General features: G+C 47.7%; 1 protein-coding gene across 2 annotated transcripts; it reads left to right on the top strand.

Annotated features, from left to right (window-relative positions):
- Positions 1-35,275: 35,275 nt before the first annotated feature.
- Positions 35,276-60,734, top strand: LOC137534244 (NACHT, LRR and PYD domains-containing protein 14-like). Of its 2 annotated transcripts, XM_068255654.1 has the most exons (14): positions 35,276-35,324; positions 41,527-41,654; positions 41,755-41,824; positions 43,029-44,703; positions 47,542-47,631; positions 47,722-47,892; positions 48,579-48,749; positions 49,480-49,650; positions 49,809-49,979; positions 50,221-50,391; positions 51,064-51,228; positions 55,618-55,794; positions 59,784-59,858; positions 60,200-60,734. In XM_068255654.1, exons 3-13 carry the CDS (start codon positions 41,803-41,805, stop codon positions 59,830-59,832), a joined length of 3,033 nt encoding a protein of 1,010 aa, XP_068111755.1. In that variant the 5' UTR covers positions 35,276-35,324; positions 41,527-41,654; positions 41,755-41,802; the 3' UTR covers positions 59,833-59,858; positions 60,200-60,734. The 2 variants fall into 2 exon arrangements, with proteins under 2 accessions (XP_068111755.1, XP_068111756.1); XM_068255655.1 differs by lacking the exon at positions 41,527-41,654 and having other exon boundaries at positions 35,301-35,324.
- Positions 60,735-72,089: the final 11,355 nt, after the last annotated feature.

Below are 72,089 nucleotides of genomic sequence, written 5' to 3'. Positions count from 1 at the left end.
ACAAGGGCCTCAATTCACTAAGATCATGCTAGAGATAATAAGGCAAGAGAAAACTTACCTCCACACGTGAGAGAGTTATCTTACCTCTTCATTCCTTAAGTTACCTCTCCTGTAGTTAATTTACCTCCTCTGTAGTTAATTTACCTCCTCTGTAGTTATTTTCACATGCAGCTAATTAACAGCCCGTCTTTAACTCTGGAGTTATTTTAAGGATTGGAGAGTTAATTTAAAGACAGAAGAGTTTACTTTAGGCTTGCCTGAGGTAAAATGTTTCCTGAATACTACATGCCTTATCACCATGGTAACAACTCTAGAAGAGTTATTAAAGACAGGAGATAAGTTTAGTGAATTGAGGCCAATGTCATTTATAAATTCATGACAATTCACAAAGGTGTTTTAGCTCATGCAGTATTTCATTTGGGCTTTGATGGATTATTGCAGTGGACTGAAAATGGAAGCTAGAAAGTGGTGGTGCTACATGGGAAATCCCTGCCCCTCAGTCCCCGTGATGGCTGTGCCCAAAGGTGAAGGGTTTTCACTCCCAGCATCTAGACTCCCTGCCCACACAGGAATCACCCATTTGGCTGAAAGCGGTAATGCACGATCCGCAATACCAGTAAATGTGTGCCAGAGGATACAGAGCCAGTTCAAGTCACACAGAGCCCCCTACCCCCCTCAATGTCAGCTCCTGGGGCCTCCCCCACACTGCTCTCTCCTGTCCCGGTGGCGGCTCCGTTCCGATCTCCGTCTACAGCCCTGTTGCCTGTGTCTTCTCCATCTAGCACGTTATGTGTAAATAACATGCTCCGGCATAAAAAAGAGGCAGCTTGGCTGAAGACGGAGATCGGAACGGAGCCACCACCGGGACAGATAAAATATGTGGGGGCCACAGGGAGAAGTGTGGGGGGTTACATCTGCGGAGTCCGGCAGCACAGGGACCCCGGTAGCTGACATTAATGGGGAGGTAGGGGCCCCCAAGTTACTTTTGCCTTTAGATAGTACAGCAAGATAAGCCAGGCAACTGTCTCTTTAAATGCTTTAATCCATCTTCATGCCATACATTATATGTACATCTCTGTAACATTTAGATACGTCAGACCTGTTCCAGATATCGGTGTTGGGGTGCTCAGGGTCCAGGGGAGTGAGAGAGGACGGCACTACAGCAGTTTCACGCCTAACTGGCGCTTGTTCACGTGCTCGTGTCCTGGGTACCGATGGGTATAAGGATTTTCTATGCGAATGCCTGAGGTTCGTCCTGACGCACAATGCATTTATGTTCGATGGAAGGCGGTACCACCAGACCTCTGGGACTGCCATGGGGACCTCTATGGCATGTACCTACGCTGGCCTTTTCTTGGGAGCCTGGGAGGAGGATTACATGATGGGCCCAAAAAATCTGTTCAGACAGAACATAAAAACCTGGGCTCGGTATGTGGATGACGTGCTGGTCGTGTGGCAGGGAGGCATGGAGGAGTTTCATACTTTCATGGACTTTCTCAATAAAAATCAGGTGAACATGAGATTCACCTCAGAAAAAAAAACAGGACACAAGCACGTGAACAAGCGCCAGTTAGACGTGAAACAGCTATAGTGCCGTCCTCTCTCACTCCCCTGGTCACCTGGACCCTGAGCACCACAACATCGACATCTGGAACAGGTCTGACGTTTCTAAATGTTTCAGAGATGTACATACAATGTGTGGCATGAAGATGGGTTAAAGCATTTAAAGAGACAGTTGCTCGGCTTATCTTGCTGTACTATTTGTATGCCAGTTCATTCGGAGTGATTTTTACTGGTGCACGTTCCTTCGCTTTTGTTGTGGAAGCCACAGTACAGGTGTGTTTTGGGTGTGAAGATTTCTTTATTGCAGGTGGCTCTGCTGATTTTTACTTCCCCCCCCCCAAAATAGGTACTGAGTACCGAGTGGTTGCAACCTTCTACAGTGTATTACTTTTGCCTTTGATGGGGGGGAGCAGTCAAAGGGAGGCCATCTGTGGGGTCTATAGGGCTAGGAGGACACTTGAGCAGTAAAGGCCCTGGGGCAATGACCCCCTTTGCTTCAATGGCAGCGCCTGCCCTGAATGGATAGCAAAAAGCAGAGAGAAGCAATGGTGTGTGGTGCAGCAGGGAGGAAGAAAATGTTGGTGGCTGACATGGCAAAGCTGCTTATGGAGGAGCAGCACAGGATCAGATCGTCAGGATTCTGGGGATGAAAGTGAGTTTATTGTCACGGATGATGATGTATATAACAGGAATGACACTGATATTGATGAGGCTTCTGAAAGAGAGGAGCTTTCCCAAAGTTTGGAGGTTGCTCTTTCTCCAAGTGATCATAGAAAATGGGCAAGTTGCTCTCCTTCCAGCGATGGAGAGATGTTGTTCAAAGCATTACTGTATAAAAAAAACTCAATGCAAAAGCTACTGACTTTACAAAACGGCTCCTTGTGAAAAGGATTAAGACTGTAACTATCTATATCATTCTTGAGTGTTTTTCCCTGGCAGGAGGCAAGTTCATAACTACCTCCTCTTTTTAGCGTTCAAAATACACTTTATTAATAAGCATTCAGTAAAAAAAAAAACACTCTTGTAAAGTCACAGACATAAAACATAAACAACAGGACTGAAAACATATTCAGGGAATACATGTGATTTTATCTCAAGACTTAACAGTGACAGAAAATTAGTACCAGTTTCTGTAGCATACGTAAGACAATGGCAGGATCCATACCACATGTGGAGAAAAAAGTGCAAGCAAGCCTTACCCACCATTAAAGTGGACCTGAACTCTTGCACTTGACAGAAGGAAAACCCAGAGAAATGCACCCTGTATGTATTTAGAGAGATTGTAATTTAATCTCTCAACTGTGTCAGCTCAGGAATCTCCTCTGCCATGGCAGAGCAGCTAATTTGAAAACACAGGAAGTTAAACCTATGTCTGCTTCCATGAAAGCAGGAAGAAGACACACAACAGAATTATTGCAGGATTTGTATCAGCTGTAACAAAGAAATGTTTTTCTTTAACAGTTATTATGCTGTTGCTTATCTTTTATAGCAAAGTGGAGGTTATGAGTTCAGGTCCCGCTTTAAAAGGGATAAGAATAATCTCTCAAATGTATGCCCATCCACTGAGATCATGCACAGTAGGACCCCTCTGTAATTTACCCATGGTCCCCACACACATTTCTTGTCAATTCTGTCCAAGACAGCATCAAGCATTGTTGCTTCCACTGTGAGGCAGTGTAGACTTTTGTGGAAGACACAGGGGCCCGTATGCAATTCACTTTTTCTCCTGAATTATCTCCTATGTGATAATTTTTAGCTTCTCTTTAAAATAACTTGTCTGCGTTTTACAATTGAAAAAGTACCAAAAAGTAATAGAAAAAAGTTCCATCAAAATTATTTTGAGTATATTCTTGCTTACTGGTGGCATAAAATGTATTTTATTAACAAGGTGTGAAAATATCCCCTAGGAGAAAACTCAGGAGAAAAAGTGAATCACATATGGGCCAATTTACTGAATCAGTTGCTGGGTGGCATGCTTCATAGTGTCAGGCTTACGCCCAACTATGAATATTTGGGGGTCTTTGGTGAAGGGACCATGGGTAATATTAGATAGCAGAATCATTTTATTCGCCAAATACAACAGGAGTCATACTCAGAATTATTTGAGGTACACATGGCATAGGCAAACTACATAAGACAGGCAAAACAGATGTGCACGACAGACATTTACAGGTGTGCTGTGGTACATATAACAATTACATTTCCAGGAAGTCATTGTGGCCTACAAAAACACAGAAGTTAAAGACAGTTCAGATTAAGACCAAGGTAGTGGCTGGGAGATTATGCTCAGCTAATCAGAGTCCCTCACTAGTTTAGATGAAGAACTGCTTGTGGGAAGGAGTTTCTGCACCTGGTAGTTTTGGATGGGATAGTTCTATAGCGGCGACCCGACGGGAGAAGCTCGAAGTACCTGCTGCCAGGGTGGGAGGGGTCGCAAGAGATCCTAGTGGCCATCGACTTCATCCTAGCAGAGTGGAGGAGATCAAGAGGTGGCAGTGGAGATCCGATGATCTTTTCTGCGTCATTTAGGACCCTTTGCAGTTTATACCTGTCGCTGGCCGTCGCACCAGCATACCAGACAATGAATGAGGAGCAGAGGATTGATTTAATGGTTGCGGTGTAGAAGCTGGTCAGCAGCTTCCGCGGCATGCCAAATTTTTTAAGTTGGCGCAGGAAGAACAGTCTCTGCTGCGATTTCTTCTGAATTTTGGTGGTGTTCTGCCCCCATTTTAGGTCATTTGTGAGGGTCGTACCAAGGAACCGAACCGATGGTACTCTAGAGGCCTCGGATTCGCCTATGAGGACTGGTGGGAGAGGAGGGGGGTGTCTCCTGAAGTCTACAATCAGTTCAACTGTCTTTGCAGTGTTAAGTACTAGGTTGTTATCCTTGCACCAGTTGCAGATTCTCTCCACTTCGCTGCGGTACTCTTGCTCTCCATTGCTGCCGATTAGACCTATGATGGTGGTGTCGTCTGCAAATTTGATGACCTTCACAGAGCCCGCAGTTGAGTTGCAGTTGTTGGTGTATAAGGAGAACAGGAGTGGGGACAGTACACATCCTTGCAGGGCTCCAGTAGCTGCCCACCTTGACCTGTTGCGTTCTTTCCGACAGGAAGTCCTTGACCCACCCGCGGAGAGTGGGTTCGACTCCGAGCTGCGCCAGGTTGACAAGCAGGATGTCAGCTGAGCTAAAATCCAAGAACAAGATCCTTGCGTAGGAGCCGGGACTGTCCAGGTGCTCTGTGATGTATGCCAGGCTAACAATTATAGCGTCCTCAACAGACCTGTTTGCCCTATATGCAAATTGATGTGGGTCAAGGAGGGCGTTTGTGGAGCTCTTAAGGTTGGCAAGGACCAGTCCCTCAAGGATCTTAATGATGTGTGAGGTTAGGGCCACGGGTCTGAAGTTGTTGAGATCTGTGCTGCCTGATTTTTTGGGAACCGGTATAATTGTGGACCTCTTGAAGCAGGAGGAGACTGCACCTTCTGATAGTGACCTCCTGAATAAGGAGGTGAGCACAGGGGATAGCTGGTCCGCACAGGTCCTTAGGCAGATCGATGACACGCCATCCGGGCCCGAGGCCTTCCTGGGATTCAGCTTGCAGAGGTGCCAAAGGTCTTCTGCTTCCTGTACTAGAACTGGAGCCATGGCGTCAAGTCCTCCCAAGGAGGAGGGCTCCTTTTCCATGGTTGCCGGGGCCTCGGACTGCTTGGATTGATGTTCGAATCTGCAGTAGAGCTCATTGAGCTCCTCGGCCAGTTGGAGGCTGGGGGTCACGGGTTGTGGAGCAGGTTTGAAGTTCGTGGCTGCTCTAAGGCCTTTCCATACCTCCCGTGTATTGTTGGACTGGAGGCAGAGTCCCAGCTTGTCAGAGTAGGCCCTCTTTGCGGCACGCAGTTCACGTTTCAGGGCATTCTTTGCCTCTCTAAACTCCTCTGGGGAGCCGAACTTGTGGGCTTCCTCCTTGAGTTTTCAGAGCCGGCGTAGCTTGTCGTTGAACCAAGGCTTATTGTTGGGGAAGACCTTGAAGGTCTTGGATGGGATGCATGCTTCTTCGCAGAAGCTGATGTAAGAGGTGACATTCTCTGCCCATTCGTCGAGAGTGGGTGCCTCCAGGGTTGACCAGTCGGTAGAATCAAAGCAAGCTTGTTGCTCCAGTTTGGCCTCTGCATTCCATTTCTTGACAGTTCTGGTGATGGGCTTAGCAGTCTCCAGGTGTCTCCTGTACATGGTGATCAGATGGATTGTGTTGTGGTTGGAGTTCCCCGGGGCGGCTCCTTGAGTGGCCTTGTAAGCATTCATGTGTTGGTATTTGTGCACCAGGCCATGTTTATGTAGAAGCCAATGCCCCCACCTCTCTTTTTCCCAGTGAGAGCTGAGTCGCGGTCTGCGCGCAGGAGGTCGTAGCCTGGCACTTGTAAAGAGTTGTCGGGGATGCTGTCGTTCAGCCAGGTCTCAGTAAAGCAGAGAATTGGGGTGTTCTTGCCAATCAGGGGTTTGCTGCTGAGTAGTAGGAGCAGTTCGTCCACCTTGTTTGGAAGGGAGCAAACATTTGCTAGCAGGATGGCAGGGACAGGAGAGCGCAGGCCTTTCCTCTTGAGCCGCAACTGAGCCCCCGCCCTTCTCCCTCTATGGTGGCGTTTCCTCGGAGCTTGCTCTGTGGTCAGGAGCTTGATGTGGGCAGCGACTGAATCCCACAGGTAGGAGGAGGTGGAACGGAGTACTAGCAGATAATGGTGGAGCAAGGAGCATGCAGGCAGTGGTGCCTACCCCAGGACAGGGGCAGTGCCAGCTAGCAGTATCTTTAAGGGCCAGGACAACCGTCCGCTCAAGCAATGCAGGGCAGACAGGCGGGCAGAGCCCTGAAAAGCAAAGCAACCTGGTCTGGCAGGTAGCAGAACACAGAGAAGTGGGTTGCACACTGTTCTAGGCTGGCACAGCAAGCAGGACAGTACAGTGGGTGGCACAAGCTACTATGGAGCATAGGCAGCAGCAGAGCAGAGACAGTAGATCTCCCATATGTGGGCAGGCAGAACTCTGGTACAGTTTATCTACAGTAGAGCCCAATACACAGTCTTAGTCCAGAGGATCAGGCAAGCAAGCCTGCTATAACAGAACAATGGCAGTGGGTGGTAGAACTGTGGAGCATAGGCAGCAGGCAGTGGGGCATAGGCAGCAAGCAAGCAGAGGCAATGTATCTCACCGTGTGTGGTCAGGCTGGGAGAGGGTCAGCAGTTGCCTTGAAGCATGTGGCAGGCCGGGAAGCTCGTCTTGGAGGCAGTGGTGGCAGATCCTGGGGGCTTGCAGCACGGAAGACTTCCTCCGGTTGGTGATGGCAGCAGCATAGCAGGCTTTGCCGGGCCCCCCAAAGGCGCATCAGGCGAAGGCAGCAGACCCAGGCATGCGGGGCACGTGGAGCGGAGGCTGGTGACCGTAGGCCCCTTTAAGTATGCGCTGAGCGGCGGGACGTAATCTGGGGTGGTGCGGAAGTTGCGCCTTGGATCCAGAGATGCTGTGTCCTGGAGCTGCCCCGATTCGCGTACCGAGGATCGGGCTGGCCGTTGGGATGGTGGAAGTTCTTGAGGAGGAGCGGCAGAGGCTGAGCGATGAGGGGGCAAAGCGGCCAGGAACGATGAGCGTTCTGAGCGCTGAGGGCTCCAAGCGCAGTGCCTTTCCAGGATCCTGGTGGTGATCCTTGGATTCTTTTTCACCTCTCTCACTATCCTCCTGGCCAGCACAGGTGTCACTTTGGCTTCCGACCACATCCGTCTTAGCCATGACTGTCCACAAACCAACTGCAGAGAGCTGCTGTTTTTTACCTGTTGCGTGGATTAAAACAGCTGTTCCCAATTAATCAGGGTAATTAGGATACTTTAGAACAGCTTGGACTATTTGGAATGGTATAGAACTTTGAATTTTCCCACAGGCTGTGACAGTTTGTGAAGGGTATGAATAATTTTGGACTGGACACTTTTTGCTCAAATGTAAATAAAAGCTGTGAACTTTTTTTCCCCCACAAGAATGCCTCTTGTATATTGTCTTATTATCTTTTGGGAAACACCTACGTCATTTCAAGTCAAAAAATATTTGCTGGTTGAATAAAAGTAACTAAGTCAAAATTTGTCTTGAATAATTATGGGCAGCACTGCAGCTTGTTGCAGAGAGTGGAGGTCAGGAGGGAGAATTAATTGCTTTAGGCAGTACCCGGAAAAAGTAGGTAATACATGGAAGTGAAATCATTTTTTCTGTGGTTATTCTGCTAGATCCATTTCGGCCTCAGATCGGCCTCCATTTCTACTTCCTATAAACCATCACTTCCTGTAATATAGGCACCACTTCCAGGTTCCTTTGGCTTTCTGACATTAAATGTCTGTTAAACGCCAAGTAAACGTTTAACAAACGCACAATGTATGTTAGCAGAGTGTTCAACCAGCCAATGACACAACCTGGAAAATACCTGAGGTACACTAGGGATCAACAAATACCTGCAAATCCACAGAACTTCTGGAGGAGTTTGATATAGACAGTCAAAAGCAGAAACAATCCAATGCACTGATCAGCATGAAAGAGTCCTCAAGATTTAATGTAAAAATGGTCTTGTAAGCGCGTTGCAAGAAGTAAAATGAACATTGAAAAAAAAAACCGTATGGCCAAAACATTTTCCACACTCAACACAAATGTCTCACAATTAGTGATTTATGCTCAAAACATTTCCTACACTCAGCACATGATTAGGGCTTCTCAACAGTGTGACATCTCTCATATTTGACAAGGCTTACTTTCCGTCCAAAACATTTCCCACACTCAGCACATGAATAGGGTTTTTCACCAGTGTGAAATCTCTCATGAGTGATAAGGGTTCCTTTCCGCACAAAAGATTTTCCACACTTAGCACATGAAAAGGGCTTCTCACCAGTGTGAGATCTCTCATGTGTGACAAGGTTTCCTTTATGTCCAAAACATTTCCCACACTCAGCACATGAATAGGGCTTCTCACCAGTGTGAGATCTCTTATGTCTGACAAGGCTTCCTTTCTCTCCAAAACATTTCCCACACACAGCACATGAATAGGGCTTTTCACCAGTGTGATATCTCTCATGAATGCTAAGGTATGACTTCTGAGCAAAACATTTCCCACACTGAGTGCATGAATAGGGCTTCTCACCAGTGTGAGATCTCTCGTGTATGACAAGGGTTCCTTCCCGTCCAAAAGATTTCCCACACCTAGCACATGAATAGGGTTTCTCACCAGTGTGAGATCTTTCATGTTTGACAAGGCTTCCTTTCTCTCCAAAACATTTCCCACACTCAGCACATGAATAGGGTTTATCACCAGTGTGAGATCTCTCATGTTTGACAAGGCTTCCTTTCTCTCCAAAACATTTCCCACACTCAGCACATGAATAGGGCTTCTCACCAGTGTGAGATCTCTTATGAGTTAAAAATTGTCCCTTCTGCCAAAAACACTTCCCACACTCAGCACATGTATAAGGCTTCTCATCAGTGTGAGCTCTCTCATGTTTGGCAAGGCTTCCTTTATGTCCAAAATATTTCCCACACTCAGCACATGAATTGGGCTTCTCACCAGTGTAAGAGCTCTCATGTTTGACAAGGTGTGATTTGATGTGGCTGCGCATGCCATGCACAAGCTCATAACCCCTAACAGGAGTGACTCATGCATGTCTTCCTTCCTTCATACACAAGCAGATCCTATTACTGGGCATGTACGGCTCATGAAGTCACAGGAAATGCACACACTCCCAATGTCTCCCCGTATAAAAGGATATGACTGCCTTCTACAGTACAAGTGAGGAAGTGAAAGTGTAACAGCTTCCGCACTCATCTATAAAGACAATTATTTCATTTAACAATGCCCTATGCTTTATACTTTCCTCTGCACCTTCTGTGTGCCCCCTTCAGTGCCTCCTCTGTACCTCATGTGTGCCCTTTCAGTGCCTTCTCTGCCCCTCCTGTTTGCTCCCTTCAGTGCCCCCTCTGCCCCTCCTGTGTGCCCCTTTCTGTACCTTCTCTGCACTTTCTCTGTGCTTCCTTCATTACCTCATTTTCACCTCCCGTGTGCCCCCCACAGTGCCTCCTCTGTCCCACCAGTGTGCCCCCTTCAGTGTCTTCTCTGCCTCCCCTGTGTGCCCCCTTCTGTACCTTCTCTGCACCTCCTGGGTGCCCTCTTCACTACCTCCTTTACACCTCCTGGGTGCTCCCTTTAGCGCCTCCTCTGCACCTAATGTGTGCTCAGTTCAATGCCTCCTCTGTCCCTCCTCTGCACCTTCTGTGTGCTTTCTTTAGTGCCTCCTCTGCACATCTTGTGTACTCCCTTCAGTGCCTCCTATGCACCTCCTGTGAGCCCCCTTCAGTGTTTCCTGTGCACTTCCTGTGTACCCCCTTCAGTGCTTCCTCTGCCCCTCCTGTGTGACCCCTTCAGTTCCTCTGCACCGGTGTCCTTCAGTGCTTCCTCTGCCCCTCCTGTGTGCCCCCTTCAGTGCTTCCTATGCCCCTCCTGTGTGACCCCTTCAGTGCCTCCTTTGCACCTGTGTGCTTCAGTGCCTCCTCTGCACATCCTCTGTGCCCCCCTTCAGTGCTTCCTCCTCACCTCTTTTGTACCCCCTTCAGTGCTGCCTCTAAACCAGGCTTTCTCAACCAGGGTTCCCTGGAACCCCAGGGTTCCTTGAGGACTCTGCAGGGGTTCCTTGGCATTTTACCCCATCGTGGGGGAAGTATAATAGAGCACACTATAATAGGTGGTATTGTAACAAGAAGCACTAAATTGGGGGGTCAGGAGACAGTATAATGAGTGGCAGTGTAAAAGGAGATAGTGAAATTAGCAGCCTAACCTATTTAAAGACCATGCCTCCTGAAAAATAAATGTAGGGGTTCCTCGAGACCAAAACATTTTTTGCAGGGGTTCCTTGAGATCCAAAAGTTATTTACAGGGTTTCTCCAAGGTAAAAAGGTTGAGAAAGGCTGCTCTAAACCTTCTGTGTGCCCCTTCAGTGCTTCCTCTGCACCTCTTGTGTACTCCCTTCAGTGCTTCCTTTGTACCTCCTGTGTACCCCCTTAAGTGCCTCCTCTGTACCTCCTGTGTGGCCCCTTCAGTGCCTCCTCTGCCCCTCCTGTGTGTCCCTTCAGTGCCTCCTCTGCCCCCCCCCCCCCCCCACACACACACACACACACTTATTTTAGCGCATCCTCTTTATCTGTGTGAGAGTCCCCTTACAAACCTCCTGTGTGAATGCCAGACTTTCGACCCCTCTTTAAAAAAAAAAACAACAACCTTATTTTTGTAATCATGTCACACAGGTATTGCCATAAGAAGCTCTTCAGCTGGGCCACATTTGAGCTGGAGCATAAATCTGCCTTCTCAAAACATAAGGTATTTGCGATTATTCAGGTTGGATTGAGCATATGATGTCTCCACAATGCATCGCTGCTGAATATGTAAATCACCCTCGAAAACTAAACACACCTCCAGAACCACTGGAATGTAATGGGTCGTCAGCTTGCTTTAACTTTCAGGGACAAAAAAATGGATGATTTGCATATTCAGCAGTGGTGCATTGTGGGACACCTCAAATGTTCTCTCCAACCTGAAAAATCACAAATGCCTTCTATGCTAAGAAAGCAAATTTCTGTTTTGCATAACATTTTAGTAAGGTGGCTTTTTGGTCCTTTTTAGCCCCTTATGCTGGGCATACATGGCTCATTTCTGAGCCATTTAGATGGCTCGATAGATAATTTTCGACATGTCCGATGTCCCGCTCGATCTTGATTCTTGATAGCAGTGAATGGAAACAGATAAGAAAAATGAACAGAAGATAAGAGAATTGACTGTGGAATCGAACAGGGAAACGATTGAACGGGAGAATCGATCGGCAAAACTGAGCCATGCATGCCCAACATTACACACTCCTAGGAGTTCTGGTTCACCATGAGCTTGCTGGGCAATCTGTAAATGTAAGTTGGAGTAACAGGAGTCACAGCGGATGTGATGTAACATGTGCTGTAACTTTCCATCATTGTCATGGTTATCTATGCCACGTTTGATTTCTGTCACTGCAATGGACACATCATACATCTCCAAACTAGTGATGGACAAACATCATGAATGAACGTTCACAGACTATTCACAAATGTTTCTTCAAATGTTCACAAACCGAACGTTCACGGGGGACCCCATTGCCTTTAATGGCAGGTGAACTTCAAAAACCTTCAGGGCATATCTGCAGCCTAAATTTATTTTAGAAAAGGTGTTAAAACTGTCCAAAAACCAAAGCAGTGGCATGGTGAAGGGGGATCAATAGCAACATTTTCATCACAATATGTATTTGACAAAGGCTTTTTAACATTTGTAAACACCAAAAATTAATTTGGCTTTCTTCTTTAGAATGGCTGCTGTGTTTACCTGCCCAAAAATGGTTATTTACAGCCACTGTAGCAGAGGCTTTAAATATTTGGCATATTCTTGCCTAATTTTTAAAGTACACTGCGGTCACAAAATATGCTGCGTGCACAATGTGGGCCTAACACTGCACTACAAGCTCCACAGTGTGGTAAAACGCTTTATGTGACAATGTCAGGTGACACAACATTTTTACAGTACAACACTGCCCCTCATTTGTTTTATTTTTGCACAGTGACATGCTGTAACAGTGATGCAGCCACACACTACACTGTTGGTGTATATAAGCTACACACCACACCACAAACAAAAAGAAAAAGAACAGCAGGATCAGTCCTCAAAAGGACAACTCCCTCCAGCCACCAGACTCGCCCCCACCTTTAATATCTTCACACAAGCTCTCAAGACTCACCCTTTCATGCTCGCATACCCCCCTACACCAGCAGCACCATAATATGTTCTGTTAGACACCCTCTCAACAGATACACCTATTTTCTCCACCCCCACCCTTTAGATTGTAAGCCTCTGGCAGGGCCCTCTCCCTTAGTGTTTCCAGCTTGATTATGCAATCTTACTGACAATCACCCCTTTTGTGAACTATAACAATCTCTATTTTGACCTATGACACTGTATTATCAAAATATTTGCATGATCTTGTTTTGTTGTGAGTTTCCTGTATGTCCTACCTTGTATGTTAACCCTTTTATCTATTGTGCAGCGCTGCGTAATATGTTGGCGCTTTATAAATACAATAAATAAAATAATAATAATGTCTCGACATTTCCCAGCATGCACCAGCGGCCGGGCACGCTACATTTCCACGCTGTGCGGCAGTGACATCTGCAAGATGGACACCTTCATGGAGGCGGGGCTATTGAGCAGCCCTGTAGGTAAGCCCCCTGAACCCCCCCCACCCACAAACACACACACACACTCACACATAAAAGTATACATCACTCGCAAACCTCCTTTGGGGAAGGTGCCCTTTGCTGCCACCAGCAGATCTTTCACCATTCACAGCTTCCTCAGATGTTCGTGAAAAATCAGCAGGAGGCAGTGGAGGGTTTTGTTTCTGGGGGTCTTTCTGTCCACAGTATTTTTCTACTTGATCTGCTCGCCATCTACTATATATACTGTCAAAAGGCCCACCCATTAAAAAACGGGCACTAGGCCTCGGCTGCAACCCCCCAGCAATGCGGGCATGGCCTACTACATCTGTGATATATATCTATACACACACACACACACACACCGCTGGTTGTTACGATCAGTTAAATATATCATATAGGAATAGGAGACACACACAGTGATATTTGAGAAATGAAATGAAGTTTATTGCATTTACAGAAAGTTTGCAATAATTGTTTAAATAAAATTAGGCAGGTGCATACATTTGGGCACCACAAAAAATAAATGAAATCAATATTTAGTAGATCCTCCTTTTGCAGAAATTACAGCCTCTAAACACTTCCTGTAAGTTCCAATGAGAGTCTGGATTTTGGTTGAAGGTATTTTGGATCATTCCTCTTTACAAAACATGTCTAGTTCATTCAGGTTTGATGGTTTACGAGCATGGACAGCTATCTTTATCTCACACCACCAGGGCCGGTTTAAGCAACAATGGTGCCCCAGGGCAAAATAAACCTGGGGGGCCCCCCAACATATACCCCGGAACAAAAATCGGCATTAGAGGACCTTTTTTGCAGCTGGTATAGTCAGGGTGTAAAGTCCCAATCGGTCAAAGCTCCACATTCTGGCTATCCCAGCCTGCATGGGGGACAAGGGGTTAAAAAGTTTCAGGAGGGGGGACCCCACATAATTTTTTTTTTTAAATTCCCACACTCGAAACATAAAAAATTGGGAAAATAGGAAAAAATGCCAGGGATCTTCATACAGCCATATTGCGGCTGTATAGCGATCCCTGGCCAAAGCGCTGCGGCTGCGTATAGACCCCCTGGAAACCCCGTCAGAAAATTTATTGCGCTTTTGTTTGATGCCTGTAAAATGACACTACCATTAGGTTTGCTACTAAAAGTGACATTTACTGCATTTAAAAGTATACTTTTTTCCTTCTAAACTTTAAAATTGATTTTCTCAAAAACTATAAGGTCTTTTTGAAAAATTCTTTTTTCTTCTTATTCCTAACGATCTCCTTAACATATCCTGCAAATTTAGGGTTTCTAGCATTTAAGGTGGATTTGCTATTAACCATTAAAGTCGACAGGTTTTTAAATGTGTTTTGTTTTTTTCCTTTGAAACTTTAAAATCGATTTTCTCAAAAACTATAAGGCCGATTTGCAAAATGTTTTTTTCCTCTTGTAGCCACTGGGGGCCCCTACAAGCTCTGGGGCCCTGGGGCAGCTGCTTCCTTTGCCTTAATGGTAGCGCCGGCCCTGCACACCACAGATTTTCAATTATATTCAGGTCTGGGGACTGAGATGGCCATTCCAGAACGTTGTACTGTTCCTCTGCATGAATGCCTTAGTGGATTTTAAGCAGTGTTTAGGGTCGTTGTCTTGTTGAAAGATCCAGCACTGGCACAGCTTCAGCTTTGTCACTGATTCCTGGACATTGGTCTCCAGAATCTGCTGATACTGAGTGGAATCCATGCGTCCCTCAACTTTGACAAGATTCCCAGTCCCTGCACTGGCCACACAGCCCCACAGCAGGATGGAACCACCAACTGTAGGTAGCAGTTGTTTTTCTTGGAATGCTGTGTTCTTTTTCCTCCATGCATAATGCCCCTGTTTATGCCCAAATAACTCAACTTTAGTTTCATCAGTCCACCGCACCTTATTTCAAATAAAGCTGGCTTGTCCAAATTTGCTTTAGCATACCTCAAGAGGCTCTGTTTGTGCTGTGGGCGGAGAAAAGGCTTCCTCTGAATCACTCTCGCATACAACATCTCCTTGTGTAAAATGCACCAAATGTTTGAACGATGCACAGTGACTCCATCTGTAGAAAGATGATGATGTAGGTCTTTGGTGCTTGTCTGTGGGTTGACTGACTGTTCTCACCATTTGTCGCTTCTGTCTATCTGAGATTTTTCTTGGTCTGCCACTTCGAGCCTTAACTTGAACTGAGCCTGTGGTCTTCCATTTCCTCAATATGTTCCTAACTGTGGAAACAGCTTAACCAGTGTTGTTGCACCAATGGGTTTTGATGTGCAGGGACCACCCCTGGAGTCACAGGGAAACTTAAGCAATCACCAAAGGTGCGCACCATCCAATCTTCAAATTTCTTTATTTATAGCTCATAGTACAAAACATGATAAAAACAGATCTGCAAGTAGATGACGCACAGGCGTTTCGACCCTTCTTTCTCAAATCATTGCAGAGTCTGACCAGGCTCCGGGCGCCCATTGCACTGTACATGACCTGTCCACATCCGCCATTGGCTTTGGGCTCTGTCCTTGGTCCATACACGCTCCCCGGTCCCCAGTGCACTATACATTACCTGTCCATACTCGCCATTGGCTCCGGGCTCTGTCCTTGGTCCATACACGCTCCCCCGGTGCCCAGTGCACTGTACATTACCTGTCCACGTCTGCCATGAGCTCCGGGCTCTGTCCTTGGTCCATACATGCACCCCCGGTGCCCCGTGCACTATACATTACTTGTCTGCATCTGCCATTGGCTCCGGGCTCTGTCCTTGCCCCATACACGCTCCCTCGGTGCCCAGTGCACTATACATGACCTGTCCACGTCCACCATTGGCTCCGGGCTCTGTCCTTGGTCCATACACGCTCCTCCGGTGCCCAGTGCACTATACATGACCTGTCTGCATCTGCCATTGGTTCCGGGCTCTGTCCTTGCTCCATACACGCTCCCCCGGTGCCCAGTGCGTGCACTGTACATTACCTGTCCACATCCGCCATTGGCTCCGGGCTCTGTCCTTGGTCTATACACACTCCCCCGGTGCCCAGTAAACTATACATTACCTGTCCACGTCCGCCATTGGCTCCGGGCTCTGTCCTTGCTCCATACACGTTCCCCCGGTGCCTAGTGCACTATACATGACCTGTCCACATCCACCATTGGCTCCGGGCTCTGTCCTTGCTCCATACATGCTCCCCCGGTGCCCAGTGCTTTGTACATGACCTGTCTGCATTCACCATTGGCTCCGGGCCCTGTCCTTGCTCCATACACGCTCCCCCGGTTCCCAGTGCACTGTACATTACTTGTCCATGTCCACCATTGGCTCCGGGCTCTGTCCTTGGTCCATACACGCTCCCCCGGAGCCCAGTGCACTATACATGACCTGTCTGCATCTGCCATTGGTTCCGGGCTCTGTTCTTGCTCCATACACGCTCCCCCGGTGCCCAGTGCACTGTACATTACCTGTCCACGTCCGCCATTGGCTCCAGCCCTTGTCCTTGGTCCATACACATTTCCCCGGTGCCCATTGCACTGTACACGACCTGTCCACATCCGCCATCGGCTTCAGGCTCTGTCCTTGGTCCATACCCGGTCCCCGGTGCACTATACATTACCTGTCCATACCCGCCATTGGCTCCGGGCTCTGTCCTTGGTCCATACATGCTCCCCCGGTGCCCAGTGCACTGTACATTACCTGTCCACGTCCACCATTGGCTCCGGGCTCTGTCTTTGGACCATACACGCTCCCCCGGTGCCCAGTGCACTATACATTACCTGTCTGCATCTGCCATTGGCTTCGGGCTCTGTCCTTGCTCCATACACGCTCCCCCGGTGCCCAGTGCACTGTTCATTACCTGTCCATGTCCACCATTGGCTCCGGGCTCTGTCCTTGCTCCATACACGTTCCCCCGGTGCCTAGTGCACTATACATGACCTGTCCACATCCACCATTGGCTCCGGACTCTGTCCTTGCTCCATACACGCTCCCCCAGTGCCCAGTGCTTTGTACATGACCTGTCTGCATTCACCATTGGCTCCGGGCCCTGTCCTTGCTCCATACACGCTCCCCCGGTTCCCAGTGCACTGTACATTTCTTGTCCATGTCCACCATTGGCTCCGGGCTCTGTCCTTGGTCCATACATGCTCCCCCGGTGCCCAGTGCACTATACATGACCTGTCTGCATCTGCAATTGGTTCCGGGCTCTGTTCTTGCTCCATACACGCTCCCCCGGTGCCCAGTGCACTGTACATTACCTGTCCACATCCGCCTTTGGCTTCGGGCTCTGTCCTTGGTCCATACCTGGTCCCCGGTGCACTATACATTACCTGCCCATACCCGCCATTGGCTCCGGGCTCTGTCCTTGGTCCATACACGCTCCCCCGGTGCCCAGTGCACTGTACATTACCTGTCCACGTCCGCCATTGGCTCCGGGCTCTGTCTTTGGACCATACACGCTCCCCCGGTGCCCAGTGCACTATACATTACCTGTCTGCATCTGCCATTGGCTTCGGGCTCTGTCCTTGCTCCATACACGCTCCCCCGGTGCCCAGTGCACTGTTCATTACCTGTCCATGTCCACCATTGGCTCCGGGCTCTGTCCTTGCTCCATACACGCTCCCCCGCTGCCCAGTGCTTTGTACATGACCTGTCTGCATCCTCCATTGGCTCCGGGCCCTGTCCTTGGACCATACACTCTCCCCCGGTGCCCAGTGCACTATACATTACCTGTCTGCATCTGCCATTGGCTTCGGGCTCTGTCCTTGCTCCATACATGCTCGCCCACTGCCCAGTGCTTTGTACATGACCTGTCTGCATCCACCATTAGCTCCGGGCCCTGTCCGTGGACCATACATGCTCCCCCGGTGCCCAGTGCACTGTACATTACCTGTCTGCATCTGCCATTGGCTTCGGGCTCCCCCACTGCCCAGTGCTTTGTACATGACCTATATATTAACCAAGAAAATATTGCCCTCTAGAGATCTGAGCCTAATATTGTATCCAAAATAATGATCCAAATGCATATATCTAAAAGTAATAACTTTATTATACTACAAAGATCACATACATTAAAATCCATAAAAAATCCCCATATATCCTACAATATGTGGATCACCAGTCAAGATTTACCAATAGGATAAAACTGTTGTAATATAAGAGTGTATATAGCTCAGCTCCTAATCAGACCATAAACACCTCGTGTTGTGAATTATAATTGGGCACTCAGGTGCCTAACAAGTGTTCAGTGTCTCATTATAGCCGTCACACATCTTGTGCAGTACATAAACTTATTCAACACAATGCAAATTCAACATTATTACCTCTCTCCACAATAGTGCAAAAAACATTAATGTGCAAAATCGCCCTACTATGATTGTGGACTGTAGCCCACCCCCAGGAAAACTGGGAAATGTGTCACAGTCCACAATCTATCTACAATACAAACCATATATAAAGTGCATAAACAATTAGTGATGCAGCTCACTCTGCTGCGCAGCTGCCACACAAATATATGTAAGCACCTTTCAGACTGTTCAATAGCACTATATGCACTTTATGTCTTTGTGTGGCAGCTGCGCAGCAGAGTGAGCTATAGCAGATGTTACTATTAGCGCCGTATGGTGCGAGTCAAGTACGTGGCCACGTACTTCGCATATAAGACACCCGCCCCCTGTCCGACCCCCGTCCGGCTGAGGGATTCATAATGAGAGTGGGGGCCCTCTTAGCTGTGATACTCGGATGGTCAGTGATGCATTTCTTCAAGAACATGTCATTCTGTAAAATGTTCCAGTGTCTACCCAGGACTTTGTAGATTTCATTCCATGCGTTATTATATGCAGGCCCGGCCCGCTCATGAGGCGGGGTGAAACATTTGCCTCAGGCTGCATATCTGGGGGGGTGGCACCCGCCTGTCTGTGGATGCTGGATGCCGCCCGCCAAGCTGGAGGGGTAGCTGGCAGAAAGGGGGTATTGGGCCTAGCGGTGGGGAGGGGGTTGGACCCCCCCCTCCCTCGCCTGGGTCCCCCGATCTGCGCTCCTCCTCCAGCGTTAAGTAACCAGCTGCGTGTATAAAGATGAACACTCACCTCTTCCGCGTTCCATCGTGTGCTCCACTGACGTCACTTCCGGCAACGCCGCCCACTGTATTGTAAGTGGACGGCCTTGCAGGAAGTGACATCGGTGGAGCGCACGATGGAACGCGGAAGAGGTGAGTGATTCCCCCGCTGCCCGTTGCCTCTTCATCTTTATGCACGCAGCTGGTTACTTAACGCTGGAGGAGGAGCGCAGATCGGGGGACCCAGGCGAGGGAGGGGGGCGTCCAACCCCCCTCCCCACCGCTAGGCCCAATACCCCCTTTCTGCCAGCTACCCCTCCAGCTCGGCGGGCGGCACCCAGCATCCACGGCTGGAGGGGGGGGGGGATTTTTTTTCTTATTATGCCTCAGGCGGCAAAAAGTCTAGGGCCGGCCCTGATTATATGGTGTGACAAATCGTGTCAGATTGTTCTGTTTGTTATTTTTTGGTTTGGTCACCAGAAGTTCTTCCCTCGGTGTGGCTTTTGCCCGTCTCATCGCCTTTTCAAGGCATCTCCGTGGATATCCCCTATGTTGGAATCTTTCTCGCATCTTCCTACTTTCCGCTTCAAATGTCTCCTCCGTTGAACAGTTTCTTCTTAAACGTATAAATTGACCTGTGGGGATATTCACTTTAGATTTCTCGTATAATGGGAATCAAAGCTAAGTAAGCTGTTAGCCGCAGTAGGTTTCCTAAAGATCGTCGTTTGTAAACTCCCTGATTGATTTTTACATATCTTTAAGTCCAAAAATTCTATCTCCCTTTCGGATATCTGGTAGGTTAGTATGATGTTCAAATTGTTTACATGACCTGTACAATTGTGTACATGACCTGTCTGCATCCACCATTGGCTCCGGGCCCTGTCCTTGGTCCATACATGCTCCCCCAGTGCCCAGTGCACTGTGCATTACTTGTCCATGTCCACCATTGGCTCCAGGCTCTGTCCTTGCTCCATACACACTCCCCTGGTGAACAGTGCACTATACATTACCTGTCCACGTCCGCCATTGGCTCCAGGCTCTGTCATTGCTCCATACACGCTCCCCTGGTGCACAGTGCACTATACATTACCTCTCCACGTCCGCAATTGGCTCCAGGCTCTGTCCTTGCTCCATACACGCTCGCCTGGTGCACAGTGCACTATACATTACCTGTCCATACCCGCCATTGGTTCCGGGCTCTGTCCTTGCTCCATACACGCTCCCCCAGTGCCCACTGCAGTGTACATTACCTGTCCATACCCGCCATTGGTTCCGGGCTCTGTCCTTGCTCCATACTGACCCTCACTGATAAGAAATTCCCCTTTTTTTTACCTATTTCTTGCTCTCAGAAGCCATTTTCTGCTAGGAAAGTATTTTATAGTTGGAATTTCTTATCGGTGAGGGTCACACTGTAGTCATTTCCTGTCTGAGTCAGGACTGAGTCAGCCACTTGCATACCTGATATTTAACTCTTTCAGGCAGAGAAATAAAAAAAGGAACACAGCATAGTTATTTGTGTGCTAGGCACTGTACATACCCTTGTCTATCTCATCATGTCACATGTCAGTTCGGGTATCCTTTAAAGAGCACTAGCCCTTTAGTAGTCAGTGCCAAACAGTTGCATGCTGGGGGTTCTTTTTATCTATAATATATTCCGCCTCTTTCCTTTATTTCCCTGCTTAACTGCTTATCTGAAACACGACCCCCTGCTCACCTGTGTTTACAAGCAAGGCTGAGGTGACTCAGCGATTGGAGGAGAAAAGAAAAAAAGTAAAGGGCAGAAATGACATCAGCCTAAACTGAGGGCAAAAGACATAGCCCCCACCAGAAACAGAATTCTCTTAATTTACTATATAAAATTCACTGAAATCAAAACGTGGACAGTACAATACATGTGTTATGTAAGTAGATTAAGTATTTATGTAATTATATATGTGTTTTTTTCCATGGCATATTATGGCTAATCCTACTGCTTTCAAAGGAAACATCCATATCCCTCACAGTTAAGGTTCCCTTTAAGCATAACTAGGCAGAGTTACCTGGCTTCTGTGCTGGCTGATCTGGCTTTCTGCTGGGTGGGCTGGCCTGCTGCCAGGTTATCTGCCAGTCCCCCATAGCATTCCCTGACCTTCTAGTGGACCCCCTTCCATGCTCCCACCGGCCTCCTATTAAGGCACCCAGGGCCGGCGCTACCATAGAGGCAAAAGAGGCAATTGCCCCAGGGCCCCAGAGATTGTAAGGGCCCCCAGTGGCTACAAGAGGAAAAAATGTTTACAAAAAGACCTTATAGTTTTTGAGAAAATCGATTTTAAAGTTTCAAAGGAAAAAAAATACACATTTAAAAACCTGCCGACTTTAACGGTTAATAGCAAATCCACCTTAAATGCTAGAAACCCTAAATTTGCAGAATATGTTAAGGAGATCATTGGGAATAAGAGGACATTTTTTTTTCAAAAAAAACTTATAGTTTTTGAGAAAATCGATTTTAAATTTTCAAAGGAAAAAAGTATACTTTTAAATGCGGTAAATGTTACTTTTAGTAGCAAACCTAACAATAGTGTAATTTTACATGTATAAAAAGAAAGAGCAATTAATTTCCTGATGGGGTTTCCAGGGGGTCCATACGCAGTACGTATGGACCTCCTGGAAATCAATCCACAGTTGCAGCGCTTTGGCCAGGGATGGTATAGAGCCACAATATGGCTGTATGAAGATCCCTGGCATTTTTTCCTATTTTCCCAATTTATTTATTTTTTTTTTATGTTTAGAGTGTGGGAAATTTCTTTTTTTTTAAATGATGTGGGGTCCCCCTCCTGAAACTTTTTAACCCCTTGTCCCCCATGCAGGCTGGGATAGCCAGAATGTGGAGCTCCGACCGATTGGGGCTTCACACCCTGACTATACCAGCTGCAAAAAAGGTCCCTTAATGCCCCCAGGTTTATTTTGCCCTGGGGCCCCATTGTTGCTAAAACCGGCCCTAAAGGCACCACAACTCTCAGCATGCCCCCAGCATGGTACCACAGCATCCAGTATGCCCAAAAAGAGGCACCACAGCACCCAGCATACCTCAGATTGATGCACCACAGCTCCCAGCATGCCCGCCATTGAGGCACAACAGCAGACTCTGCCTGGGGGACATCCGGGGCACCCCAGAATAGATCCGGAGCATGTGCCACTGATCTTTTGGGCTAGCAATGCCCCTTTCAATCGACAAGTACGTGGGTGCGTGTATGGATGAAGGGGCGGAGCCAGGGCTGGTTCTAGACTTTTTGCTGCTTGAGGTAAACTTGTGAGGATGCTTCCTCCCCCCCCCCCCCCCCCCTCCTGATTTGGAATAATCGCTCAGCACCCGACAATTTGCTGTGCTTCATGTAATGTTCTCACATGACATGCTGCAGCTCCACACAAGAGCACACTGGCTGGCTGCGAGTCTGCGAGTCTCACTTCTCCTCATACTCTGACTGCATGCTGTTATTGTAAACACAGTACAAACATGCTGCCCCTGTAATCTCTGCGCCTGATGCAAATGTTTCACCTTGCTTCATGAGAGAACAGGCCCTGCCTGGAGCCAGCGGCAGACAAGCAGCGGACCCGGACAGGAAATGTACAGCGTCAAACCGGTGGATGCAGCTTCACAAAGCCGATTCCAGATCTATTTCCTCATGAAATTGATCGGGAATCAGCCTGTGGTGTATGGGCAGCCGACAGATATCTCTCTCCGATCAGAGAAAGACCTGTCTCTTGGTCGATCTTCTGATGTATGGTCACCTGTGCAGAATTCATCCCCCATGAGGTGGTGGATTCATTCCTTGGATGTGTTTGTGTCTGGGGAAGGCCATCAAGCCGTCTATGATATCATGGCTGAGGCATCTCATGTTGTTTCTGCTATTCACACATTGATACTGCAGTGTTCTGTTTATCCAGCAAACAGAACATTGTCAGCAATACCCATAAGAGTTTCAGCCCTGAGGAATTTCTATAGAGATTTGGGGCTTAATTTCTGAAGGACAACAGGAGGAATGCTGGGATATTTCTGATGCAACTCACGGGATATCTGCTGAGATAAGGAACCTGCAATATGCTAGATGACAGTCTGCCGAGGCCTGCATAGTCATGTTACTGACTGAGGAGCTCACAATCTAATCCTCACCATAGCAATAGTCTAATGTCCTACCATATTATTATTATGTATTTATATAGCACTGACATCTCCTGCAGCACTTTACAGAGTACATAATTATGTCACTGACTGTCCCCAGAGGAGCTCACAATCTAATCCTCACCATAGTCATAGTCTAATGTCCTACCATATTATTATTATGTATTTATATAGTAATGACACCTTCTGCAGCACATTACAGAGTATAGTCGTGTCACTGATTGTCCTCAGATGAGCTCACAATCTAATCCTACTATAGTCATAGTCTAATGTCCTACCATATTATTATTATGTATTTATATAGCGCTGACATCTTCTGCAGCACTTTACAGAGTACATAGTTATGTCACTGACTGTCCCCAGAGGAGCTCACAATCTAATCCCTACCATAGTCATAGTCTATTGTTTTAGCATATTATTATTATGTATTTATATAGCACTGACATCTTCTGCAGCACTTTGCAGAGTATATATGTGTAGTCATAACAGTGACTGTCCCCAGAGGAGCTCACAATCTAATCCTCACCATAGTCATGGTCTAATGCCCTACCATATTATTATTATTAGGGGTGGGACGACGAATCCGGCGAATCCACGAATCCCTAGAATATTGGGAAATATTCGAGATTCGTGGATTCCACTTTGCGAATCCGCCGAATCCCGACGCTGCATCGCCGCGCATCCGCCGCTCGCACTCATCCTCCTCCGACCCCCCCCGCGTCTCCTCCGCCCGCCCCGCGCCTCCTCCGCCCGCCCGCATACATTGTATCAACTCACCTGTCCAGTGGAGCGCAGAGCGGCAGACCTTATCGCTCACTTCCTGGTTCCCTCTAGTGACGGCTTTTACAATGACGTCATCAGTAAAAGCCGGTCCGGCCACTAGAGGGAACCGAGAAGTAATGACGAGGTCTGCCGCTCTGCACTCCACTGGACAGGTGAGTTGATACTTATGCAGGGCACGGGGGACGGAGGAGGCCGTGGGGGTGAGCGGAGGAGGCACGGGGGGGGGGTTAAAGCGACACACACCTACCTACCTACCTACCCCTATACCTACTTAAAGGCCCCCTATACGTACCTACCGGCCACTGTACCTACCTACCTACAGGCCCCTATACCTACCTAAAGGATACGTACCTACCTACCTACCTACCTACCACTATACCTACCTACCTACAGGCCCCTATACCTACCTAAAGGCCCCCTTTATGTACCTACCTACCTACCTAAAGGCCCCTATACCTACCTAAAGGCCCCTATACGTGCCTACCTACCTAAAGGCCCCTATACCTACCTACCTACCTACCTAAAGGCCCCCTATACGTGCCTACCTACCTAAAGGCCCCTATACCTACCTACCTACCTACCTAAAGGCCCCTATACCTACCTAAAGGCCCCCTATACGTGCCTACCTACCTAAAGGCCCCTATACCTACCTACCTACCTACCTACCTACCTAAAGGCCCCTATACCTACCTACCTAAAGGCCCCTATACCTACCTACCTAAAGGCCCCTATACCTACCTACCTACATGCCTACCTATACTTAAGGCCCTATACCCTGCTACCTATACTGAAGGTCCCTTTAACTACCTACCTACCTACAGGACACTATACCTACCTACCTACTGGCCATTATACCTACCTACCTACAGGCCACTATACCTACCTAAAGGCCCCCTATACGTACCTACCTACCTACCTACCTAAAGGCCCCTATTCCTACCTACAGGCCTCTATACCTACCTACCTACTTAAAGGCCCCCTATACGTGCCTACCTACCTAAAGGCCCCTATACCTACCTACCTAAAGGCCCCTATACCTACCTACCTAAAGGCCCCTATACCTACCTACCTACATGCCTACCTATACTTAAGGCCCTATACCCTGCTACCTATACTGAAGGTCCCTTTAACTACCTACCTACCTACAGGACACTATACCTACCTACCTACTGGCCATTATACCTACCTACCTACAGGCCACTATACCTACCTAAAGGCCCCCTATACGTACCTACCTACCTACCTAAAGGCCCCTATACCTACCTACTGGCCATTATACCTACCTACCTACAGGCCACTATACCTACCTAAAGGCCCCTATACCTACCTACATACCTACCTATACTCAAGGCCCTATACCTGCTACCTATACTGAAGGCCCCTATACCTACCTACATACCTACCTACATACCTACCTATAATTAAGGCCTCTATATACCCTGCTACCTATACTGAAGGCACATATACCCTGCTACCTATACTGAAGGCCCATATACCCTGCTACCTATACTGAAGGCACATATACCCTGCTACCTATACTGAAGGCACATATACCCTGCTACCTATACTGAAGGCCCATATACCCTGCTACCTATACTGAAGGCCCATATACCCTGCTACCTATACTGAAGGCACATATACCCTGCTACCTATACTGAAGGCCCATATACCCTGCTACCTATACTGCAGGCCCCTATACCTTGCTACCTATACTGAAAGCTACCAATATTGAAGGCACCCATACCTAGCTAGCTATACTGAAGGCACCTTTACCTCGCTACCTATACTGCGGGCAACTATACCACGGATCGCACAATTCTTATGTGCAGGATTCGTTAGATTCGGGATTCGAAAGGTTCGAGATATTCGAGAACCTTTTCAGATTCGGATTCGGATTCGGATTCGAAAAAATTGTGGATTCGTCCCATCCCTAATTATTATGTATTTATATAGTAATGACACCTTCTGCAGCACATTACAGAGTACATAGTCATGTCACTGACTGTCCCCAGAGGAGCTCACATTCTAATCCTACCATAGTCATAGTCTAATGTCCTACCATATTAGTATTATGTATTTATATAGCACTGACATCTTCTGCAGCACATTACAGACTACATAGTCATGTCACTGACTGTCCTCAGAGGATCTCACAATTTAATCCTACCATAGTCATAGTCTAATGTCCTACCATATTATTATTATGTATTTATATAGCACTGACATCTTCTGCAGCACTATACAGGGTACAGTCATGTCAATTTGTATTGAAATGAAACAAATCTGATTGGCTGTGGCTCCGACCCCTTTATTGAATTTGAATCCCAGTCACCCAATGACCAACTGTGGTAGGTTTGGGGCTTGTGCCATTAACAGTGCAAGAATGGCAGCAATGTAAATATTTTTTGATTGGTGAACTTTGATTGGCTGTTGTAGGCTCCACCCATAAATAATCCCAGTGACCCACTGTGGAAAGTGTGAGAACCCTGCCAGTAACATTGTAATAAGAAGGGCTGCAGTTACATTATCCCCAGTGACGTGAGTCCGCCCACTTTGTGGTGATGGGGATACAAAGGGCTTGATTCACAAAAGAGTGCTAAGTGTTAGCACGGCCGTTTTCGTGCGAATTTTTGCATCGCGCGCAATCGCGAATGTTCGCGCTAAACGATAACGTTTTCGCGCGCAAACGCGAGTTTTACCGCGAAATCAATGTCGCTTTTCGCGCGAAAATTCACGTTTACACACGAAAACCTTATCGTTTCGCGTGAAAATTTGCGATCGCGCGCAATGCGAAAATTCGTGCGAAAACGGCCTTGCTAACACTTAGCACTCTTTTGTGAATTAAGCCTAAAGTATCCTATATGGTATTCCAGGTCATGTACTGTGTGTGTGGCTGATTCCATTCACATCCGACCAGCCATTGTCGCGTGATCTAATCACTGTCTGCACGTATAATATTACTGACAGCCAGGGCCAGATTTGTACTCTTTACCACCCTAGGCCACTGTCACAAGCCGCCCCCCTTCAATATAGATTGTGAGATGACCCCTCCCCACTTCCCTCTAGTATAGGTAGCCAGATGACTCCTCCCCCTTTCCCTCCAGCATAGGTAGCCAGATGACCCCTCCCCCTTCCCTCTAGTATATGTAGCCAGAAGACTCCTTCCCCCTTTCCCTCCAGTATAGGTAGCCAGGTGACTCCCTTAAGCCCTCCTTTTCCCACCTCCCTTACAGTATAGACAGCAGTGTTGCCAACCTTTCACATTATTTTTTACTGACAAATACCTAAAAATTGACTGACAAAATCCCCTGGGCGTGGTCACGCAACATAATGTGGGCGTGGTCATTGGTGGGGCCAAATATACATGATTTTAGTAGTGCTGTAAAAGGTCTGCCGGGGAAGTTTGAGCTCTGCCATAGAGTTTCCCTTCTTTCCCCCCAAATACATGTAATCTTACAGCATTTCACCAAAAATACACGTAAAAATACAGGTTCCCTAAAAATAGATGTAATCTGGCAGCAGCGATTCCCCCAACATACACATAATCTGGCAGTAGTTCCCTAAAATACAGCGGTGGTTCCCCAAAAATAGATAGCCCCAGGTCTATAGGTGTCCCCAGAATAGGTGGCCAGCAGTATAGATGCCCCCAGAACAGGTAGCCAGGGGTAGAGATGTCCCCAGAACAGGTAGCCAGTAGTGTTGGGTGAACATCTAGATGTTCGGGTTCGGGCCGAACAGGCCGAACATGGCCGCGATGTTCGGGTGTTCGAGCCGAACTCTGAACATAATGGAAGTCAATGGGGACCCGAACTTTCGTGTTTTTTAAAGCCTCCTTACATGCTACATACCCCAAATTTACAGGGTATGTGCACCTTGGGAGTGGGTACAAGAGGAAAAAAATTTAGCAAAAAGAGCTTATAGTTTTTGAGAAAATCGATTTTAAAGTTTCAAAGGGAAAACTGTCTTTTAAATGCGGGAAATGTCTGTTTTCTTTGCACAGGTAACATGCTTTTTGTCGGCATGCAGTCATAAATGTAATACAGATGAGAGGTTCCAGGAAAAGGGACCGGTAACGCTAACCCAGCAGCAGCACACGTGATGGAACAGGAGGAGGGCGGCGCAGGAGGAGAAGGCCACGCTTTGAGACACAACAACCCAGGCCTTGCATGCGGACAAGAAGCGTGCGGATAGCAATTTGCTTTTTGTCGGCATGCAGTCATAAATGCAATACAGATGAGAGGTTCCAGGAAAAGGGACCGGTAACGCTAACCCAGCAGCAGCACACGTGATGGAACAGGAGCAGGGTGGCGCAGGAGGAGAAGGCCACGCTTTGAGACACAACAACCCAGGCCTTGCATGCGGACAAGAAGCGTGCGGATAGCAATTTGCTTTTTGTCGGCATGCAGTCATAAATGTAATACAGATGAGAGGTTCCAGGAAAAGGGACCGGTAACGCTAACCCATCACAGATGTTCATTGTTCATGTTACTTGGTTGGGGTCCGGGAGTGTTGCGTAGTCGTTTCCAATCCAGGATTGATTCATTTTAATTTGAGTCAGACGGTCTGCATTTTCTGTGGAGAGGCGGATACGCCGATCTGTGACGATGCCTCCGGCAGCACTGAAACAGCGTTCCGACATAACGCTGGCTGCCGGGCAAGCCAGCACCTCTATTGCGTACATTGCCAGTTCATGCCAGGTGTCTAGCTTCGATACCCAATAGTTAAAGGGTGCAGATGGATTGTTCAACACAGCTACGCCATCTGACATGTAGTCTTTGACCATCTTCTCCAGGCAATCGGTGTTGGAGGTGGACCTGCATGCTTGCTGTTCTGTGGGCTGCTGCATGGGTGTCAGAAAATTTTCCCACTCCAAGGACACTGCCGATACCATTCCCTTTTGGGCACTAGCTGTGGCTTGTGTTGTTTGCTGCCCTCCTGGTCGTCCTGGGTTTGCGGAAGTCAGTCTGTCAGCCAGCAGAGACACAGAGTGGCAGTAAACACAATGCTATATAGTGTGGGAGAGCGGTGTACTACTGTTCCCAGCAGCGACACAGAGCACAATGCTATACAGTGGTGGGTGAGTGGTGTACTACTATTCCCAGCAGCGACACAGAGCACAATGCTATACTGTGGTGGGTGAGCGGTGTACTACTGTTCCCAGCAGAGACACAGAGTGGCAGTAAACACAATGCTATATTATAGTGTGGGTGAGCGGTGTACTAATGTTCCCAGCAGCGACACAGAGCACAATGCTATACAGTGGTGGGTGAGTGGTGTACTACTATTCCCAGCAGCGACACAGAGCACAATGCTATACAGTGGTGGGTGAGCGGTGTACTACTGTTCCCAGCAGCGACACAGAGCACAATGCTATACAGTGGTGGGTGAGCGGTGTACTACTATTCCCAGCAGCGACACAGAGCACAATGCTATACAGTGGTGGGTGAGCGGTGTACTACTGTTCCCAGCAGCGACACAGAGCACAATGCTATACAGTGGTGGGTGAGCGGTGTACTACTATTCCCAGCAGCGACACAGAGCACAATGCTATACAGTGGTGGGTGAGCGGTGTACTACTGTTCCCAGCAGAGACACAGAGTAGCAGTATACATAATGCTATATAGTGTGGGTGAGCGGTGTACTACTGTTCCCAGCAGCGACACAGAGCACAATGCTATACAGTGGTGGGTGAGCGGTGTACTACTGTTCCCAGCAGCGGCACAGAGCACAATGCTATACAGTGGTGGGTGAGCGGTGTACTACTATTCCCAGCAGCGACACAGAGCACAATGCTATACAGTGGTGGGTGGGTGAGCGGTGTACTACTGTTCCCAGCAGCGACACAGAGTACAATGCTATACAGTGGTGGGTGAGCGGTGTACTACTGTTCCCAGCAGAGACACAGAGTGGCAGTAAACACAATGCTATACAGTGGTGGGTGAGCGGTGTACTACTATTCCCAGCAGCGACACAGAGCACAATGCTATACAGGGTGAGCGGTGTACTACTATTCCCAGCAGCGACACAGAGCACAATGCTATACAGTGGTGGGTGAGCGGTGTACTACTGTTCCCAGCAGCGACACAGAGCACAATGCTATACAGTGGTGGGTGAGCGGTGTACTACTATTCCCAGCAGCGACACAGAGCACAATGCTATACAGTGGTGGGTGAGCGGTGTACTACTGTTCCCAGCAGAGACACAGAGTAGCAGTATACATAATGCTATATAGTGTGGGTGAGCGGTGTACTACTGTTCCCAGCAGCGACACAGAGCACAATGCTATACAGTGGTGGGTGAGCGGTGTACTACTGTTCCCAGCAGCGGCACAGAGCACAATGCTATACAGTGGTGGGTGAGCGGTGTACTACTATTCCCAGCAGCGACACAGAGCACAATGCTATACAGTGGTGGGTGGGTGAGCGGTGTACTACTATTCCCAGCAGCGACACAGAGCACAATGCTATACAGGGTGAGCGGTGTACTACTGTTCCCAGCAGAGACACAGAGTGGCAGTAAACACAATGCTATATAGTGTGGGTGAGCGGTGTACTACTGTTCCCAGCAGCGACACAATGACTGGGGGGACCCTGGCTAGCCTGGCTGGAGAGAGAACTACCCTGCCTGCCTACCCAAAGCTAAACCCACAGACAAATGGCGGAGAAATGACGTGGATCGGGTATTTATTTACCCGAACCACGTGACCCGTTCGGCCAATCAGAGCACGTTCGGGTCCGAACCACGTGACCCGTTCGGCCAATCACAGCGCTAGCTGAACGTTCGGGGAACGTTCGGCCATGCGCTCTTAGTTCGGCCATATGGCCGAACAGTTTGGCCGAACACCATCAGGTGTTCGGCCGAACTCGAACATCACCCGAACAGGGTGATGTTCTGCAGAACCCGAACAGTGGCGAACACTGTTCGCCCAACACTAGTAGCCAGGGATATATGTGCCCAGTATATGTAGGCAGGGGTATATGTCCCCAGTATATGTAGCCAGAGGTATATGTCCCCAGTATATGTAGCCAGGGTATATGTGCCCAGTATATGTAGCCAGGGGTATATGTGCCCAGTATATGTAGCCAGGGGTATATGTGCCCAGTATATGTAGTCAGGGGTATATGTGCCCAGTATATGTAGGCAGGTGTATATGTGCCCATTATATGTAGTCAGGGGTATATGTGGCCAGTATATGTAGTCGGGGGTACATGTCCCCAGTATATGTAGTCGAGGGTATATGTCCCCAGTATATGTAGGCAGGGGAATATGTGCCCAGTATATGTAGGCAAGGGAATATGTGCCCAGTATATGTAGCCAGAGGTATATGTCCCCAGTATATGTAGGCAGGTGTATGTGCCCAGTATATGTTAGCAGGGGAATATGTGCCCAGTATATGTAGCCAGGGATATATGTCTACAGTATATGTAGGCAGGTGTATATGTGCCCAGTATATGTAGGCAGGGGTATATGTCCCCAGTATATGTACACAGAGGTATATGTCCCCAGTATATGTAGCCAGGGGTATATGTCCCCAGTATATGTAGGCAGGTGTATATGTGCCCAGTATATGTTGGCAGGGGAATATGTGCCCAGTATATGTAGCCAGGGGTATATGTGCCCAGTATATGTAGGCAGGTGTATATGTGCCCATTATATGTAGTCAGGGGTATATGTGGCCAGTATATGTAGTCGGGGGTACATGTCCCCAGTATATGTAGTCGAGGGTATATGTCCCCAGTATATGTAGGCAGGGGAATATGTGCCCAGTATATGTAGGCAGGGGAATATGTGCCCAGTATATGTAGCCAGAGGTATATGTCCCCAGTATATGTAGGCAGGTGTATGTGCCCAGTATATGTTGGCAGGGGAATATGTGCCCAGTATATGTAGCCAGGGGTATATGTCTACAGTATATGTAGGCAGGTGTATATGTGCCCAGTATATGTAGGCAGGGGTATATGTCCCCATTATATGTACACAGAGGTATATGTCCCCAGTATATGTAGCCAGGGGTATATGTCCCCAGTATATGTAGGCAGGTGTATATGTGCCCAGTATATGTTGGCAGGGGAATATGTGCCCAGTATATGTAGCCAGGGGTATATGTCTACAGTATATGTAGGCAGGTGTATATGTGCCCAGTATATGTAGGCAGGGGTATATGTCCCCAGTATATGTAGACAGAGGTATATGTCCCCAGTATATGTAGCCAGGGGTATATGTCCCCAGTATATGTAGCCAGAGGTATATGTGCCCAGTATATGTAGCCAGGTGTATATGTGCATAGCATATGTAGCCAGGGGTATATGTGCCCAGTATATGTAGTCAGGGGTATATGTGCCCAGTATATGTAGCCACTAGCCAGAGGTATATGTCCCCAGTATATGTAGCCAGCGGTATATGTTCCCAGTATATGTTCCCAGTATATGTAGTCAGGGTATATGTCCCCAGTATATGTAGGCAGGGGTATATGTTCCCAGTATATGTAGGTATGGGTATATGTCCCCAGAATAGGTAGTCAGGTGTTCCCCCAGCAGGAGGGGAGCAGCGCAGAGAAGAGCTGTGGGGACAGCGGGGAAGGGGGGCCATCTCCCCCCTCCTTCCCTCACCTTGGGGCTCTCCCTCCCTCGCTGTCCCCTCCAGAACTAAGTCTCGTGCGGGTGGCTGGCAGTGGGCAGAACTTACCTCCGTCTCGTTGCAGGCTCGGGATGGATTTGCCGCTAGTCTGGTCTGGTTCAGACCAGAGCGGCGGCACCAGAACTTCCGGCACTTGGAGTGAGACGGAGGTAAGTTCCGCCCGCTGCCAGCCGCCACACAGCACTTAGTTCTGGAGGGGAGAGCGAGGGAGGGAGAGCCCTAAGGTGAGGGAAGGAGGGGGGAGATGGCCCCCCTTCCCCGCTGTCCCAACAGCTCTCCCTCTTCTCTGCGCTGCTCCCCTCCTGCTCACAGGGCGGCCGATTGCCCGCCCTTACGGAATTCACGGGCAGCTAAATTTGTATTTACGGAATGCCTGTAAAATTATGGGCGGTTGGCAACACTGATAGGCAGCCAGCTCGCTTTCACACCGCAGCAGCCATCAGTGTCACTCATTTCTCTTCCTCTTCCTTTCCATCTCCAATGCTGCCCCTCAGAGAAGGAAGCGAGCGTCACGCTTGCGAAACAGTTGTCAGACTAGCCCTGCTGTATGTCTTGTCGGGTGGGGATGAAATAAAGCGGTGGTTTTGCAACACTTCTGGTGCCCGGAGCTCCTTACTCTTTGGAATTATCTACATGCTGCACCAGATTAGCCTGCTGCTTTGGTGCCCCTGCTCCTGTGGTGCCCTAGGCCATGGCCTAAATCCGGCCCTGCTGACTAGTGATGGGTCCTTCGTGAATGAGCCGGCTCTAAGAGCCGGCTCTTTGCTGCAAACGACAAGAGCCGGTTCTCAGTTTTCAAAGAGCCGATGCCTCAGCCGTAGAGTGACCAGACGTCCCGGATTGCCCGGGACGCGTCCCGGATTCGGGGTCCGCTGTCCCAGGCTTAATGAGGTCCCGGGAAACGTCCCGCTTTTAGCAGCGGGACGTCCCGGCCTCAGGACTCTGGCCACTCTCTCCTCAATGAACTGGAAGCCTCCTCTTCCGGTGTCTGTTTCCGACACCGGCAGGCGAGCAGGGCTACGGCAAGATGGCTGCCGAAGCCCTGTACTGGAGACCTATTTGTGTCTCCAGTGCAGGGCTTCGGGCGCCATCTTGCCGTAGCCCAGTCAGCGCGGGAGACTGCAGGAGAAGTAAGACGGTCCCAGGAGCAGCGCGCCAGAGGCCGGAGACTTCTGCCAGGTGAGTAAATGCTTTCTTTTCCAGGTGTAATGTTTGCCCGCATTGCGTTTCTTTTCTGGTGAAATGTTTGCCTGCATTGTTTCTTTTCTAGCGAAATGTTTGCCCGCATTGTTTCTTTTCTAGCGAAATGTTTGCCCGCATTGTTTCTTTTCTAGCGAAATGTTTGCCCGCATTGCGTTTCTTTTCTGGTGAAATGTTTGCCCGCATTGCGCTTCTTTTCTGGTGAAATGTTTGCCCACAGTGCGTTTCTTTTCTGGTGAAATGTTTGCCCGCATTGCGTTTCTTTTCTGGTGAAATGTTTGCCCGCATTGCTTTTCTTTTCTGGTGAAATGTTTGCCCGCATTGCGCTTCTTTTCTGGTGAAATGTTTGCCCGCAGTGCGTTTCTTTTCTGGTGAAATGTTTGCCCGCATTGCGTTTCTTTTCTGGTGAAATGTTTGCCCGCATTGCGTTTCTTTTCTGGTGAAATGTTTGCCCGCATTGCGTTTATTTTGTACTGACATGTTTGCCCGCATTGCGGTTATTTTGTGCTGACATGTTGCCTATTGCGTTTATTTTCTGGTGTCCGGGGTAACTGTTACTGCATTTATTATTTAATGGTCATAGATGGCTATGTTTGCTGCTTTGTGGTTACGGTATACTATTAGCATCACACAGTTTCTGCACACCCATGATGCAAAGTCTTGTTTGTCCACATCATGGCGTAAACACTGCTTTCTTATGCCTCGCTGTTACATCATTACGTTAGCTCCGCCCATACAATGTCATGGCCACGCCGCAGGCCCCCCCCCAGTCTTCACCGCTGCGCGCTCCTCAGTCCTCGCCACTTTTCGCCGCGGCGCGCCCCCGTCCCAGGTTGGACCCACAAAAATCTGGTCACTCTACTCAGCCGCCCCACACAGCTCTGCTTTGCTGTGTAATAAAGGGCGCTGAGGCATGCTGGGAGATGTAGTCCTCCTCTTGCAGCTTGTAGGAGTGTATGGGGCAGAGCAGAGCAGTAGCAGGAGGGATTGCCCCAGTCAGAGAAGCAGTCTGGAGTTGTCATGGAGACGGGGGCGGGGCTTTTACTCCATTCTCTGTGGTGTCTAGTGATATTTAATGAAGAGCCGATTCAGAGCCGTAAGAGACGGCTCTTTAATGGGAGCCGATTCAGAAGAGCCGGAATTCCCATCACTACTGCTGACAGCTTCATAGTCATAGCCTGCAGTATGTACACAAGCACAGCTCAGGGGGCGGGGTCAGGTGGTATGAGGTCAGTGGATATACAGGTGGGTGGGCGGAGTCTAGGGGTTGAGTCGGGCTGGTGGGTGGATGCGGTCGGGCAGTATGAAGTCTGCAGAGACACAGTCGGGTGGGCGGAGTATAGGGGTGGTGTCAGACTGGTGGGTGGATGCGGTTGGGCAGTGTGAAGTCTGCAGACACAGGCGGGTGGGCGGAGTCGAGCAGTCAGCGCAGGTGCATGCCGGGAGGTGTAGTCTGGGCCGGGTGCAGCACGTGCTGCGGGTGACGTGGGTGTGGCCGCGCCATGTGCCCGAAAGTAGGAGTGTAGGGGCGGGGGCGTGGTCAGGAGGGGTATATATAGTGGGGGAGAGGCGGGTAGTCCCGGCAGAGCGAGCGGTGGAGGGGAGATTGTGCGGAGCTGTGGGGGGGCTGGTGCATGTAAGTGTCTGTGTCATACGTGTGTGTATATCAATGACTCGATATAACATTTGTGACTATATAATACTGTGTGTATATCAATAACTATATATAACGTGTGTATATGTAATCGTGTGAGCATATAGTAATGTGTATATATTAGCTGTCACTTGTGGGGTGGGGGGAGCTTGGATGGAGTTTCTATGCATATGAGCTGTATTAGGTTGGTGATATGTATAAGAGTTTTTATACATGTGCATGCATATGGGTGGAGGGGGGACTTCAATGGAGTTGATGTGTATTGGGGGGGGGGGGGGTCTTGGATGGAGTTTGTATGTAAAGGAAGTGTATGGGGTGGGTGATATGTATTATTTGAGATGTGCATTTATATGAAGTGTTGTGATATAAGCCCTGGACTGATTTGCATGCATTTGCTCCTCCCTAGTTGTATGGAGTGTGATAGGGGTTTGTACTTAAAGATCATGTGTAACAAAACCTACTAACATTTCACCGTTCCCCTGTCTTCCTTATACTGCCCCCAGTGGCATGGTCCTTGTGCATGATAGCCCAATACTGTTCCCCTGTCTGCTTATACTGCCAAGAAAAAAATATACATATATCCAGGCACATTGCCTCTAGTTAGGACATTAAATAAGTTATTTAGGAAAGGGAGGTGCTGAAGGGGGTGTGGCTAGAAAACAGCTCTTTTCTTGCCTTATACTGCCCCCAGTGGCATGGTCCTTGTGTATGATAGCCCAATACTGTCCCCCCCCCCCCCCCCCCCCCCCCCCTTGTCTGCCTTATACTGCCCCTGGTGGTATGGTCCTTGTGTATTATACCCCAATACTGTTCCCTTGTCTGCCTTATACTGCCCCCAGTGGTATGGTCCTTATGTATGATAGGCCAATACTGTTCCCCCTGTCTGCCTTAGTGTTCTCACCAGGCTTTTAGCTGGGTGCTGCACCCGGCTAGTTTTGGAGAGCACCTGGCTGTCAACTCCTCCTCTGCTGCAAGCAGAGTAGTGTGGAAACATGCTGGCCCTGCATTCTCTCATCATGCCCCTCCCGCCTACTTTTTCATGCCACCTGGCTACTTTTTTTCTTTCACCCAACTAGAAAATTTCTGGGGAGAACACTGCTGCCCCTAGTGGCATTGTCCTTGTGTTACCTGAGTTCTTACTGTCTGCCTTATAATAGCCCAATAGTGTACCTCTGTCTGCCTTATCCTGTCCCTAGTGGTAGGATATCCTAATACTGCCCCAGTGGTATGGTTCTTCTTGTGTATGATAGCCCAATACTGTTGCCCTGTTTTCCTTATACTGCTACAGAGGTATGGTTCATGTTTATACCCCAATACTGTTCCCCTCTCTGCCTTATACTTCTCCCCCCCCCCCCCCCCGTGGTATGGTCCTCCTTTGTGTATGATAGCCCAATACTATTTCACCTGTTGTACAGTGCTATGCGTGATGGCCTAATACTGGCCACATGGTTTAGTCTGTCTTGACTGTTCTCCTGTAGTGTAGTCCTTGGCTGATGGCCTAATGTCCCTTCACAGAAACATTCACTATTTCTCCTATCCAATTTTCACTGCTGACAGCAGCATGATGTTTGGGTAAGGTTGCTAGGCAGTTATGCAGTGTTTGGGTAAAGGGGTTGCTAGGCAGCAGTGGTTTGGGGTGTACAGTAGTGATGCATGGGTAAGGGTTGCTGGGCACTAGTGTGGTTAAGGGTGTTGAGCAGCATTGGTTTGAGGGTGGGCAGTAGTGTGGTGGTCAGGCAAAGGCCTTGGTAAGTACATGGATCACCTCTGGGGTGTAGTGGTTGGGAATTTTGTTTCACATGGAAAGCAAAGCCTCAGAATTGGCATTTTTAGGTGGGTAGTAATTTGGTTGTGGGTTGACAGGTCCTCTTGGTGAGGCTTAAGCTGGTCAGATGTGGTTCCTGGCAGGTCTTGGAGAAGCTGGCTATACTTCTGGACTCCTCATGTTGAAGACATGTAGAGGTCCTGACAAGCCCAGCTGAGGTTCTGTAGAACAGTGCTGTGTAAAGTAAGGGGGGGGTTGTGTGGGGGAGATGAGTCATGGCTTCCAGTTTACTTGCATTCAGCTAATGTAAAATTAGGAAATTCTGTCTGCCCATCCTCCTCTGGGCAGTGCCACAGGTCCTGTCCTCAGCTGGTTAGTGAGGAATGTTTCCACAAGCTGGGTGGTGTGGTGAGGAAGGTGTAACCAATCTGTGGCTGAATTTCAGCCCTGTAGGACTACTAGTGTATAATGCAGATCTATGGGACACTGGGGCCTCCTCCAGCCTGCTCCCTCCAGGTAAACTGATCTCTGCTAACCTTCAGCTTGCCTTATGGGGAACTAGAACATCTGGCCACATAGTAAGGGAGATGTCAATGCTCTGTGGCCAGGGATGGGGGAACATGGGCTTCTGTAGGGAACTCATGCTTTCCCAATCTGTATCTCTTAACCTTCCTCTGGTTGTGCACATGTGGTCATGCATGCTGTAAAGGAATTTAGATCCATTAGTTGTAATGGGGAAGGAGTTACATTTCTCGTACAGTAGAGTTCCCCAGCCTCTGGCCTGTGTGGTGGGATCCCCTTCGGATCTGCTATCAGAGCATATTACTAGTCCTTCAGAGGGTTGTTTAGTGATGACTTGTATGTTTTGCCTGTAACAGGGTTAAGTACAGCAAAGCAAGACTGGCAGTAACTACTGCTTCTAGTGCCAGGGAGGTGGTTAGCTGGCAGTGAGCTCTTACCGTGTTGGTGGCGCCTCCCACAAGACATGCCAGTCTGTGCAGGAGGAATGGAGAGGGGGAATGGAGCCTGATCCACCTTACTTCATACAGAAGGGCTTGGAGTACCATGTTCTCATAGTAAGGAGGTGCCTTGCTTCTGGTGTGTAACAAGCCTACTGACCACTTATTCTAAAGAGTACCTGCCAGTGCTTCTCATACCCCAGACCCCTCCTCCTGTTCAGATGTCCATGTCTGTGACATGGCTCACATGACTCTAGGCTGTTCCAGGGGCCCCCATACCTCTGCTCACAGACCCCAGTGTTTTTCAGGAACTGCATGCCTGGAGACAATACTGTTCACTGTCTAGTGTATAGCCCTGTCTGCCTGTATGTGGTTGGCAGTAGAATCCATTTATAGTAAACTCCAAGGGACCAGGAAAAGTAGTTCATTATATCAGAATTGGTCATACATGGTATGGTGGCCACTAATTATCCAACCTTTGGTAGGAAATTCCACAGTATGTCTAACAGTACTTTGGTACGACTGTATTACAGTATATGGTATCGTACAATTTGGGCCCCCATCCCAGTGTGGGGTGCCCCACTCCCTCAGCATACATATGATTAAGCTGCTGGGAAATTTGGGGTGCCGGGTAAAATTATAAAAAGGCTCGCCCTGCTCCTGCAAAAGTCCTGGTGGTGTTAGAGGTGTAGCCAGTAGTAGGTGGCCACAGCATAGATAGCCAGGGATAGGTGTAGCCAGTATTAGGTGGCCACAGCATAGGTCGCCAGGGATAGGTGTAGGTGGCCGCAGCATAGGTAGCCAGGGATAGGTGTAGCCAGTAGTAGGTGGCCACAGCATAGGTAGCCAGGGATAGGTGTAGCCAGTAGTAGGTGGCCACAGCATGTGTAGCCGGTAATAGGTGGGTGCAGCATAGGTAGCCAGGGATGGGTGGCTGCAGTATAGGTAGTCAGTAGTAGGTGGCCATAGTATAGATCCTATGGGGAAGCAGTGACGGGTTAGAAATACTCACTTACCAGTGAGTCCTGCACACTCTACTGGCTTCATGCTTCCTGTTTTTGTGTTCCATCTCCTTGTAACAGCTGTTTCAGGGAATTGGAGGGAGGAAGGAAGAAGCCAGTACACGTGTGGAGGACCCGCCAGCAAGTGAGTATTTATCCCCGCTGTTCGTGCGCCTGCTGCTGTCACCCCACCCATCCCACCCCCAAAAAATGGGTAACGTGGAAACCCTAGTTTCCCAAGAAATAGGAGGAAGGGGTGTTGAATGGTCAGGGGGCTTCTCATGCCATCAGATAAGGGTGCTGTAGAATGGTCAGACTTCCTGATATTTGTAATGTGGTCTTGCACTTCAGATGTTACCAGCATATTTACTATACTGCATTACTGTACATCATGTCAGCTGAGATGTCCACTTAAAGAGACACTGAAGCGAAAAAAAATTATGATATGATTTGTATGTGTAGTACAGCTAAGAAATAAAACATTAAGATCAGATACATCAGTCTAATTGTTTCCAGTACAGGAAGAGTTAAGAAACTCCAGTTGCTATCTCTATGCAAACAAGCCATTAAGCTCTATGACTTTCAAAGTCCTGGAGAGGGCTGTTATCTGACTTTTATTATTTCAACTGTTCCTGGACTATTTACTTTTTTCTCTGCCAGAGGGGATGTCATTAGTTCAGACTGCTCTGAAAGAATAATTTTGAATGCTGAGTGTTTAATCTGCACATATTATAGAATGATGCAATGTTAGAAAAAACACTAATATACATGAAAATAAAAATATGAGAATATTTTCTTTGCTGCTAATCTTCTAGTAATTATTCATAGTACACAACCAATTCACTATCATATTTTTTTTTGCTTCAGTGTCTCTAAGTGTTTTGTTTAGTAGAAATACATTAACGTGTACAGAGCTACAGAAGATGGCCCTGCAGGGTGTGATGTATGCGCAGTCACCCACCAATTCCTGTTCCCTTTGCTGCAGTTTACCATAAAGCCTCAGACCCTGAGGAAATCCTGAAGGCAGTCAGAACTGCAGGCAAAGTAACCTTTTGGATTGGTTGGTGAGTCCACACACAATCCAATTTCCATCTGTGCTCTCATATAGAGGCCAGGCTGCTGCCACCAATCCGCAATAAAAGTGTGCGAATGCGCTAATTCTAACTCTAGCTAAATCCTGTAGGAAAAGGTTAATTAGACAACCTTTCTAGAGATAGCAAAACTAACAATATTTAATATCAAAACAGTTATGGTAACATGTTTCTCTGAAGATGTCAATTCTTTTGGCGGAGATTTGTTTCAGAACAGCACTTAGACGAACGATTTTTAAATCGTTTGTTTAAAGAAATAATGCAGAACAAAATATAACAATAGAAACAAATGGATACAGAAATAAGGGTTCAATATGAAAATAGCTGATTAGTCTGAGCAGTTTGTCAAGTTACTGTGTCCTTTGTGGTAAGTCCCACAGATATGTAGTCCAATTCTGGAAAGTTCTGCGGAATAGGTATTAATCCTTTTATCATCCAGCCCAAATCTGTGATGGTACAGGATGGCTGGGCAAAAGACTTTTTCTTTGTCCAGCATTGTTGGTTTTAACTCTTCCTCTGCCAGAGGGCGGAGCTGTAAAAGGAGATGGGTGTTGTATACCTTCTCCCGCCCTTTGTCATGACAAGCAGAAAGAATAGGAAATTACTGGAATGATCCTAGCTCGGCAACATCCGACCAAAACCTGCAGCGAGTGACATGGGCGCGCTTCTAGCGTTCTGTCACACAGATACCAAACATGTGCATCTTGGGGTATCCCAAGGCAAATCACACTGTTGGTGGTTTTTGGATAATGGTAGGAACGTTCTGATTGGTTCTACCACACACAAATCATTACTAATAATGGTCTAATTTTTGTAATGGCTAGCCTCGACAGAAAACTGATTAATTTATTAAAATGTCTGAATGACTTATTCCTTCATATCCAGGTAAGTCATTCTCTCTAACAGTCTAACTCCCCTCAGGCTAGATGCAGGAATGTGAATGGGTCCTAATGAGTTTTCGACCTGGCCTGTTTGTCCAGGCCTAGCTAGTATCGCCTTTGAAGATTTGTGTGCTATGTGAATGGCTTTGGTTTTATGGTTTTATTGGGGATCTTCAGGAAGTGTAAATAAGCACTCACATACCCCCAGTGCAGGGGTTGTGAGATAGGAAAACACTCATTTTCTAACAGCAGGCTAATGAATTTAAAGGGGTACTCCAGAACCGATTGTTTGCGCAATTTACATGCACTTGCCGCAATGGCGTTCGCAAAATCGTGACACAGGGATCCTACATATGGGTCTGTAGTCAAGCTGCTTGTACACATGACCATTGAGATGGTTTTGACTTGCATTCCAGTTACACTGGTTGTTGGCCATCTGTGAGGCTGTAGCTTTACAATTGCCAACATACAACTCTTGTTTTTGCAGACCTCAGACTGATGGATATATTGGCCAGTGTTGGGATACATCCTCTTGGCTATACAGACCTCAGGCTGGTGGATGTTCAAGATTAGCGATGGTGGTTAGCTGGATAAAGAGCTGTCTTGCTTGTGGTGGTGAGGTTCCTTACATTCCCCCTCTGACTGTTTTTTGTTTCTCTTTGTGGTGGTGAGGTTCCTTACATTCCCCCTCTGACTGTTTTTGTTTCTCTTCCAGGTGTGGTCAGTGCTTCCTTCAGTCCTGTGATCAGTCTGGTTGAGCACCATGGCAGAAGCTGCTGTGAAAGGTAATCTAGTTCTCTTTGCCTGGAGAATTGACCTTCTCTTGCCCAGATTGACAATGAGATTCCATATATTTCCCGATTTCATGTAAGACGTATTTTGCTTGTATGTGGACCTATCAGATTCCACCAGATTTGGTCCACTATAGTTGGATGCAGTCTTGAGATGGCGTCTCACTGACTCTGTAAGGTTTGGCACTAGGAATATGGGGTAGAAGGTGGTCCATTACTGGAGATGAGCCAGAACATCATGTGAGGTCAGAGATGGGTTTTCACAAGTCATTTAAGTGGGCCTAAACTCAGAACTTCCCCTCTGCTTTAAGATCCACAACAGCATAACCTTTACAGAAACCTTTTTGTTACCACTGATACAAATCCTATAATCTGCACTTTCTACTTCCTGATTTATGGAAGCAGACATATTAACATCCTGTGCTTTCAAGTGGGCTTATCTGCCATAGGCAGTCATGTGACACAGAAGAGATCAGATTACAACTTGTGATTAGACAGGCTTAACTTTCTAAATGCATACAGGGTGTATTTCCCTATTTTCCTTCTGTCCTGTGCCAGAGTTTAGGTGCACTTTAAAGGCATCAGAACCTTTAGAGGTTTGTAAATGTGCTCTGCAGGGGGCATCATTAACTAGTTCACCTACTGGGGGGCTGCTCAGACTCCCATCTATGACTCAGTCTTGCTGCTGTTGGCCCAGCAGAACCAGGATAGAAGTGGCCACAATGATTGTCCCCAGCCACGTGTGTGAGATGTATTAATGTGTGCTGGTAATATTTGGTACAGCAGAATGTGAACAGGGAAAGAGATGCTCTGGGAGAATTGCCCCTCTGTACCCTGCACTGCTAGCTGTAGCCATATAGCCCCTCTGTACCCTGCACTGCTAGCTGTAGCCATATAGCCCCTCTGTACCCTGCACTGCTAGCTGTAGCCATATAGCCCCTCTGTACCCTGCACTGCTAGCTGTAGCCATATAGCCCCTCTGTACCCTGCACTGCTAGCTGTAGCCATATAGCCCCTCTGTACCCTGCACTGCTAGCTGTAGCCATATAGCCCCTCTGTACCCTGCTCTGCCTTGTGCTTCCTCACCTCGGTTGTCTCAGGACATGTAGACAGTAGTGACTTTGTGAAGCAAAATGTACTTGTTGCATACTCATTTAAGCTTTCCAACAAAGGGTTGTTTGTTTTTTCTCCTACTTAGACTGGAAATCGAAGTTCCTGGCAGTGAAGGGTGGCCTCCAGCAGGTTGCTGGGCTGGAGAGAAGCTATCCCAGACTCCGACCCTTTCAAGTTCTTCGAGAGGAAGGCCGAACCATTCCTCATACTGGCACTCTGCTGGAACAAGCTGAAGTCAGAAAGCCCTCAGACCGATATTCCCCATCTTCTGTCCAGGACCTCTTTGTTGCAGACAGCACTGGTTTTGTCCCCAGGAACCTAGTCTTGTTTGGACCTCATGGGATAGGTAAGACAACCACCTTACAGAAGATCATGCTGGACTGGATCTCTGGAGTCCTATATAAGGACAAGTTTAACTTTGTGTTCTATATGAGCAGCAAAGATCTCAATCAGATTGATGGTAGCATCAACATTACCAAACTAGTGTCGAAAACATGCAAGCTAGAATGTCCACAGGATGTGATGAAGTCCATTTTTGAAGAACCCACCAAGATTCTTGTCCTGATTGATGGATTTGATGAGCTCCATTGGACCCTGGAAGATGACTATGATGACTATGAAGACCCTTTCCTGGAGACACACAAAGATACTTTCCTGAGATGTTGGTTCAACAAAGATGTCCTCAGTGAGACCCCACTGATCATCTCTTCATCATCCTTGTCATTGAAAAAGCTCAAAGACGTGGTTAATGATCCTTGTTCCATTGAACTTCTGGGACTCTCGGAGAATGAGATTGAGAAATATTTTCACCAGTCTTTTCCTGAAAAAGATCAGGCAGACCAGGCTCTTTCTGTCTTAAAAGAAAATGGGGTTCTGTGGAGCTTCTGTGCTGTACCTTTGACCTGTCAGCTTGTCTGTACTGTCCTGAAGGCTGGCATGAAGGAGGACATTGCCTCTGCAAACTGTAAAACCCTGACTTCAGTTTATCTGCTGTATGTCCAGAGCTTGCTGAAAGGTCATGCCAGTGGCAAGCCTGTAGAGGCCTGTCTGAAGAAACTGTCTGCCTTGGCCAATGAAGGGGTCCTGAATCACAAAACATTGTTTGAAGAGGAGGATCTAGCAAGGCATGGACTGTCCATCACAGATGTAGCCTCTGTTTTTCCAAATGCCACCCTCTTTCAGCAGGATGTGGAGGCCCCATCCAAGTACAGCTTCATTCACCTGAGTCTTCAGGAGTTCTTTGCTGCCTTGTACTACGTGTTGGGACAAGAAGCTGAGGATAAGGAGACCAGTGGTGTGAAAGGTGACTCTTTCCTCCCAAGAGTATGCAAGGAAAAATCCATCAGTTATCTGGCAGAAAATCACCCATTCTTGGTTGCCCCTGTAAGGTTCCTCTTTGGTCTTCTCCACAATGGTCAGTTGAAGGAGTTGGCAAGCAGCATTGGGTGTAATGCTTCCTTGAAGGCTAAAGGTGCTGTGGAAAACTGGCTGATTGGTGGAAAGTGCTCCAGAATTCCCAGTGCTGCCCTTTCTTGTCTCTATGAAGCCCAGGATGATGGTGTATTCAGAAGATTGCTTAACATTGAAAACCCTGTGGTTGAACTGGGCTTTTACTCTGGGGCAATGGAGAACATCTGTACCAGAGAACTGCTCTACTGTTTCAAGGATGGCAAGAACTCCATGAGCCTGGAAGACTTCCTGATGAGACCCAATGACTTGCAGCTGCTGTCCACCCTCTTCCATGGTGCTCCAAAGCTCTCGTAAGTATTTCAACACTAATGGGATGAGGTGGGAGCTTTTAGGTGTAGCTTCTCAGACATGAAGAAAAGTCTGGTCTACTTCATGACACACTGCCTGATCCAGAGGCAATCCCTGTAGCCACAAGATGCAGCCCTCTCACCCCAACATGGACCAGATGTCACTGTCCACACAGACTGCAGTGATCTCCAACTTTTTTCCCAGCTAGGTGGCATGAAAAAGTAGCCAGGTGGGGCAAGATAAGAGAATGCAGGGCTGGTGCTTCTGTGCACAGTTCGGCTTACAGCATAGGAGGTGAACCAATGACAGCCGGGTGCTCACCAAAACTAGCTGGATGGAGCACCTGGCTAAAAGAGCCTGGGGAGAACACTGGTCTGCAGCTACCACAGCTGTGTTAGGCTGCATTTCCACCTGTGCGTTGCGAATGGGCGCGGTAAAAAAATCACATGCGGATGTGAATTTTGCATGCGGGTCTATGCGAATTTTCATGTGAATACGCATGGATGACTATGTATGCGAATTTAACCATGGCAGTGCTGGTATGCTTTCCCATTGTTTCTATGCAAATTCACATACCCAAACCTCATGTGAATTTCCTATTAAATACATTGTATGCACTTTGCATAGCAGTATGCGAATTCTGATGGCTCTGCCATGCAAATTTTTTTCTGCACAGAAACGCAAAGGAATCTTGACAAGTGGAAACCGTCCCATTCACTTGTATTGCTATGCAAATTTGCATGCGAAAAACGCATGCGAATTCGCAATAGTGGAAATGGGCCCTTACAGTAACTCACATTTCTGCTGTGGGCTTCTGCCGCTGTCCTGCCTCATTGCCACAATTTCTGGTTGGTGGATGGCTTGCATGTCAAATGCCTGCAGGTTCTTCACCATGGGGTACTCCACCACTAGTAGAAAAAGGCACTCCACAGGCTTCAAACTTGCGTTTGTAATTTATTGAGCAAGACACACTACATGTTACGGGTCTCCTGACCCTTCCTCACTTGAGGAAGGGTCAGGAGACCCGTAACATGTAGTGTGTCTTGCTCAATAAATTACAAACGCAAGTTTGAAGCCTGTGGAGTGCCTTTTTCTACTAGTGGTGGAGTATTCGTATTGCAGGAGTGGTGGACCTGCAGAGAAAGTGCACCGGCATCCGCTACCTGGTCAAGGTTAGCCCCAATCTGAGCTCCAAGGAGGAGATTCCATCTTCACCATGGGGTTTATGGGGAGTGCCATTGCTTTCCTACAGGGGTTGCTATAAAAAATGACAGCCTAGGGAATCTTGGGCACACCGTAGGCTGTAATGTTAGTTAACATTCTAGCAGACAGTAATTTGGGTGCCTTCAGAAGACTGAGCCCATATTACCATTAAAAAAGGTGTAGATTGGACACCAGCAATAGCTGACAGCCAAATTGCATCTTTCCTCCTGAGTCTATGGTGGCCTGGAGGAGGAATAGTAACTAACGCTGCCGGGACTTGTGCAGGCGGATGGTGAGATCTTTCAGCTTTGCTCTGCAGTTTCTCAATGCCTGTTTAGGCATGTATCCAGGGCTGTTCTGGGTGGTCAAATTACCAATAAGGAAGTGAGGCCAGACAGAGGCAGTGGGAGCAAAAGGGGCAATGGAGACAGCCAGAGGAGCAAATGCAGCCCGGCCCATAAACTACTCTATTGCAGCCTGGCTGTGCACAGACCTCATCTTACTGTCAGCAGCAATGATGTGCCTTATCCCAACCAAAGAATTGGTTCCAGCACCGTGTTAGAGCATCAGACCAAACTCACAAGGGGGCTACCAGTCCCAGGAGAGGATGCTGGGATGTGCTGCTTATCTTTAGATGGGTTTGCATGTCTGCACTATGCATGTTACAGGGCTAGTTAGAACACCTACAATTATTGGGATACCTCTGCACAGGGTAGGTGACTACACAAGATAATATATTCTCTTGTACCAACCGACCCCAGTTTTCCCTTAGCTGTAGGGATAGCAGTGGTGCCTGGATGACTTCTGTGAGTGCAAAGGGTTTTACTCTCTTGCTGTATTGCTGCCCCACCCCTTAAGCACCTCCCTAATAGTTTATGTACTTGCAGGGATGTGCCTGAATTTATGTTCTACACGTCTGGCGCACGATGTACTTCCCACAGGGGCAGTTAGGACTAGGGAGGAGTGCTATTTAAAGGGACCCAGAGATGAAGAGCAAACTCTTTATTCATAGGGCTTCCTCCAGCCCCATACACTCTGATCGCTCCCATGCCACCATCCTCTGCTGGCTGCAGTTATGAGAATGGGGTCCCCGCTCTTCTGTCAGTCAGAGCCAGTCTAAGCGTAAGAAGTGCGCTGTTTGCATATTTCTCCAGCGGCCGCAGGAGATGCGTAGAGGGTGCACTTCTCCTGCATAGCCTGGCTCCGATTTTAAGTCAGTTGTGGGACCTGGTTCTTGTAGCAGGGGACAGCAGTGTGGGAGCAATCGGCGTGTGGGGCTGGAGGAATCCCCTGGTATGTACGAAATCTTTTTCCCATCTCTGGTTCCCTTTAAGTTTGGTAGAACATCATGTCTGAACAGAACCCAACCAACCCTGTCCTGATCCATAGTTTGCATGGCGTTAGGGTATATCTTTGTACTCTCCTCATTCCTGACACCAGAACTGAGGATTGATCAGACTGCAACAAACTGATGGGTTATTAGAACCCTCAGTCTGTCCTGTCGGAATTTATTATTTTTTTTTTTTGCTGACTTTGTACTGATGGTTAAACTAGTGAACATAGTGATGGGGACTCTATGGAGTGGGAAAAGTTTCAGGCCTGAACTTTTTCCTTTTGGTGTTGCCTATTTCTCCTAGATTTACACGATGTGGATTTGCTGAAGACCTGGAGCTGCCAGGAAAGTCTTCATGGTTGTCCAACACAAACAGTAAAGTCAAAGAACTTGAGTAAGTTGAGCCTCCTTTCTAGCCAGTATCTCTTGGGTGGGGGAAGCCTTTTTGAAGGCACACAGCATGAACTGTCTCTTCTTCCTGCAGGTTCCATGTGTGTGTGGTCACCCCAGCCTTCTTCGCTGATCTCGCCTCTCTCCTCTCCACCAGCCAATCTCTCACTATACTTCACTTGAGTCACCACAACCTGGAGGTCTCTGCTGTGAAAGCTCTATGTGATGGTCTACGCCACAAAGACTGTATCCTGCAGGAACTGATGTGAGTAATTTTTATGGTCTGGTGGAGGATGGGTTGTCACAAGACAAGTCTTGACCTTTCATTTGGGGATCCCCCATACTGTAGAGTACCTGCTAGCTTCATAAGGTGTCCACTTCCTTGGCCTTGTTCAGAATGTGGTGTTATACTGGAATATCTGTAGAGAAAGGAGCTTGCCTTAGTCACTAGAGGTCTACCCCTTTCCAGGAGAGTCCAAGATCCAATAACAGTTGGCAGGGATGTCCCAGCATGCACAGGTAGAAGCCATAATATGGGAGGGACAAATTCTTAATGTGTGCAAAGGATACTTTTAGAATTATTTTGTGGGCACAACTCTGGCTTTTTGACTCTTGGACAGTTAGACCCTCATCTCACTTCGGCAACATTAGTGGTGCTTCGTACCTTGTAGGGGACACTACATGCAGCATCTATGATCACCTGTGCTGCACTCTGTGTTGCTGAGATTGGAACACATTTCCATTGAGCTGATGGTGCTGTCCATTCATTTGAATGGAGTGCACTTTAGCCACAAGGCTGTTTACCACTGGCAGAGTGCTAGTGTGATCTGGCCCTGAAGGCACTTGTGTCCAGTCTGCTTCTCATCTAACATTTATGTGGACACAATGCATTAGTGTGCTCAGGCCCTTCGCTTGCTTATTTCCTCACATGTCTGTCATTTATGCCCACAGACTGAATGACTGTAACCTGACTTCAAGCTGCTGTGAAGAGCTGGGCTCTGCTCTCAAAATCAACCGCTCTCTGCTCAAGCTGGACATGGCACTGAACAACCTGGGGGAAGCTGGTGTCAAATTCCTGTGTGAGGGGCTGAAGGAGCCAGGATGTACCCTGCAGGATCTCAGGTGAGGGCTGAGGGTTTGCAGGGGGGTGGGAGGTCAGCATGAGGTAATAAGCTTGGTTCAGGCCTTTGTATAGTCCATGCTAGGTGGAGTCTGACCCTTTGTATAACCCACACTAGGAGTCTGGGCCTTCAGGGTTATAACTTAATCACATCTGAAGACCTCCCTAGCCTGGAACTGTGGTGTCAGTGGTTGGGTACTTGCCTCGGTGAAAGTGATGCAAGAGGGATATGGAGGCTATTTAGATCGCTGGCACCCCTGCTGATCTATTTGGCTGCAGTAGTGTTTGTCAGAGCTGGCAAGATTCAATACCAGAAAAAAAGCATGCAGCCAATTTCAGAAATGCTTCATCTGCTGCATGCTTTTTCAGGGGCTATGGTATATGGTATTTGAAGGTAAATATGGCAGCCTCCCATATTACACCCGCTTCAGTTGTCCCATTAATGAGTTCTGGATACTATAATTCACATGAATGCTGGTTTTCTGCAAACTTGCACGTTTTAGGGTGGGGGGGGGGGGGGGGATGTTGCTATATGGGAGTGGTTCAGACACACTCAGGATGACTGTAGGTGGAGCTGCAGTGCTCAGGCTCCTCCTCTTGGTGTCAGCCATCTCATGTTACATGGGAGTGGTTCACACACTGGAGATGACTAGGTGGAGCTGCAATGCTCAAGTTTGATTTGCTGTACAGGGCTTGGCATTGGGTCTGTCATGCATTGTCTGTTTTCTCTAGGCTGGACTTCTCTGATCTGACTTCTTCCTGCTGTGAGCACATTGGGGCTCTCCTGAAGATCAACCACTCCATCACTGTCCTGCACATGAAGGATAATGACATTAAGGATGTTGGGGCTAAACTCTTGTGTGAGGGCCTCCTACACCCTGGGTGTCCACTAAAGGAACTGAGGTGAGGTCAATGTCATGTGCTTGGGGTGGACTGGCCAATGGAATCGGGTGGGGATGCATGGTTGGTATGGAATGGGGTGACTGGGGTTACATGCCTGGGGTGGGGGGGGGGGGTTAGTTATCTAAAGGGACTTGTATATCCTGTCTTGATCTCTGCAGGTTACATGAGAGCAACATAACCTCAGATTCCTGTGAGGACTTCAAGTCTGTTCTTCTGAAGAACCACACTCTGACCGTGTTGGACCTGACTGACAACAACCTGCAGGACTCTGGAGTGAAGATCTTGTGTGAGGCCCTGAGGGACCCAGTCTGCACTCTTCAGGAACTGAAGTGAGTGGTTCAGACAGCCCCACATGAGCCTCAGTCTACACCAGGCATGGGCAAACTCTGCCCTCCAGCTGTTACGGAACTACAAGTCCCACAATGCATTGCAGGAGTCTGACAGTCAGTCATGACTCATAAAGGCAAATGCATTGTGTGACTTGTAGTTCCGTAACAACTTGAGGGCTGAGTTTGCCCATGCCTAGTCTACACTGTATACTGGCCAGCCTAACCTTGTTCCTCTGTCCAGCTTGCAGCACACTAACCTGTCTCCAAATGCCTGCCAAGATATTGGCTCTGTCATCACAGTCAACCGATCTCTGCACCACCTGGATCTCACCTGGAACAGTATCAAGGACCAAGGAGTCAAAGTGTTGTGTGAGGCCCTAAAGAATCCAAACTGCACACTAAAAGAGCTGAGGTGAGCTGCTAAATCTCCAAACTAATATCCAGAGCTCTGCTGCTCGACATTCTCCTCCCTCTGAGGGTGACACTGCTCTGGTGCTCCTCCCATGAGGGTGACACTGCTGTCTCCAACCACAGAAAGGGGGCTTAACTGACATCTAATAGCCTTGGGGTAGACTAAAACCCTCAATAAGAATTCCTCTTCCACTCCTTTGGAAGGAGCGTCCCCCTGGTAATCTGCAGATCCCCCCCCCCCCCCCCATATGGTCTTGTCATGCAGGAACCCCTATGTATAGAACCATACCTCGCAACACTGAGAAGGCTGCTGTAAGACACACCTCTGCCTCATCTGTAATTGCACCCACTGCCAAAGAGGTTTATCCTCAACCGTACTAATACTCTCTACCATCATTCTGTTTTAAAATGAAGGGAAAACTATCAATTGAAGGATTTTTTTTTTTTCCTCCAATGCAACACATTTTTCAGTAGATAAATACATAAACCTGTAAAGTGTTTTGGTTCCCAAAAGAGGGACAGGAGAGTTGCTAGAACTTCCCTCATAGCTTGGGTGGCCATAAGCAGTATTTAAGGACTTTGCCCCATCAGTGGCAGGGCTGTTGTAGCATAAATCTAACACTGGGGGGCAGTGCAAGGAGCTGGAAATCAGAATGAGTTCTGTCTTCCCCAGGTTGTATGGATGTGATCTAACAGTGTGTGAGGACCTCGCCTCCGTCATCCACACAAACCACACTCTGAACAAACTGGAGCTGTCTGGAAACCAGTTTGATGACCAAGCGACAAAGGCTTTGTGTGAGGCCCTGAGGAGCCCCGGATGTTCCATGCAGGAGTTCCGGTAAGTGGCATGTGGTAGTACAGACCGGGCTGAGGGGCAGTGCTATTGCTTTCTGTCCCTGATGGAAACATGAATTGGTGTTAACCCTTCATGAAAATACTTGAACAGAGGTGCCAGGATAGAAACAGTTTAAGCTGGTGGTTATATCCTATCTTGGTGCCTCTGTTCAATTTCTTTGTCATCTCTAGTCAACCCTTGGAGGGGTGTTACCCAGTTCCATCTATATAGAGTGCACCTTCTTAACCTGAGTGGGGTCAGATCTTAATATCCCCACCTGACTTTAGTGGTTGCCTATGTGGTAACCCAACAGTCTTGTAGCAGTAACTGTGATTTACAACATGCTACACTATATATTGGGCTCCCTGTGTCGTCCTGTCTCCTTGGGGTGGTATTAACCCTTGATCTAGCAGCAATGCATGACTCACAGCAGCAAACCATGCAAAACAAGATGGAGGCTCCAAGTTCTCAAAGTGCTGAAGCTTTATCAAATTAAGCCTAACCACCAACATAAAAATCCTCTCATACTAACTTGCAAGCAGCCATCTCATGTATACAAGATACACTCATACAGCATGCATATGTCCCCCTTCCCAGGACATATAGGAGAATAGATGGTTGGCTGCAAATGGTCTTTTATTTTTCCCAGAACGTCATTGGACAGCACCCCTGGTGAGACTTGTCTCCCTCCCAATCGTGGACAGGAACTGCAAAAGAAAAGATTTGCATAACAAATTGGCAGCCATACATAAGCCACTATCTTACCACCAGTAACAGTTCAGTTTCCTGTCCCGGACGGGAATGCAGAGGAGAGGTCTCCAGGATGCTATCCATGACAGATGGTCGGGGGCAACGTCTTTCAGGGCTCCAGGCATGCTGTACAGTGGACAGTCGGAGCCCTGCAGCGTGGAGGAGGCTTCTCCGTATGAGGCAGCAGAGATATAGCGCAGGCGCGCTTTCAGACCAAGGTACTTCCGGGTCAACCCGGAAGTTGTCACGCGTGACTCTGATTGGGCGGCAAGGGCCGCGGAGGTGATTGCGAATCAGCATCAGCTGATTCGCTGAGGTAATTAGCAAATTAGCAAATAGCGTGGCAGGGGCTGCGGAAATACGAGGTAATTATGCATATCTATTAAGCGGCAGGTGCCGCGACGGGGGACTATGCAAATAAATTATGCTAATGGGCTAGTCAGCTGAGCCCTATTGTTCATGTGATTCTGGATTTAATCCTTTTCCCTGTCTCACTCTGGTGGTTTATGTGAGCATGGAGGACGCTTCTGGGTCAGCTCCTGCGCAGTCTGCCAGGCCAGCCCAAGATACCTCTCTGGCAAGTACAATGGAAATATAGATATGCAGTATGTGTGTGTGTATATACATACATACATACATACATACATACATACATACATACATACATACATACATACATACATACATACATACATACATACATACATACATACATACATACATACATACATACATACATACATACATACATACATACATACATACATACATACATACATACATACATACATACACACATACATACACACATACATACACTATCTTCTCCTACTCCGGCGGCACGTATTCCTGTGCAGGCTAGGAGAAGTAGGGAGAGTGATATAGAGGGCTCGGAACTCTCTGAGGGGGAAATATCTGCATTAGAAATATCTGAGGGTGAAGAGATAGAAAAAGCTGAGAAATCACAGAAATTTGCTTTTTCCCCAGATTTAATGAAAGATCTCCTAACCTCCATGCATGAAACAATGGGTATTAGATCAGAGCAAAAACCCCTGACACCCCTGGACCAGATGTATGAAAGTTTGGCGGACCCCCAATCTAGATTCATTCCGGTCCATTCTACTCTTAAATCTATGATTAAGAAAGAATGGGAAAATCCTGAGAAAAGGGCCTTTTGGCCCAAATCTTTATCTAAGCGCTACCCTTTTGCCCCGGATGATCAGGCTTATTGGGGTCCTCCGCCAAAGCTGGATCCTTCCTTTTCCAGGGTGTCAAGAAAATCAGACCTGTTGTTTGAAGACTTCGGTAACCTAAAAGATCCAATAGACAAAAAAATGGATAATGTTTTGCGTAGGGCTTGGGAGTCGGCTTCATTAACTTTCAAACCGGCTGTGGCATCAACAGCAGTTAGTCGTTCTCTGAAAACTTGGCTATCAGACCTACAATTTAAGATTGCTAATGGAGTTTCTAGGGAAGAAATTCTTAATGACTTCCCAAAAATTACGAATGCCTCAAATTACATGGTTGATGCGGCAGATGATACAGTAAAGTTGGCAGCCCGAACCACGGCGCTAGTCAACTCTGCTAGAAGGGGAGTATGGGTTAAGACCTGGAATGGGGATACTTCCTCAAAATCTAAGCTTTGTGGTATCCCCTGTGAAGGTAATCTGCTGTTCGGTTCAAAGCTGGACGATACACTAGATCGTACTGCGGATAATAAGAATTTCCCAAGGAAGCGCCCTTTTCAAAATAAGCGGCCATTTCGGGCCCCCGCCAAAAATGAAGCGGATAACAAATCTTCCAGGGGTAGAAGATGGGCCCCTTATAGACAACAAAGACCCCCCAATACCTCTACACAATCACTATCCATTAGAGAGCCTTATTGCACCATTTCAGAGGATAGAATAACATTACGTCCTGATGCAGCCTTTCTACCCAAGGTAGTTTCCTCTTTTCACAGAAATCAGGAGATCTTCCTACCCTCCTTTTGCGAGAATCCTAGTAATGAAAAGGAAAGGAGACTCCATTCCCTTGACGTAAGGAGATGTCTTATACACTACATGGAAAGAACAAGTTCCTGGAGGAAAACTGACGCAATGTTCACCTTTTTTGCTGGAAAACAAAGAGGCAACAAAGCTTCCAAAGCAATGCTGGCACGATGGATAAAACAGGCTATCACATCAGCATATCAGGTTCAAGGAAAGCATTTAATCTCTCCAATCAGAGCTCATTCTACAAGAGCAATATCAACCTCCTGGGCAGAGAGGGCAGGGGCATCTATAGAACAGATATGCAGAGCTGCTACCTGGTCAAGTCAGAACACTTTTGTGAAACATTATCGCCTAAACATCTCGGCTGCAGCAGACTTATCATTTGGAAGGAAGGTGCTGCAGGCAGTGGTCCCTCCCTAGATCCTATATCTTGTACATCGTCTCACCAGGGGTGCTGTCCAATGACGTTCTGGGAAAGACAACTTTACTTACGGTAACGTCTTTTCCAGTAGTCGGAAGGACAGCACCCCTGCAACCCGCCCTTCTTTTGGGTGGAATAATAATTATGTAAGTAAGCATCTATGCGGTCCGTGTCATCTATTGTATTAACTGAGTTACTGGTGGTAAGATAGTGGCTTATGTATGGCTGCCAATTTGTTATGCAAATCTTTTCTTTTGCAGTTCCTGTCCACGATTGGGAGGGAGACAAGTCTCACCAGGGGTGCTGTCCTTCTGACTACTGGAAAAGACGTTACCGTAAGTAAAGTTGTCTTTTTTCACGTAGTATGCAGGAGTCTGCCTGCTGCTAGGAGTGGTGGAGCAAGCCTGAGAGGGAACCTCGGTAGCATGAATTGTCTGCTGCTAGGAGGGGACCAATCCTGAGGGAACCTGAGTAGTATGCATGAATTGTATGGTAGGAGTAAACCAATCCTGAGGAGGAAACCTCAGCTTTGGTGGGTTGGCTTCTCCAAAAATGCTGCAGTGTCAAATTAAGACTGTCCATTTTGTTATCCAAAGTCGTCTGTAAGGGTTAATTTTGATTTGGCCCACCCAGTTGCCTTTCCCTCTATGGTCTGAGTAGGGGGAGCCCAGCTATTTTGTACAGTTGATGGAATGGTATCATGCTGGCTCACTTGGACTAATATCTTTATATAGCGCTGACATCTTCCGCGGAAAGGTACAGCGTATATAGTCTTGTCACTAACTGTCCCTTGAAGGAGCTTACAATCTAGTCCATACCATACTCATATGTATATATTGTGTAGTGTGTGTATCATAGTCTAGGGCCAATTTCGGGGGGGACGCCAATTCCATTATCTGTTTTTGGGATGTGGGAAGAAACTAAAGTGCCTGGAGGAAACCCACACAAGGGAGAACATACTCCTTGCAGATGTTCTGGCTGGGATTCAAACAGGGGACCCACCTAATGCAAGGCCAGAGCACTAACCACTGCGCCACCATGCTGCTCCTGTATTAGCCCGCTTAAGTGCTTTTCTAAGCCAAACATGAGAAATTCTAAGCACAGATGGCAAAAGCTGGCCTGAAGTCTTGTGCCTGGCCAGAGCCTTGCTGCCTGTATCAGTAACCCTTGCTGGGCCCCAGCCAGAACATTGCTGCCTGTGTCTGTCAGTAACCCTTGCTGTTTCCTCAGGGTGGGATATTGTGCCATGACAGCTACATGTGCAGAGGAGGTCCTGTCTACCATCAATACAAACAAGACCCTGGAGGTGCTGGATGTCTCCTTCGGCTATGAGGGAGAGCCTCCTGCTGACTTAGATGACCTCTGCAAGAAGTTCCACCACCCAGCATCTACTGTGGAGAAGAACGAGTAAGTGCCATGGCTGTCAATTCTCTGCCTCCCAAGTGGCTCCTGCCCTGACCACTCGCCCCTTCACACTAGGCTCTAAACTCCACGAGCAGACCACTAGTTCGACAAAATCTTTATTCCATCTCAAGCAGTAACACAAAAAATGACTCCAGTGAGAATATACACTGCTCATTCTAACCTGAACACAGTTCTGAACCTCCCTGGTGTTCTATTAAGATCGCCAGGGCAGCTGCGGGAGTGTTAGTTTTTTTTATAAAAAAAAAAAAAAAAAAAAAAAAAAAAAAAAATTCCATGCAGCCAACTGAAAGTTGGCTGCATAAAAGCCCACTAGAGGGCACTCCTGAAGCATAATTCTGATCGCCTCCAGCGATCAGAATTAACAAGGAAGGCCGCAATGAGCAGCCTCCCTTGTTTTGCTTACCTCATCGCCATAGTGACAAGCGGAGTGACGTCATGGACGTCATCCGCCTCCGATCCAGCCCTTAGCGCTGGCTGGAACTATTTGTTCCGGCTGCGCAGGGCTCGGGCGGCTGGGGGTCCCTCTTTCGACGCTGCTCACAGCGGATCGTCGCAGAGCGGCGGCGATCAGGCAGCACACGCGGCTGGCAAAGTGCCGGCTGCGTGTGCTGCTTTTTATTTGATAAAAATCGGCCCAGCAGGGCCTGAGCGGCGACCTCCAGCGGTAATGGACATAATCGTCCATACCGCTAAGGAGGTTAAGGTGGCCACACACCATACACTTTATGTTCAAAGTTTCCCCAATTATGATACAATGATTGGAAACTCTGCCAGTTTATTATACACACCCTAGCAATTTTCCCAATCTAACACCTACCATACAATCTTTAGAAACATTGAAGAAAAATTTCCAGAATTCCAGATCGATAAAAATTCAAAAAATACGATCAATTTCCCATTTTTCCTTCAGGCTCTCGGATCAGATTTATTGAATTTGCGTAAAATCTGAATTGTATGGCATGGACACCTTAAAGGGGAACTGAAGAGAGGTATATGGAGGCTGTCATGTTTGTTTCCTTTTAATCAATACCAGTTGCCTGCAGGGCTGTGGAGTCGGAGTCGTGGAGTTGGAGTCGGGCAATTTTGGGTGCCTGGAGTCGGGGAAAAATGCACCGACTCCTAATGAATTTGTAACTGTAATTAAAATAGAAAATATGATAAAATGTTCTATTTCTCAGATAAAAGTCATTAAAAATGTATATATACAGTAATAGCTGTGCTTAGTCTACAAAAATGAAATCAACCAATCAAAATTAGTTACTTGTGCTGCTTCAATAAAGCAGTCCCTGTATTTTTAAAGTCAGATATACATATCTGATTGTGACTGTATATATGATGTGTACACAGGAATCTCTTATATATACTAAATAACATCTATGCTGTAAGAATAAAGCCTGATGTGTAGCTGTGTCACTAATAGAGATGGTCAACGAGATGGAAATAATTCTGCATTGATGCTGATTTATGCAAATATATGCACTCCCTTTGCTGATGAAATCAAATAATTTGATATGTTATTAAAATTTGGTTTGGTGACTACAAATTAAAGGTAAACTGAGACGGATGAAAAGTAAAGTTTTATACATACCTGGGGCTTCCTTCAGGCTAATCAGTCCCTCACTGTCTTCCACCACCCGGATCTTCTGCTATGAGTCCTGGTAATTCAGCCAGTCAGCGCTGTCCGGCCGCATGCCGCTCCCACAGCCAGGAACATTCTGTACCTGCGCAATAGTGCTGCACAGGTGTAGTATGCTCCTGGCGGCGGAGTGTGTGCATGCGCACTACGCCTCACTGGCTCAAGTACCTGGACTCATAGCAGAAGATCCAGGTGGTGGAGGGGGACAACGAGGGACTGATTATCCTGAAGGCGGCTGGAGGAAGCCCCAGGTATGTATAAAACTTTAAATTTCATCTGTCTCAGGTTTACTTGTTACACAGTAGTACTATACTCTACATATGCACTCCCCACAGAGCTGCAGGGAATCCACTGAGAATGCTGTGCACATTGAACACAGAGATGTTGTCTGTTTACAATCTCCTCATTCCCCTGCAGAGTACCTGCACATCATTCTTACATGTACCCACACTTACATTGCCTAGGGCCTGATAGATGTTCTTTGTTCCGGTTTGTACCTTTTACAAGTACTCTTACCAAGGACTAGTTTTAGTCTAAAGGGAATAAATAGTCTACATATCCTTCTCACTTCAGTTGTCTTCGGAGTCGGTGGATTTTTGGACTGACTCCACAGCCCTGGTTGCCTGGCAGCCCTGCTGATCCTCTGCCTCTAATACTATTAGCCATAGCCCCTGAACAAGCATGCAGCAGATCAGATGTTTCAGTGGTTCAGACTTATAAGTCTGATCTGACAAGACTAGCTGCATGCTTGTTTCTGGTTTTAATCAGATACTACTGCAGAGAAATAGACCAGCAGGGCTGCCAGGCAACTGGTATTGATTAAAAGGAAATAAACATGACAGCCTCCATATACCTCTCTCCAGTTCCCCTTTAAAGATTACCTGGCTCTTATGCTAGGTACACACCATACAATTTTCTGGTTAGAATTTTCTGATCAAAATTTTTATTGACTTTTAAAGAGAATCTGTATTGTTAAAATCGCACAAAAGTAAACATACCAGTGTGTTAGGGGACATCTCCTATTCCCCTGTCACAATTTCACCGCTCCTCGCTGCATTAAAAGTGGTTAAACAGTTTTAAAAAGTGTGTTTATAAACAAACAAAATGGCCACCAAAACAGGAAGTAGGTTGATGTACAGTATGTCCACACATAGAAAATACATTCATACACAAGCAGGCTGTATACATCCTTCCTTTTGTATCTCAAGAGATCATTATACACAGGCAGTGTGCATAGAGGGGCCAGGAGGGGGGGAGATGCATCACAGAACCACAACACTGAAGAACTTGGCAGCCTTCCAGACACAGGCTGACAAGTCTGACAAGAGAGAGATAAGTTGATTTATTACAGAGATGGTGATAGTAGAACGTGCTGCAGTAAGCCAGAACACATTAGAATAGCTTTTGGAACTTGTAGGATGATAAAAAACAGGATGAAATTTTTGTTTACGGAGTCTCTAAGGTAAAAACAAAACTTTCCACTTCTATGAATCGATCAAAATTTAAGATTCGACATGTTGGAAAAAATCCTATTTGGCAGGTACATTTTTAACCAAAAAATTGTATTGTGTACCCAGCAGTATAGGCATTACACAGAAGCTTCCAGAAAAGCCTGTATACCAATAGGTCTTATCAGAGGGTACAGAAGTTTCCAGCAAGTCCGTGGTTTCTTTAAGTGTATAGACACTCAACATGTGGCAGCTCCAGCTATCTGGAGCAGCAACAATAAAGGATCTTAATTATAGCTGGCATCAAACAGAATATAAAATAAACGTGATACATTAAACTGTACAATACATGGCATAGGAATACTATAGGCCTGCCACACCTTGCTGCCACCATAGGGGGCACTAGACCCACACCTGTCAGGAGCTGTGGCTAAAGATTAGCAGAAGGGGACAGTTTATTCCTTGGGCAGAGGAGGTGTTAGAAGTGCTATTCACCCTAAAGCCCCATCTACACCATACAATTCTTTGTGCGATTCTATTTACGATCTGATTAAATCCAACATGATCGGGATTCGATTTGCCATTGTTTTGCAATGGCAAATCAAATTGCATCAAATCCCAATCGGACACGTTAGATTTAATCAGATTGTAAATAGAATCGTAATTGCACAAAGAATCGTATCGTGTAGATGGGGCATAAGTATATCATGCAGAAGGTGAAAAGGGAGGGGCTCAAGATTGAGCAACAGCTGCCCCAGTGACTTCTCTAAGACACACCCCTCACACCAGTGACCTGACCATCTCTGCAGGACACTCCCACTAACACTGAGCACGGCTTCCTTCCTGTCTGCAGGACACACTGAATTCTGTTTCTTTTGTCTCTGCAGGACAGAGGATGGTACTTACATCTACTTCAAGTATAAGCAGCAGAAGTGATTCTTCTGCAGGAGTAACACCTGAAGGTAATTATCCAGCCTGTCCTGCTAAGGGGTAACTCCGGCTAGTCTTTTCATTGCTGTGGAGTGGTAAAACCTGTTGCATAGGGTGAAGCTTCCTCCAGTGGGTGGATGGAAGTGAGGCGAACTCTGTCTCCTTAGACCCATCTATACAGGGCCCTGCTGGTTGGCTTGTCCCTCTCAGTCCTGGTGCACTTTTCAGTTTTGTGGTGTTGGGACAAGACTTGGCTCCTGCAGTGGTTAGAGCAGGCTGGTGGAACTGATTAGAATTGGCCTAAAAACTGAACCTTGAGGACCAGTGTTTCAGGCCAGATGTTGGAGCAATAACTTGTAATCTTGTTTTCCAGGGACACCTAACTGCTGCTGTTCCATTGGCCTCTCTCAAACTTGACGCTTTGAACCCTTCCTCACTAACTTCTGCATTCTGTATGGCACCTGGGATGCAGGAAACATGGTGACTCCTGTCTGAGCTGTAAGATGTCCTGAACCCAGAAACATGTTTGCAAGATATCAACTGCCAGGAACCTCTAACCAAAGACTCCAAGCACCTTAACTTCATAACCGGTTTCTCTGGTGGTTGTCCTGCTTCCTTATGGTTTAATCCTCCCCAGCCCCCAGTTAGGACAGGTCAGGTGACAGTGCAGGTTGTGTGATAGGATACTGGAGGCCTTACACTCTCTAGGTGTTCTCTCATGACCCTGCACTAGTGGTGTAGTATTTAGAAGGTTGACTCTTGCACTAGAAGATGGTTCTGCCATGTCTACTTCACCATTCTGTCACCCAGCAAAGGACAGGTGACTGATGCTTACTCAATTGTCTTACTCCTCAACTTATTCTAGATTTGCGCAAGATGTTAAAGAAATAAAAAAAACTTGCAATAAATGCCTTGTCTCTAGTGTGGTAATTGGACTGGGACTCTGGTCCTGAGGGGGTGTGGTCGTTGGGCTGGGAGGCTCCTGCAGACTAGGATGCTGGTTCTGAGGGTGATATAATTGATGTAGAATATTGATTGGGGTAGCAGATTGCCCAGTAATGGGTTCTAGAGCATGCAGGGAATTGTAAGGTTTGAGTACTTCCCAGAGATCCACCAGTACTGTAAGTGGCCAGTGATGGGATTGAGGTTCTACCAGACCCTTCACTCATCTGTATAGGAAACCCAGGGAATTCTAGGAATAAAGACCAGTACATACAGTACTCTAATTTGGTCAAGGCAGATTGAAATTTGAGTACATGTTTGTACATGTTGGTGCATAGATTGAGTTTTAACAGTTTATGACTCAAGCCTACTCCCACCTGAGCCTGACTACACAGTAATGGGTCTCTGTGACCTAGCCGAGTAACTAGTACAAGCCACTGGGGTCACTGACCTTTTTGAGTTACTAATGCAAGGCCACACCCAGACAGTGACTTAATACTATTGGTCTAAATATCACAGGGGCATGACTTGCTCATGACTGACAAAACTAAACCTCCTTTGCTCTCAGCCTGAAAAGACAAAATGGAAGCTTCACAACAAAGCAGCCTAAGGCCTTTCCTTTGCTGTGGCCTGAGGTCTCCTTACTGCTGCACACTCATGCTGGATACACAGCAGCAGTAAGAGGCCACAGCACATCCATGCTGGATACAGAGTAAGGGTTCATTGCTGTAAGAGTGATACCTTCAAGAGGTAACTGTCGGTCAACAATCCAGATGAGAACTCCAGGCCTGTGCAGCAGGAGTCAATCAACTTGGTCATCTATTCCATTTGAAAGATGAACCTCTGGCCAAGCTGGTGGCAGTAGCTCTCGCTGTAAGATAGCCCTTGAAGGACTGGCTTGACATCACTGAGAACCTTGCGTTTTTTTTGGACACGGCTCAAATTAATTGATGGGTCTGAATCGGGAAAGGTGTGATCAATCGGGTAGAACACATCAATTTCTCTGTCCATACACAATGGCATTGATCTGGTTCTCAAGGCCTGGGGTTCAACACCTGTGCTGTAGGAGGAATCTCTTACAGGGAAGATAAGCTACTACTCCCAGCCTGGCCAGAGGAACCTCTGGCTAGGCTGGTGGCAGCAGTTCCCCCTGGAGGAACCTCTGGCTAGGCTGGTGGCGGCAGCTCCCTTGAAGGAGGAACCTCTGGCCAGGCTGGTGGCAGCAGCTCCCTTGAAGGAGGAACCTCTGGCTAGGCTGGTGGCAGCAGTTCCTGTGAAGTAGTGGTAGAGCAAAAATGACCCCTCACCCCAGAGTCACCAGACACATGGCAGCCAATCAGCTAACCCACGCTCCTGGACCACACCCCCATAAAACATGAGCTTGGCAGCCATTTTGCATTCTGCATTTGGCTGCTCTGCTAGGCAGATTAGGGAGAGCTGTGCTGCTGAGGGATAGTGTTAGTTAGCTTGCAGTTCTGTGAGTGCAGTATCTTGCTGTTACAGTACTACTATATAACCCAATAGCTCTTGTAAGGGTTAGGATCAGCACTTGCATTTAACAAAAGGCAGCAGCCAGTACATCACACCTTTATGTCCATCTGTGTAATGTCACCTGACAGACATATCAGGTGTAATATCCTTATCTGTATCCTCTGAGGAAATTGGTGATGCGCAAGCATTATTGCCAAACTGATGTGTAAACTCCTGACATGTTAAGTGCTGTGGTGGGATGAGTGGCAAGTTGTGGGGCGCCCATGGTAGTGGCTAGTGGTGGGGAAAGTGGTAAGGCATGGGGTGCCTGAATCAGAGCAGGAGGGATGGTGCAGCAAGGTTCTGAGGAGTGGTAGAAGATGGGAGTGTGCTGCTGTGTAACCTAGACAACTACTTCCTCAGCATTTTGTGAGTTCCGGGTATGTGTCCTCTGCTAATATAGCAATAAAGGCCCTGCCAGTGAGGAATAGATTGTCACTTCACTCTGGTGCACATAGCATAAACCTATTTGTCAACCATCACCATAAAATACAGGTCCTGCCAGTGAAGGGCTTATACAGTAACAGGACACTAGTGGATGGATGATAATGCTCCCAGACACATGTGTTTTTGGACCTGAATGACCCTTCACTCAGGTGACAGGTTTATGCAATGTGCAACAATCCATTCACAATATAGATTCTGCCAGTGAGGCCTTATACAGGGAGCAGTAGTGGATACCGGATGCCAGTAATGGTCCTGGTCTGGACACTTTTTTTTTTTTCTTTGGGGAATTGAATGACTGTCTATCCACTAGTGTCCTGTTATCCATCACGTAAGTGACATTCAGTTGCCCCCACCACTAGCGATGGCCAGAACAGTTTGCCAGCGACTAGTTCCAGGCAAACTTCCGGTGGTTCGCATGTCAAGGTGAACTTTTGTGGAAGTTCACTTTGCCCCATAGTGCACCATTAGTGTCAACTTTGACCCTCTACATCAGTCAGCAGGTCCATTGTAGCAGGTCCATTGTAGCCAATCAGGCGACATGATCTCCTGGAACCACTCCCCCTTATATAAGGCAGGCTCGCCAGCCATTACACTCACTCGTGTGGCTGCAATAGCATAGCAAGCTGCTGCAAGACTGTTTCTCCTAGGGAAAGATCAGTTAGGCTCTTGGCTTGTTAACTTGCTCCTGGCTGATTCTTATTGCTATAATGGCACCCCACAACAGCTCTTTTGAGAGCTAATCTTATCTATTTTTTTTTTCTGTCCCACTGACACTTGTGTTGCATAGACAGCCTTGCTAATTCATACTGTGTCACTGCCAGCCAGGCCCAGCACATTCAGTGACTACCTGTGTGACTGGTGCACATTGTAATACCCAGTACTGCATATACCTAGTACCTGTTGTGTTGAGTGAACCCACCTCATCACAGAATATACCTAGCATTTCCCCCCCCCCCCCCCCCAAGATGGACAAACCAGGAAGAGGCAGACCCAGATGGCCACCTGGCACCAGCAGGTCTGTGCGAGGTTGTGTTGATGTGATTTTGTGTGGCCCTGGCCTAAAGTACAGTGCTCAGAAGAAGGCACGAGCTATCAACTCCCAAGATTGTCAGGATGTGGTTGACTATTTAACACAGAACACCTCATCTCCCGCAGCCACCAGCGCTACTACAAGCACCACATCCGCTGCATTTGACACTTTGCAGGAGTTATTTGGTGGTGAAATCACGGATTTCCAGCCACTACTGCAACAAGATGAAGGCGCTAAGCAAGTTACACCACCTCCTATGTGTGAGTTAGACGACACTATGGACGTAACGTATGAGGATGATGAAGTACCTGCTGTTGGTGCAGTTTTGGAGGTGTCTGAGGCAAGCGAAGCTGGGCAGGATGATTATGATACGGATCCCATGTATGTTTCCAATAGAGGAGCTGAACAGGGGGACAGTTCAGAGGGGGAGTCAAAGAGGGGTAGGAGGAGACTAGTTGCTGAAAGAAGCAGGGGGAGCTTCATGTCAAACAGCTGGTGCAAGCATCCAGCGCCATGTATCGCCACCTATGTACAGCCAGCCAAAGATAAGGTTGTTGCTTCATTGTGGACAGACCAAATTTGATCAGCTGGACAGTCACTGTTCTATCATTGAGCTACCACAGCCCGGCGACCATATGGGCTTGAACACCGCCACAGCCTGCACTATCGCCATGATGCGCACCAGTCCAGCACGGCCGGCATTACGCAAACAGCTGCTTGCGGTGCATTACACAGTGAGTGTGGTGTCAGTGTGAAGCAGTACACTACACTCCCTGATTGATGTATACACATGCAAGATGTTTGAAAGCACTTTAGGCCTGCAATTTAGCATTCAATGTGATTTTTGCCCTTAAAACGCTGTTTTGCGCCAAATCCATATTTAATTTTTTTTCTCCGGGACTTTTGGCATCTAACCCACTCATCCATGCCCCCCTCCAGGTGTTAGACCCCTTGAAACATCTTTTCAATGGGGAGGCGAATTTTGAAAACTAGAAAAATATTATGCTGGCCACAAGTGATGGAAGTCTACTGCAGTTTGCATGTTTGCGGAGATTCGTGCCATCTCTATCCACCACCAAAAAAAAAAAAAAACCTGAGTGTCTACGAGCATTGAGATATAGCTAGTTAGAGATATATATTCCTGTTACTGTAGAAGGCCTCACTGGCAGGATCTGTATTTTTTGAGGTGATTGGAAAGAAAGAGAAGCAGCAATCAATGAACACACACTAGAGATGTCGCAAACCTCCAATTTTTGGTTCGCGAACCTCCGTGAAAGGTTCGGTTCGCGAAAAAGTTCGCGAACCGCAATACACTTCAATGGGGGAGGTGAACTTTGTAAAAAAAAAAGAAAAAAATCTGACACCTAGAAAATTGATGGAAAACATGTTTCAAAGGCTCTAATACCTGGAGGCAGACATGATTGAGTGAAATACACATCAAACATCCCAGGCTAACATGTAGGTTTCACACAGACCCCTATTTTAGCCCTCCTCCCTACCTTCACCCTCCTCCCTTCCTCCACCCTCCTCCCTTCCTCCACCCTCCTCCCTTCCTCCACCCTCCTCCCTTCCTCCACCCTCCTCCCTTCTACCTATTCCCTCTTCCCTCCTCCCTCCTACCGGAGGGAGGAGGGTCTCATCTGCCAGGGAATTCCAGTATTTCAAAAACCAGCTTATATACCATGATAGGGATTTGAACCCAGGCAACTAACATATCCATTGTACCACCAACACTACTAGCTGAAAGTAGCTGAAAGTAGCCTAGCATGTACCATTTATGCTTAATGCAAGAGAAAAATTAGACAAGACAAATAACATTTATATCACACTTTTCTCCTGGCAGACTCAAAGCACCAGAGCTGCAGCCACTAGGGCACATTCTATATAGGCAGTAGCACAGATATGTAGCCAGACATGGCCTTGAATTTTGTGTTCAACAGTTGTCAAGAGAAAAAGGTCTCCTACTGAATAGGTGCTGGCTTACTGAACAGACAGAGACAAGATTTGAACTCTGGTCTCCTGTGTCAGGCAGAGCCCTTCACCATTACACCATGCATCCACTGCTTACAGATCTGTAGCCAGGCATGGCCTTGTCTTTTGTGTTCAACAGTTGTCCAAAGAGAACCCCAGATAGCCAGGTAGATTCATATCTCTCACTCTCTCTCTAGTAGGGATGGTCACCACTTTCCGCGGAATTTTTCTCTTGCATTAAGCATAAATGGTACATGCTAGGCTACTTTCAGCTACTAGTGTTGGTGGTACAATGGATATGTTAGTTGCCTACCATACACTGAGGCCTGGGTTCAAATCCCTATCATGGTATATAAGCTGTTTTTTTGAAATACTGGAATTCCCTGGCAGATGAGACCCTCCTCCCTCCGGTAGGAGGGAGGAGGGAATAGGTAGAAGGGTGGAGGGTGGAGGGAGGAACCCACAAACAGGCTAATTAAAATCTCCCTAGCAGAGTGTGTAGCAGCTGTCCCTTAACTAATTAGTGTAGGCAGTATAAGGACCTTACTTGAGGGAGGGGGGGGGGGGGCCTCCAGCATTGAGAGCAGTGTGTATGGCAATAATGTGTCTGCTGGCTGTGATCTAGAGAGTCAAAGTTTTGATCAATGGGGCGAATCGAACTTCCAGGAAAGTTCGCGTTTGGTAGGCGAATGCGAACCCCCGAAGTTCGCCTGGAACCGTTCGCCGGCGAACAGTTCGCGACATCTCTAACACACACTAGAGACATGCTAGGCTGCCCATGGAAGAGGATCAAAGTGTGAAAGACGAGCTCTAGTCCCATAAGGAGATCAGAGGCTCAATGAAGGTGCGTACACACGCACTACTAAAGAGAACGACGGGTCCGTCGGATCCTACCACTGGGCCGTCGTTCTCCCGACAGTAGTGCGTGTGTAGTCTCTGCAGACTGATGAGGCTGTTTCTGAACGATCCACTGAGCGGAGCCTTATCAGTCTTTCTGACAGTCTGTACACACGCACTACTGTTGGGAGAGCGACTGCCCAGCGGGAGGGTCTGACGGACCTGTCCTCTTTAGTAGTGCGTGTGTACGCACCTTAAAGGCTCGTACACACGTCTGAAGCCAACGATGGATCCGTCGGCACCTCCCGCTGGGCGGGTTTTCAGCAGACTGTAGTGCGTGTACGCACTGTTGGCGGACTGATAAGGCTGTTCCTGAACAATCCCCCCGGCGGATCGTTCAGAAGCAGCCTTATCAGTCCGCCGACAGACTATACACACGCTGTACTTTGTGCTGAAAACCCGCCCAGCGGCAGGTGCCGTCGGACCCGTAGTTGGCTTCAGTCAGACGTGTGTATGAGCCTTTTGGCAGTGAAAGAGATAAGCCAGATAAGGCTGATAAAGAACACTGGAAATGCACGAGACCAGAGAGCTGTGGTGTCACAAACAAGTAGAAGCTCACCAGCTCTGATCTGGTCTCCCGGGAAGCTGCAGCATGTCAGGGTTGCTGCTCTCTCCAGCACAAGCACCCCTCCTTCTCCACTGGTTAGCATTCAGGAGGAGCTATAGACTGATCTCCTGTGAGCGCTTTACAGCCAATCAAACCATGAAATGTCATGCACATGTGCAGCAGTTAATTCACGGAGAGATGGGATTTTTCTTTTACCGGCACTGAACTTTAATTATGGGTATTACAGACAGCTTAAACTGCCTGACTTTTTCACAGGCAGTCTGTAAATAAACAGGCAACACTCAGGAAGGTGACAAGCAGGCTGCACAGTGTTGGTGTCTGTATGGAGAGGGAGCAAGACAGTCTGGCAGGGGGAAGGAAAGCTGGATTTGACAGGCAGGATCAGGGGGCATAAACTGGGATAGTCCCGCCCAAGTCAGGACTCTTAACTATGCCCTACTGCTGCTGTCTTTTGTGAGTTGTCAGTTGGAAATGAAGTAGCTGATGATGACGATGTGGCACTGGCAGACAGCATGTATCGGCACCTGGGGTCAGCCAGCCAACACACCCTTCAACGCATGCTGTTACCACCACCAGAATGCTGTCATTCTAAAGCTCACTAGTGTGGTATTTTTTTTGTTTGTGTGCCTCTGATACCAGCAATGCCACCTGCAACCTCTGCCAAAAGAAACTGAATCGCGGGAAGCCTAACACCAACCTAGAGATAAGAGCGCTTCCAAGCAGCTCCTGCCTTATAAATAGAGATGGCCCGAACTGTTCGTCGGCAGACAGTTCCCAGCGAAGAATGTGTTTTCACGTCAGCAGGAAACACATGGTGCATTTGACCTGCCCCCTATAGAGCCAAACTTTGACCCCCCCATAAAAAACACCAGCACAGCAGCCATGTACACTCTATCTGTGTGCTGTGTGAAGGAGACTAGGGAGAAAGCTGTGCTGCCGATGGGGATAGCAACAGCGGAGTTTCTTGCCACTAGTACAGCGTCCTGAACACCCAAAAGCCCTTTTAAGGGCTGGTACACTAGTTTTCTTGCTATTGTTATATTGCAATTGTGTGTGTCTACTGACTGTCCACAGTGCACTGACTTTAGCTGTTGGACACAGGCGTGTACACTGCTGCTAGTGGTGGTAAAATACCTTGCATAATAGCCCTCATAAGTGCTGTTTTATTGTTGTTATTGCTATTTTTATATTGCATCCCTCTGTGTCCAGTGCACACATTGGCCATTGGAGACCAGTCTGCTGGTCCTAGTAGTGCACCGACTAGATAACCCAACAAACTTTCACCACCACTACTGGCATTATCTAGTATTTACTACTGCCCCCTGTATAGGGCCTATATTGTAAAGTGATTGTTGCAGATAGTATAAACCCATCTGTCACCTGACCTGCGTGAAGTGACATTTAGTTTCACAAAAAAAAAAAAAAAACAGCTGAGTATCCAGAACCACTACTGGCATCTAGTATCCACTACTGCCCCGTATAAGGCCTCACAGGCAGGGTCTATATTTTTAAAGTGATTGCTGCAGATAGTATTAGCCCATCTGTCATCTGACCTGCGTGAAGTGACAATCAGTTCCTCACTGGCAGGATATTTATTTTTGATATTTTAATATTGTGTAGTAAAAAAATGACAGGCAGGGGTCATTTGGGTCGTGCTGGTGTGAATTCCTGTGGCCCTAGAACAGGGGTATGGAAGCCATGGCTCGGGAGCCAGATGTGGCTCTTTTGATGGCTGCATCTGGCTCACAGGCAAATCAGTAGGGGTTGATTCACTAAGCTACACTGCTCAAGCAGCTCAGCTTAGTGTGGCAGCGCAAGTAACATTTTCTGCTGTAGCATGCACTACTAACATACTTGCGCTACCCCAAAACAAACGGCTGCTCCAATTGTTTCACTCTGGACCCTGTTCATTCCAGTGACTTTGTAGAGTGAGATCCCCGCACTTTGGCCCAATAGCCTATTGGGGCCATAGTGCGGGGATGTCGTCCTACAAAGCGAATCAACCCCCAAGTCAGCTAGCTAATTGTACAAGCTGTTAGTCTGTATTTCTCCTGTCTGGCTCTCGGGGAAATTGCTGATGTTGCTGAAACCCAAGAGAAGCTGAAGACGTGTCGGACACTTCCGCTGCCCGGAGAATCAACTGTATACACATCACCATGGCAACAGGGATGTGAGCCCTTCTGTCCCAGTTTGAAACATATATTGTATGTCTCTTACAGAATTACATTTTAAAATGTGGCGTTTATGGCTCTCTCAGCCAAAAAGGTTCCTGACCCCTGCCCTAGAATAATGCCCAGTTTTCAAGGGGCACGCAGACGCAGCCTGAACTCCCAAAATGCTGATGACATAGTTAATTGGCTAACACAACAGCACACCCTATTTTCTACTGCTTCCAATCAGAACTTGCCGCACCATCCTCATCCTGCTCTTATTCTGGCACCCCACGACTTACCACTCGCCCCACCACCACTACCACGGGCACCCCATGACTTACCACTCACCCCACCACCACTAGCCACTACCACAGGCACCCCATGACTTACCACTCGCCCGACTGATTACCACTCGCCCCACCACCACTAGCCACTACCACGAACACCCCACGACTTGCCGCTCACCCCACCACCACTAGCCACTACCACGGGCACCCCACGACTTGCCACTCACCCCACCACCACTAGCCACTACCACGGGCACCCCACGACTTACCCCTCACCCCACCACCACTAGCCACTACCACGAACATCCCACGACTTGCCACTCACCCCACTAGCCACTACCACGGGCACCCCACGACTTACCCCTCACCCCACCTCCACTAGCCACTACCACGAACACCCCACGACTTGCCACTCACCCCACCACCACTAGCCACTACCACGGGCACCCCACGACTTACCCCTCACCCCACCACCACTAGCCACTACCACGAACACCCCACGACTTCCCACTCACCCCACCACCACTAGCCACTACCACGGGCACCCCACGACTTACCCCTCACCCCACCTCCACTAGCCACTACCATGGGCACCCCACGACTTACCACTCGCTCCACCACCACTAGCCACTACCACGGCACCCCACGACTTGCCACTCGCCCCAACACCATTAGCCACTACCACGGGCACACCACAACTTGCCACTCACCCCACCACCACTAGCCACTACCACGGGCACCCCACGACTTACCACTCGCCCCACCACCACTAGCCACTACCACAGACACCCCACGACTCACCACTCGCCCCACCACCACTAGCCACTACCACGGGCACACCACAACTTACCCCTCGCACCACCACCACAGTCGCTTCACTTGATATGTCAGGAGTTATTTACACATCAGTTTGTGGAAATTAGTGATGCACAAGCATTATTGGATGGATAAGGATGGAGATAAACCTCGTTACTCTTACTGTTAACGTTATTTCTTCAAGTCCCTCAGGATGGGCACAAGAGAGAGAAATGCGATGCTCCTCCCCCAAGGAAACAAGCCGAAAGCATTGAAATAGCCCCTCCTCTTCCCCTTACCTTCAGTTTTACCGAAAAGAGGAACACCAATAACACTAATAAGTGCTAATAAAAATCCTTAAGACAAAAAAACCCATAAAGGTGGGATGTAGTCTGCCACCAAACAAGAGAATTCCTCACTTCTGTTCTTATCTGAATCTTGCAGTCCAATGCTTCCAATATTCTGTTCCAATGTTTCAATATGAATAGCTGGAGGACCCCGGCATGGGATTGAGCCCATTCCAAAGCTGGAATTGCTTACGCCATCAGGCCCACAACAGACATTAAAGCTCGAATCGAAAGTCTGCTTATCCTTTGGACTTGTTCTACTGACAACATTAGTTTTGATACTTTCTCTTGGGTCAGAAGAATTGACTCCAGATTTGTGTCTGTCCAGTAACTTGGGAATTTCATCCTTTGGCATTGAACTAGATCCAATTTTTTCGGATTCATGATCCATCCCAGAAAATGTATCACCCTCACACAGAACCAACAATCTTTCTCGACTTGCTCCTTGTCTTGGCCTAAGATCAAGAAGTCGTCCAGATAGGGAATTATGTTCACACCTTGAAAATAAAAAAAGGCCACCATCTCTGCCACACTACTAGAGTTGGGCCGAACCTCCGATTTTAGGTTCGCGAACCGAGTTCGCGAACTTTCGCGGAACGTTCGGTTCGCGTTAAAGTTCGCGAACCGCAATAGACTTCAATGGGGATGCGAACTTTGAAAAAAAAAAATTATGCTGGCCACAAAAGTGATGGAAAAGATGTTTCAAGGGGTCTAACACCTGGAGGGGGGCATGGCGGAGTGGGATACACGCCAAAAGTCCCCGGGAAAAATCTGGATTTGACGCAAAGCAGCGTTTTAAGGGCAGAAATCACAATGAATGCTAAATGACAGGCCTAAAGTGATTTAAAACATCTTGCATGTGTATACATCAATCAGGTAGTGTAATTAAGGTACTGCTTCACACTGACACACCAAACTCACCGTGTTACGCACCGCAAACAGCTGTTTGTGTAGTGACGGCCGTGCTGGACTGGTGCGCACCATGGCGAGAGTGCAGGTTTTGGTGGCTTTACAGCCCATATGGTCGCCTGGCTGATGTAGCTGAATGACAGAACAGTGACTGTCCAGCTGATCAAATTTGGTCTGACCACAATGAAGCAACGACCTTATTATCTTTTGTGTGCCCCCCGAGACACTCATCTAGGCGCCGGTCATTGCTTCATTGTGATACGCAAGCCCCTTCACCACGGCAAGGTAATGATCACGAAGGGGAATGGGCGCATGTACATGCCTTTTCTTTTGTTGTTGCAGCTGCCCGCAGTGCAGCCAGAAAAATTAGGCAGTCATGTACACGCA

The sequence above is a fragment of the Hyperolius riggenbachi genome, chromosome 10, assembly GCF_040937935.1.
Source record: "Hyperolius riggenbachi isolate aHypRig1 chromosome 10, aHypRig1.pri, whole genome shotgun sequence".
NCBI classification, from domain to species: domain Eukaryota; kingdom Metazoa; phylum Chordata; class Amphibia; order Anura; family Hyperoliidae; genus Hyperolius; species Hyperolius riggenbachi.
Note: the sequence above shows the minus strand (reverse complement) of the source record. Positions and strands in the feature narration are given on the sequence as shown.

Coding starts and splice junctions, on each gene's coding strand:
- LOC137534244 (XM_068255654.1), top strand. CDS start 41,803: ATGGCAGAAGCTGCTGTGAAAG. Junction 44,704..47,541: donor CATGGTGCTCCAAAGCTCTC/GTAAGTATTTCA, acceptor TATTTCTCCTAG/ATTTACACGATGTGGATTTG. Junction 55,795..59,783: donor TCTACTGTGGAGAAGAACGA/GTAAGTGCCATG, acceptor TTGTCTCTGCAG/GACAGAGGATGGTACTTACA.